Genomic DNA, 55,290 nt, shown 5'->3' with positions numbered 1-55,290 from the left:
TAGTTTGCATCTCATTTCCTTCACTGCTGTCAGGGGCGGACTGCCCTATCGGACGTTCTGCCACCGGCAGAATGCAATTCGGACTCGGGATGGCCTGGGGCCAGTTTTACAAGCCACCCTGGGGCCAGTTTGGAATATAACATTATTTTTGCGATTGAGTAACTTAAGTTACTTTAGGCAAGGTAATGTTACATATTGCTCTGAGTTACTCGCCGCCGCACAGCTGATGGAATGCAGAAGGCATCCATCAAAGAAGGTTAACACTTAGTAAGTGTTAACTTTGCTTTGATGAATGCACACAATAGCTGAGGCCGTGATGGGCAGTGTGTGTCCCCAGCCATCTGCCGGTGTGGTGCCAGGTTAAACACCAAATTGTAACAAATTGTCCTGGGGGTTGGGAGGGAGAGAGCTGAGAGCTCGCCTTCTGATATGGGCGGTTCCTGTCCTGTGTTGTGTGCATGTTTGTTTTGGGTTAGGGTGGTGCGCGGGGTGACCTGCCTAGTGTATAGTCCTCCTCGCTGTGAGCGTCGGGGCAGCGACCAGGCAACTGCCAGGGGCCTGCTGCTGCAATGTGGCTTGGGCTGGCTTGGCAGTCAATCACGTGAGCGGACCGCATGTGCATGGTGTATTGTGCTGCTGGGTCTGGGTGCGGTCGGTCACTCACCACGACAGCCCCCCGCACATTTGGTAAACAAGGAAGGAATTTTTGACATGGAGTAGCAGCCTGCAGGCCTCTGGCCCTCTGGCTATTGCAAAGCAAAGCACATGCAACTTGCAAGTGTAACAACAGCGACAAGGCCTCTATCCGGAGCTACAGCAGGCCAACAGAAGGCTCCGCCTAGCTCAACCCAGCTCTGCAACCCAGCCGAGGTGGACAGCAGAAGACATTATTTGTGCATGCACGTGGGCCGACGTGATCACAAATAGTAAGTAAAGATAAAAACATAAAATAAAGGGGCCAGTGCCCGGCCAGGTCATCTACCCTTTATAGCTTTTTTTACTCTGGAGGACTGGACTGGGCTTGTAGACCGTCTGCAAGCCCAGTACTCGAGGCCCATCCACTCCATGCAAAGACCCCTGCTGTTAAGCAACTTAAATTAACTAGTGATTGCCCTGAAGCTGCTGCCGTCTGAAACCTCTTTAAAATGAATAGAAAGGACCCGGCTACTTCTTGAAAAGGATAGATGTGCTGAAGGTCAAAAGGAGAAAGAAAGCAGAGCAGCCATCCATGCCATAGACCCGTTGAAGCATTGCTTCATTTAGAAGTCACTGTAGGCATGCCGCTAAGAGCACACCGTTTATTTTGCAGTTTTGCTTGCTTTGTACTTTTATTCTCTTGTTACTAGTATTCCTAGTGCTACCAGTAAATCTAAAAATATATGTATTTGTTAAAAATGAACCTTTATTAAGTTAACTGAATGAACAAGAAAATAATTCCCAGCACCAGATAGCAGAGTGTGTATAACTGAAATGACATACCCAGCGGGTAAACTGCCCAATGTACACATACTTCAATGGAACATGACATCATGAAAACATCCTTTTTGACAGAGTGAAATGTCCCAGTAACAATCTATATATCTTAAAGAAATATGTGCCCTAAGATCCCATTCCCTTATCTTTTACATTTCTAACAGTGAATACGCTAAAGTGTACGCATGGCAGAGTTCAATGATTTGTTTGATCTAACACAACTGTCTGTTCCATTCTGTATAGTTCAGGAAATCATGCTCCGAGTTTAGTTTCTTTTTCAAACAATTAAGTTCCATTGTGCGGCTGGCCCTGCCCATTTCTGTAACTCTCTCTCTGTAGGATCGTGCAGTACATGGAAGTGCGTGTAAACGGACTACATGCCTCCACACATTCTGCGTGTTTTATGTTCATTTAAATCGGCCGAGACGAGGTCCATGACTGCAGAGATGTTTTGGAGAGACTAACCCACCCTGTGCTGGTATCAATTTGCGACGCACATACACACTGCATATGCATACAAATATTTTTTTTATTTCTAAACTTCCCTTTTACCTGCAGTGATCTTCTTTATGGTTGGTGCAGGTCAGCAACACAGCACGCTCCACCTGATGACTGATATCTTGAAATATGCACCAAAAGTAGTTGCTTTATGTCACTAATCAAATTTTTTCAACATCGCTTTCATGGACAACGAGCAGATGAGGCATTCCAGCAATTATTAATCGACTGATGCATCAGGTCCGGTTCTCTGGGGAGAGTACCTTGTGGTTAGCCTGGGGCAGGTAGACAGATTGGAGAATGGTGGTTCAATGTGTATGCTTCTGATGAAAAAATAAGTTGAATTAGTGCTTGGAAATGCAGGGCAAAAGATTAGATCTGTTCAGTTTTAGGTCTCATGAAACGTGGCTCGTTCATTCAACGCCGAGCACACTCCACACAGTTTTGACCTAGCACAGCCAGTTTGATGCACCCTTCTTCCACCACTACTGCTGTAAGGGCCAGCCGTGTGCTGGAGGATCTGAGAGTTGATGGCAATGGGAACTTTGCAGGCATAGAGTCCCTGTCTATTGCCGCTCAGCATGTGAGTGCGCTTTACGTGGAAATGCCCCAGAAACTGCAGGCACATGCAGTTCACTGCAAATATTGCTCAGTCCTGTGAACGAGACTGTAAATATGGAGCCAGAAAGTGCATTAATGTATTATCCTAATTATGTGCCTTTTTTAAGTGGACTCGCTTAACAGAGCAAAGCACATAAGCATCATTGAGACACAAAGTTTACATATTTACTCTGCTGCTCTTATGATGCAGCTATCTGTGTGCCAGCAACAGAGCTTCACCAACCAAAAAGCACATGTTTAAAAGAAAAACCCTCTTCAAGGTTCATGAATTCCCACCTGAATTCCTTTATGCGCTACAGAGTGCCTTGACCAATGGATAGATGAATGGATGGATGGACGGCATAGGTTGGTGTATATAGTAATGGATCCATGGATGGATGGATGGGCAGGAGGAAGTTGGGCCAGCTGGAATTTTGTGACAATGAATCTCCATATCAGTGTTTATTGCACAACTTATTTTGTTGCATGTGTTAAATCACTGAAAGTACAGTGTGTTTATATAGATTTTTCAGGTTGCCATTATCTCACCTTCTGGGACGTATAGCTTACTATTCAGGATGTGAAAATTAAAGCCACAAAATATTCTTTTGGCTTAACATGTTGCTATACGGATTTACATGTTGTCATGTGGCTCGATTATGCCATTTCTGTTTTTTGTAAGTAAACTCTATAAGACATTATTACTGAAGGCCTTGAAATCCAAACTATTTGTACCCAGTCAAGCTTGGAAGGTATGTGATCAAATTTGAAGAGTGGCGCTTAGCGTTCAGCCAAAGTTTGTGATCCTCCTAGTCCATTCCACCCACCCCCCTCCAACAGCTGTTTGGCCATCCCACTCCCTCCTTTTTGGATGCAGCCAGAGTACCACTAGTTTCGTATTTCCACTTCCACCACTGCACACATCACAGTCCCCAGAATTGTACAGCACATGCATTAATCCACTCCTTTTCATGCATAGCCTGTTCTTGCAGGGGTGAGTTGTCGGATTGGCTTGGGGTCCGCGGTGGCACCAATGGAGAGTGGTAGATTGAGGCAGCGTGGGCCAGCCCAGGTACTCGCATTCACAACGTGGGGTGTATCTGTGATTCTTCTGTAATGCCGGGTGATGCCTGTGCGACACACAACCTAATTCAACAGATTCCTGCGGCAGGTGTGTTCACCCACTGGATTATCATACCGGTGCGTGGCCTCGAGCATAACGTGTTCTTGCAGGAGCTATGCCCTGCAAGTTCAGAGAGTTGTGGTATCGCCAGCGGTAACAGGTGGCCCCAACAAAGTGTGGGAGTTGTTGGCAGTGTGTGCCAGGTACTCAAGACCAGCTTACAGGATGTGAGCTGCCTCTGTAAGGCAGGTCACACCTGATACCATAACATGCCTCCACAGATTTCTGCAGCAGGTGTAGTCGCCCATTTGGTTATCTTACCGGTGCATGCAATGTTGTGAATTGACGTGATTCACGGATGCTGGTTTGAGGGCCCCTCTTTTTGAGGCGAAGGACTGGCCACTTTTCTTTTAGGTGCCCGGCCGTCTTTCTTGTCCCAGTCCGAGCCTGACTGCTATATGACAGCTTTTACGCACTCTCGTGGTCATGCAGGAAGCTGATCAGCAGGCAAACCTTCCCTCCAGCATCCCACCAGAAAATGGAGGCTGGCTCCATCCCTGGATCTATACCGCAAGGGATGCAGGCCATTCTAGTATACATCACATTTCCTTCACTGTTGACAACTTTCTGCGCCGTCTAGCGGTGAAATTCGATCAGCATGACTAACTCCCCTCACCCTCTCTGGTTGTAGACGACTTTTTCTGCAAGGGAAATCACCTTCAGTAAAAATGTTTATGGGTGAAATGAGCTCAGCAGGTGTTCTACTTTTCAACATTGTTTTTTTTTATCCGATTCTGTAGTATTGTGGCAAGTTTTAGATGCAGAATCATTAGCATATGCAGAACAAAATCGAATCTGAAAACTATTATTGGTAGTCTTAAGGAGAGTTTGAATGTAATGATAGCAGTGACAGCATGGAAGCCAATATACATAAATGCAATTGGCCTGGGTTTCTGGTATAAGCCGTGTTGAGGTACAGAAAGACGGTGCCTTCTTAGCGCAGTAGGCAGCGCGTCAGTCTCATAACCTGAAGGTCGTGAGTTCGAGCCTCACAGAGGGCATTTACTTTTGACTATTCATTAGAATTAACTGCTTCGGGCCTTTTCAACCTTTACTTTTAAATATTATTCTCCTTCGGCTGTTGTGCAGATCCATGAAATCACTGCACATTCTCACTCCAATTCATCCATTCATAAATCAAGTCATCCATTAATAAATCACATTAATTGCAGTAACAGTGGCCTGGTTTTCGATTAATCTCAAAGGAACGCGGGATTACCAGCTCATGTCATTCAAAGTGCAGGAGAAAGATAGTTTGTGCTCGTGTGTAAAAAAGCATGTGATCCAGGCAACGTATGGTGCCGCACTCAAACCAATATATATGGATCCGGGGGAATCTCATCACGGATTACGTTGAAGGTTGACAGGAGATTTCAAAAAATGAATTCCCAAAATCACACAGGTCTGCCATTTTCTTGATATCCACTCCTGTCAATAAGAATGGTCCAGTGCCTTTGAAAGCCTACCGGTTAGTTATCAAGGCAACCTATAGATTCAAGAAAGCATCCCATTTTGGGTCCGAGAACAAGACAACTGCAGTTGCTTCATCTGAGCTGTACATTGAAACACAACACAAAAACCAAAGTCTAGCATCATCTACTCTCGGGGCATTATGTACTAATGTGCTTTAAATGGGCGGGTACTTGCCAGCCCAGAGTAGCGGCATGTCTTTTATCGGAAAGACTATGGTGTTCCTTACGAGTTTGCCGGTAAGCCGCCAACAGCAAACACAGCTTACTGCTTCCACCGCCCGATATCCCGATATTACCGGGATATTGCAGCTGGCGCAGTCACGGTAAGTGCCCATTGAGAACCACTGAATCACTGGCACCGCTGTTAACGGTGCCAGTGATACAGTGAATTCACTGCCGGCAGGGGCCTGAAAATGAGAAACAGTTCAAATGTTTTTGCCTTGAAAACAGGCAAAGACTTGGATAACTCTCTGCAACTTAATTTTGGGCTTTGAGCTACAAAATAACTAATGTCCCCTCATTACTATTCACTGACGATTACAAAGAGATGTTAAGTGTTCAAATACCACGGTGGTCGCTCTTTTCTGCCTGAGCGGGGTTGTTTACCTTGCTTGTCACACAGCCATCCTCAGATCACCGACGAGATATGAGAGAAGAGAGGCACTGCATTTTATTGCCGGCCCATACAAACCCAGAGATTTCTTGCTCTTCCCCAGGTACTCGGAGAAGAGCATGAAAACCCAGAGACCCTGGGACAATCCCCAAGGTTTGATAGGTCTCGGTGGGGCACATAACACGCCAAATGGGATTGTGGATGCTTGGGAGTTCGGAAGGGCAAGGACAGTGTCCTGTGAAACCATTTTGTGAAGTTGTCCACCCTAACAACGAGGGTTTTGCCATTCGACCAACAGCACACGGCAAATAGGTGCCCATGTCCCACCTCGTTTTGGGCTGCTGCATCAGATGCAGCCTGGAGCGGTGAGGGACATGGACACCAGACAGTGTTGCATGCTCTGACTTCAGCTCCAGTCCTGCGCGCATTTACTAGTCTGAACTTCTGAAAGAAGTCAGGTCATTTCTTTCCGGGGTCAGAGTGTACGACTCCAGAAAGAAATGATTTGACTAATTTCTGAAATCGGACTAGTGAATGCGCTCAGGGACTTAAGAAAGTAAAGTTCTAGCTGCAGCGCACACGCCGTTGTTTATCAAATGGCGCGGCGGAAACGATTGCATGTCAGTTTAGTCTGGATTTTCCAAGCTGTGTTTGGGGGACATGTTGCAGGACTTTTTTGTGGCTCGCTCCCCCACTCTTGCAATGCTGTATACTCCCCTGGGGTCAGGAGTGGCAGGGAGCGGTGTGTGGGGGTCATCTCCAAAGAATAAATGACACACCTGAAAGTTATTTGCATGGCCAGTCACTGACAGATTCCGACCTGCATTCCAGAACACCTAATTTTCCAGAAGCGCTCCTCTGAATTTGAAATGTGCAAGTCCCCAGTTTGAAACCAGATAAGAGTGCCCAATGGGTTAATGGACTGACTTCAGACCTCTCTGTATAACCTGCAGGCCACACATCCAGTTCTGGTGAGACTCCGATGCATGTTTGCTTGATAGGCTGGGAACTTTAGTCATCTCGCCTGGTCTCGAGAAGTTGCCCTGTTTGATTCGCAGCACAGAAAACTTATCAGCACTGACATTAAGCTTCACATATTTTCCTCATGTCAGTCGGGTGCAGAGAGACACGTTTGTATGCTGTGGGTTACCGAGGTAAGAGTGCACAAAACATAGGCACAATTGATAGTGGGCTTGCAGGCACTTGGAGGGGCACTAGGCGTTGGGTGACCATGCATGGCTCCACTTGTAACACACTTTTCAAAACTGTCCATCAGCCACCAAAATGCAACCTCCCCCCAAACAAAAGTTGAGAGTTGCTCAAACCCTGTATTTATACCTCAGGGGATTCAGGGCACTGTAGTTTGCATCTCATTTCCTTCACTGCTGTCAGGGGCGGACTGCCCTATCGGACGTTCTGCCACCGGCAGAATGCAATTCGGACTCGGGATGGCCTGGGGCCAGTTTTACAAGCCACCCTGGGGCCAGTTTGGAATATAAGATTATTTTTGCGATTGAGTAACTTAAGTTACTTTAGGCAAGGTAATGTTACATATTGCTCTGAGTTACTCGCCGCCGCACAGCTGATGGAATGCAGAAGGCATCCATCAAAGAAGGTTAACACTTAGTAAGTGTTAACTTTGCTTTGATGAATGCACACAATAGCTGAGGCCGTGATGGGCAGTGTGTGTCCCCAGCCATCTGCCGGTGTGGTGCCAGGTTAAACACCAAATTGTAACAAATTGTCCTGGGGGTTGGGAGGGAGAGAGCTGAGAGCTCGCCTTCTGATATGGGCGGTTCCTGTCCTGTGTTGTGTGCATGTTTGTTTTGGGTTAGGGTGGTGCGCGGGGTGACCTGCCTAGTGTATAGTCCTCCTCGCTGTGAGCGTCGGGGCAGCGACCAGGCAACTGCCAGGGGCCTGCTGCTGCAATGTGGCTTGGGCTGGCTTGGCAGTCAATCACGTGAGCGGACCGCATGTGCATGGTGTATTGTGCTGCTGGGTCTGGGTGCGGTCGGTCACTCACCACGACAGCCCCCCGCACATTTGGTAAACAAGGAAGGAATTTTTGACATGGAGTAGCAGCCTGCAGGCCTCTGGCCCTCTGGCTATTGCAAAGCAAAGCACATGCAACTTGCAAGTGTAACAACAGCGACAAGGCCTCTATCCGGAGCTACAGCAGGCCAACAGAAGGCTCCGCCTAGCTCAACCCAGCTCTGCAACCCAGCCGAGGTGGACAGCAGAAGACATTATTTGTGCATGCACGTGGGCCGACGTGATCACAAATAGTAAGTAAAGATAAAAACATAAAATAAAGGGGCCAGTGCCCGGCCAGGTCATCTACCCTTTATAGCTTTTTTTACTCTGGAGGACTGGACTGGGCTTGTAGACCGTCTGCAAGCCCAGTACTCGAGGCCCATCCACTCCATGCAAAGACCCCTGCTGTTAAGCAACTTAAATTAACTAGTGATTGCCCTGAAGCTGCTGCCGTCTGAAACCTCTTTAAAATGAATAGAAAGGACCCGGCTACTTCTTGAAAAGGATAGATGTGCTGAAGGTCAAAAGGAGAAAGAAAGCAGAGCAGCCATCCATGCCATAGACCCGTTGAAGCATTGCTTCATTTAGAAGTCACTGTAGGCATGCCGCTAAGAGCACACCGTTTATTTTGCAGTTTTGCTTGCTTTGTACTTTTATTCTCTTGTTACTAGTATTCCTAGTGCTACCAGTAAATCTAAAAATATATGTATTTGTTAAAAATGAACCTTTATTAAGTTAACTGAATGAACAAGAAAATAATTCCCAGCACCAGATAGCAGAGTGTGTATAACTGAAATGACATACCCAGCGGGTAAACTGCCCAATGTACACATACTTCAATGGAACATGACATCATGAAAACATCCTTTTTGACAGAGTGAAATGTCCCAGTAACAATCTATATATCTTAAAGAAATATGTGCCCTAAGATCCCATTCCCTTATCTTTTACATTTCTAACAGTGAATACGCTAAAGTGTACGCATGGCAGAGTTCAATGATTTGTTTGATCTAACACAACTGTCTGTTCCATTCTGTATAGTTCAGGAAATCATGCTCCGAGTTTAGTTTCTTTTTCAAACAATTAAGTTCCATTGTGCGGCTGGCCCTGCCCATTTCTGTAACTCTCTCTCTGTAGGATCGTGCAGTACATGCAAGTGCGTGTAAACGGACTACATGCCTCCACACATTCTGCGTGTTTTATGTTCATTTAAATCGGCCGAGACGAGGTCCATGACTGCAGAGATGTTTTGGAGAGACTAACCCACCCTGTGCTGGTATCAATTTGCGACGCACATACACACTGCATATGCATACAAATATTTTTTTTATTTCTAAACTTCCCTTTTACCTGCAGTGATCTTCTTTATGGTTGGTGCAGGTCAGCAACACAGCACGCTCCACCTGATGACTGATATCTTGAAATATGCACCAAAAGTAGTTGCTTTATGTCACTAATCACATTTTTTCAACATCGCTTTCATGGACAACGAGCAGATGAGGCATTCCAGCAATTATTAATCTGCTGATGCATCAGGTCCGGTTCTCTGGGGAGAGTACCTTGTGGTTAGCCTGGGGCAGGTAGACAGATTGGAGAATGGTGGTTCAATGTGTATGCTTCTGATGAAAAAATAAGTTGAATTAGTGCTTGGAAATGCAGGGCAAAAGATTAGATCTGTTCAGTTTTAGGTCTCTTGAAACGTGGCTCGTTCATTCAACGCCGAGCACACTCCACACAGTTTTGACCTAGCACAGCCAGTTTGATGCACCCTTCTTCCACCACTACTGCTGTAAGGGCCAGCCGTGTGCTGGAGGATCTGAGAGTTGATGGCAATGGGAACTTTGCAGGCATAGAGTCCCTGTCTATTGCCGCTCAGCATGTGAGTGCGCTTTACGTGGAAATGCCCCAGAAACTGCAGGCACATGCAGTTCACTGCAAATTTTGCTCAGTCCTGTGAACGAGACTGTAAATATGGAGCCAGAAAGTGCATTAATGTATTATCCTAATTATGTGCCTTTTTTAAGTGGACTCGCTTAACAGAGCAAAGCACAGAAGCATCATTGAGACACAAAGTTTACATATTTACTCTGCTGCTCTTATGATGCAGCTATCTGTGTGCCAGCAACAGAGCTTCACCAACCAAAAAGCACCTGTTTAAAAGAAAAACCCTCTTCAAGGTTCATGAATTCCCACCTGAATTCCTTTATGCGCTACAGAGTGCCTTGACCAATGGATAGATGAATGGATGGATGGACGGCATAGGTTGGTGTATATAGTAATGGATCCATGGATGGATGGATGGGCAGGAGGAAGTTGGGCCAGCTGGAATTTTGTGACAATGAATCTCCATATCAGTGTTTATTGCACAACTTATTTTGTTGCATGTGTTAAATCACTGAAAGTACAGTGTGTTTATATAGATTTTTCAGGTTGCCATTATCTCACCTTCTGGGACGTATAGCTTACTATTCAGGATGTGAAAATTAAAGCCACAAAATATTCTTTTGGCTTAACATGTTGCTATACGGATTTACATGTTGTCATGTGGCTCGATTATGCCATTTCTGTTTTTTGTAAGTAAACTCTATAAGACATTATTACTGAAGGCCTTGAAATCCAAACTATTTGTACCCAGTCAAGCTTGGAAGGTATGTGATCAAATTTGAAGAGTGGCGCTTAGCGTTCAGCCAAAGTTTGTGATCCTCCTAGTCCATTCCACCCACCCCCCTCCAACAGCTGTTTGGCCATCCCACTCCCTCCTTTTTGGATGCAGCCAGAGTACCACTAGTTTCGTATTTCCACTTCCACCACTGCACACATCACAGTCCCCAGAATTGTACAGCACATGCATTAATCCACTCCTTTTCATGCATAGCCTGTTCTTGCAGGGGTGAGTTGTCGGATTGGCTTGGGGTCCGCGGTGGCACCAATGGAGAGTGGTAGATTGAGGCAGCGTGGGCCAGCCCAGGTACTCGCATTCACAACGTGGGGTGTATCTGTGATTCTTCTGTAATGCCGGGTGATGCCTGTGCGACACACAACCTAATTCAACAGATTCCTGCGGCAGGTGTGTTCACCCACTGGATTATCATACCGGTGCGTGGCCTCGAGCATAACGTGTTCTTGCAGGAGCTATGCCCTGCAAGTTCAGAGAGTTGTGGTATCGCCAGCGGTAACAGGTGGCCCCAACAAAGTGTGGGAGTTGTTGGCAGTGTGTGCCAGGTACTCAAGACCAGCTTACAGGATGTGAGCTGCCTCTGTAAGGCAGGTCACACCTGATACCATAACATGCCTCCACAGATTTCTGCAGCAGGTGTAGTCGCCGTTATCTTACCGGTGCATGCAATGTTGTGAATTGACGTGATTCACGGATGCTGGTTTGAGGGCCCCTCTTTTTGAGGCGAAGGACTGGCCACTTTTCTTTTAGGTGCCCGGCCGTCTTTCTTGTCCCAGTCCGAGCCTGACTGCTATATGACAGCTTTTACGCACTCTCGTGGTCATGCAGGAAGCTGATCAGCAGGCAAACCTTCCCTCCAGCATCCCACCAGAAAATGGAGGCTGGCTCCATCCCTGGATCTATACCGCAAGGGATGCAGGCCATTCTAGTATACATCACATTTCCTTCACTGTTGACAACTTTCTGCGCCGTCTAGCGGTGAAATTCGATCAGCATGACTAACTCCCCTCACCCTCTCTGGTTGTAGACGACTTTTTCTGCAAGGGAAATCACCTTCAGTAAAAATGTTTATGGGTGAAATGAGCTCAGCAGGTGTTCTACTTTTCAACATTGTTTTTTTTTATCCGATTCTGTAGTATTGTGGCAAGTTTTAGATGCAGAATCATTAGCATATGCAGAACAAAATCGAATCTGAAAACTATTATTGGTAGTCTTAAGGAGAGTTTGAATGTAATGATAGCAGTGACAGCATGGAAGCCAATATACATAAATGCAATTGGCCTGGGTTTCTGGTATAAGCCGTGTTGAGGTACAGAAAGACAGTGCCTTCTTAGCCCAGTAGGCAGCGCGTCAGTCTCATAATCTGAAGGTCGTGCGTTCGAGCCTCACAGAGGGCATTTACTTTTGACTATTCATTAGAATCAACTGCTTCGGGCCTTTTCAACCTTTACTTTTAAATATTATTCTCCTTCGGCTGTTGTGCAGATCCATGAAATCACTGCACATTCTCACTCCAATTCATCCATTCATAAATCAAGTCATCCATTAATAAATCACATTAATTGCAGTAACAGTGGCCTGGTTTTCGATTAATCTCAAAGGAACGCGGGATTACCAGCTCATGTCATTCAAAGTGCAGGAGAAAGATAGTTTGTGCTCGTGTGTAAAAAAGCATGTGATCCAGGCAACGTATGGTGCCGCACTCAAACCAATATATATGGATCCGGGGGAATCTCATCACGGATTACGTTGAAGGTTGACAGGAGATTTCAAAAAATGAATTCCCAAAATCACACAGGTCTGCCATTTTCTTGATATCCACTCCTGTCAATAAGAATGGTCCAGTGCCTTTGAAAGCCTACCGGTTAGTTATCAAGGCAACCTATAGATTCAAGAAAGCATCCCATTTTGGGTCCGAGAACAAGACAACTGCAGTTGCTTCATCTGAGCTGTACATTGAAACACAACACAAAAACCAAAGTCTAGCATCATCTACTCTCGGGGCATTATGTACTAATGTGCTTTAAATGGGCGGGTACTTGCCAGCCCAGAGTAGCGGCATGTCTTTTATCGGAAAGACTATGGTGTTCCTTACGAGTTTGCCGGTAAGCCGCCAACAGCAAACACAGCTTACTGCTTCCACCGCCCGATATCCCGATATTACCGGGATATTGCAGCTGGCGCAGTCACGGTAAGTGCCCATTGAGAACCACTGAATCACTGGCACCGCTGTTAACGGTGCCAGTGATACAGTGAATTCACTGCCGGCAGGGGCCTGAAAATGAGAAACAGTTCAAATGTTTTTGCCTTGAAAACAGGCAAAGACTTGGATAACTCTCTGCAACTTAATTTTGGGCTTTGAGCTACAAAATAACTAATGTCCCCTCATTACTATTCACTGACGATTACAAAGAGATGTTAAGTGTTCAAATACCACGGTGGTCGCTCTTTTCTGCCTGAGCGGGGTTGTTTACCTTGCTTGTCACACAGCCATCCTCAGATCACCGACGAGATATGAGAGAAGAGAGGCACTGCATTTTATTGCCGGCCCATACAAACCCAGAGATTTCTTGCTCTTCCCCAGGTACTCGGAGAAGAGCATGAAAACCCAGAGACCCTGGGACAATCCCCAAGGTTTGATAGGTCTCGGTGGGGCACATAACACGCCAAATGGGATTGTGGATGCTTGGGAGTTCGGAAGGGCAAGGACAGTGTCCTGTGAAACCATTTTGTGAAGTTGTCCACCCTAACAACGAGGGTTTTGCCATTCGACCAACAGCACACGGCAAATAGGTGCCCATGTCCCACCTCGTTTTGGGCTGCTGCATCAGATGCAGCCTGGAGCGGTGAGGGACATGGACACCAGACAGTGTTGCATGCTCTGACTTCAGCTCCAGTCCTGCGCGCATTTACTAGTCTGAACTTCTGAAAGAAGTCAGGTCATTTCTTTCCGGGGTCAGAGTGTACGACTCCAGAAAGAAATGATTTGACTAATTTCTGAAATCGGACTAGTGAATGCGCTCAGGGACTTAAGAAAGTAAAGTTCTAGCTGCAGCGCACACGCCGTTGTTTATCAAATGGCGCGGCGGAAACGATTGCATGTCAGTTTAGTCTGGATTTTCCAAGCTGTGTTTGGGGGACATGTTGCAGGACTTTTTTGTGGCTCGCTCCCCCACTCTTGCAATGCTGTATACTCCCCTGGGGTCAGGAGTGGCAGGGAGCGGTGTGTGGGGGTCATCTCCAAAGAATAAATGACACACCTGAAAGTTATTTGCATGGCCAGTCACTGACAGATTCCGACCTGCATTCCAGAACACCTAATTTTCCAGAAGCGCTCCTCTGAATTTGAAATGTGCAAGTCCCCAGTTTGAAACCAGATAAGAGTGCCCAATGGGTTAATGGACTGACTTCAGACCTCTCTGTATAACCTGCAGGCCACACATCCAGTTCTGGTGAGACTCCGATGCATGTTTGCTTGATAGGCTGGGAACTTTAGTCATCTCGCCTGGTCTCGAGAAGTTGCCCTGTTTGATTCGCAGCACAGAAAACTTATCAGCACTGACATTAAGCTTCACATATTTTCCTCATGTCAGTCGGGTGCAGAGAGACACGTTTGTATGCTGTGGGTTACCGAGGTAAGAGTGCACAAAACATAGGCACAATTGATAGTGGGCTTGCAGGCACTTGGAGGGGCACTAGGCGTTGGGTGACCATGCATGGCTCCACTTGTAACACACTTTTCAAAACTGTCCATCAGCCACCAAAATGCAACCTCCCCCCAAACAAAAGTTGAGAGTTGCTCAAACCCTGTATTTATACCTCAGGGGATTCAGGGCACTGTAGTTTGCATCTCATTTCCTTCACTGCTGTCAGGGGCGGACTGCCCTATCGGACGTTCTGCCACCGGCAGAATGCAATTCGGACTCGGGATGGCCTGGGGCCAGTTTTACAAGCCACCCTGGGGCCAGTTTGGAATATAAGATTATTTTTGCGATTGAGTAACTTAAGTTACTTTAGGCAAGGTAATGTTACATATTGCTCTGAGTTACTCGCCGCCGCACAGCTGATGGAATGCAGAAGGCATCCATCAAAGAAGGTTAACACTTAGTAAGTGTTAACTTTGCTTTGATGAATGCACACAATAGCTGAGGCCGTGATGGGCAGTGTGTGTCCCCAGCCATCTGCCGGTGTGGTGCCAGGTTAAACACCAAATTGTAACAAATTGTCCTGGGGGTTGGGAGGGAGAGAGCTGAGAGCTCGCCTTCTGATATGGGCGGTTCCTGTCCTGTGTTGTGTGCATGTTTGTTTTGGGTTAGGGTGGTGCGCGGGGTGACCTGCCTAGTGTATAGTCCTCCTCGCTGTGAGCGTCGGGGCAGCGACCAGGCAACTGCCAGGGGCCTGCTGCTGCAATGTGGCTTGGGCTGGCTTGGCAGTCAATCACGTGAGCGGACCGCATGTGCATGGTGTATTGTGCTGCTGGGTCTGGGTGCGGTCGGTCACTCACCACGACAGCCCCCCGCACATTTGGTAAACAAGGAAGGAATTTTTGACATGGAGTAGCAGCCTGCAGGCCTCTGGCCCTCTGGCTATTGCAAAGCAAAGCACATGCAACTTGCAAGTGTAACAACAGCGACAAGGCCTCTATCCGGAGCTACAGCAGGCCAACAGAAGGCTCCGCCTAGCTCAACCCAGCTCTGCAACCCAGCCGAGGTGGACAGCAGAAGACATTATTTGTGCATGCACGTGGGCCGACGTGATCACAAATAGTAAGTAAAGATAAAAACATAAAATAAAGGGGCCAGTGCCCGGCCAGGTCATCTACCCTTTATAGCTTTTTTTACTCTGGAGGACTGGACTGGGCTTGTAGACCGTCTGCAAGCCCAGTACTCGAGGCCCATCCACTCCATGCAAAGACCCCTGCTGTTAAGCAACTTAAATTAACTAGTGATTGCCCTGAAGCTGCTGCCGTCTGAAACCTCTTTAAAATGAATAGAAAGGACCCGGCTACTTCTTGAAAAGGATAGATGTGCTGAAGGTCAAAAGGAGAAAGAAAGCAGAGCAGCCATCCATGCCATAGACCCGTTGAAGCATTGCTTCATTTAGAAGTCACTGTAGGCATGCCGCTAAGAGCACACCGTTTATTTTGCAGTTTTGCTTGCTTTGTACTTTTATTCTCTTGTTACTAGTATTCCTAGTGCTACCAGTAAATCTAAAAATATATGTATTTGTTAAAAATGAACCTTTATTAAGTTAACTGAATGAACAAGAAAATAATTCCCAGCACCAGATAGCAGAGTGTGTATAACTGAAATGACATACCCAGCGGGTAAACTGCCCAATGTACACATACTTCAATGGAACATGACATCATGAAAACATCCTTTTTGACAGAGTGAAATGTCCCAGTAACAATCTATATATCTTAAAGAAATATGTGCCCTAAGATCCCATTCCCTTATCTTTTACATTTCTAACAGTGAATACGCTAAAGTGTACGCATGGCAGAGTTCAATGATTTGTTTGATCTAACACAACTGTCTGTTCCATTCTGTATAGTTCAGGAAATCATGCTCCGAGTTTAGTTTCTTTTTCAAACAATTAAGTTCCATTGTGCGGCTGGCCCTGCCCATTTCTGTAACTCTCTCTCTGTAGGATCGTGCAGTACATGGAAGTGCGTGTAAACGGACTACATGCCTCCACACATTCTGCGTGTTTTATGTTCATTTAAATCGGCCGAGACGAGGTCCATGACTGCAGAGATGTTTTGGAGAGACTAACCCACCCTGTGCTGGTATCAATTTGCGACGCACATACACACTGCATATGCATACAAATATTTTTTTTATTTCTAAACTTCCCTTTTACCTGCAGTGATCTTCTTTATGGTTGGTGCAGGTCAGCAACACAGCACGCTCCACCTGATGACTGATATCTTGAAATATGCACCAAAAGTAGTTGCTTTATGTCACTAATCAAATTTTTTCAACATCGCTTTCATGGACAACGAGCAGATGAGGCATTCCAGCAATTATTAATCTGCTGATGCATCAGGTCCGGTTCTCTGGGGAGAGTACCTTGTGGTTAGCCTGGGGCAGGTAGACAGATTGGAGAATGGTGGTTCAATGTGTATGCTTCTGATGAAAAAATAAGTTGAATTAGTGCTTGGAAATGCAGGGCAAAAGATTAGATCTGTTCAGTTTTAGGTCTCTTGAAACGTGGCTCGTTCATTCAACGCCGAGCACACTCCACACAGTTTTGACCTAGCACAGCCAGTTTGATGCACCCTTCTTCCACCACTACTGCTGTAAGGGCCAGCCGTGTGCTGGAGGATCTGAGAGTTGATGGCAATGGGAACTTTGCAGGCATAGAGTCCCTGTCTATTGCCGCTCAGCATGTGAGTGCGCTTTACGTGGAAATGCCCCAGAAACTGCAGGCACATGCAGTTCACTGCAAATTTTGCTCAGTCTTGTGAACGAGACTGTAAATATGGAGCCAGAAAGTGCATTAATGTATTATCCTAATTATGTGCCTTTTTTAAGTGGACTCGCTTAACAGAGCAAAGCACAGAAGCATCATTGAGACACAAAGTTTACATATTTACTCTGCTGCTCTTATGATGCAGCTATCTGTGTGCCAGCAACAGAGCTTCACCAACCAAAAAGCACCTGTTTAAAAGAAAAACCCTCTTCAAGGTTCATGAATTCCCACCTGAATTCCTTTATGCGCTACAGAGTGCCTTGACCAATGGATAGATGAATGGATGGATGGACGGCATAGGTTGGTGTATATAGTAATGGATCCATGGATGGATGGATGGGCAGGAGGAAGTTGGGCCAGCTGGAATTTTGTGACAATGAATCTCCATATCAGTGTTTATTGCACAACTTATTTTGTTGCATGTGTTAAATCACTGAAAGTACAGTGTGTTTATATAGATTTTTCAGGTTGCCATTATCTCACCTTCTGGGACGTATAGCTTACTATTCAGGATGTGAAAATTAAAGCCACAAAATATTCTTTTGGCTTAACATGTTGCTATACGGATTTACATGTTGTCATGTGGCTCGATTATGCCATTTCTGTTTTTTGTAAGTAAACTCTATAAGACATTATTACTGAAGGCCTTGAAATCCAAACTATTTGTACCCAGTCAAGCTTGGAAGGTATGTGATCAAATTTGAAGAGTGGCGCTTAGCGTTCAGCCAAAGTTTGTGATCCTCCTAGTCCATTCCACCCACCCCCCTCCAACAGCTGTTTGGCCATCCCACTCCCTCCTTTTTGGATGCAGCCAGAGTACCACTAGTTTCGTATTTCCACTTCCACCACTGCACACATCACAGTCCCCAGAATTGTACAGCACATGCATTAATCCACTCCTTTTCATGCATAGCCTGTTCTTGCAGGGGTGAGTTGTCGGATTGGCTTGGGGTCCGCGGTGGCACCAATGGAGAGTGGTAGATTGAGGCAGCGTGGGCCAGCCCAGGTACTCGCATTCACAACGTGGGGTGTATCTGTGATTCTTCTGTAATGCCGGGTGATGCCTGTGCGACACACAACCTAATTCAACAGATTCCTGCGGCAGGTGTGTTCACCCACTGGATTATCATACCGGTGCGTGGCCTCGAGCATAACGTGTTCTTGCAGGAGCTATGCCCTGCAAGTTCAGAGAGTTGTGGTATCGCCAGCGGTAACAGGTGGCCCCAACAAAGTGTGGGAGTTGTTGGCAGTGTGTGCCAGGTACTCAAGACCAGCTTACAGGATGTGAGCTGCCTCTGTAAGGCAGGTCACACCTGATACCATAACATGCCTCCACAGATTTCTGCAGCAGGTGTAGTCGCCCATTTGGTTATCTTACCGGTGCATGCAATGTTGTGAATTGACGTGATTCACGGATGCTGGTTTGAGGGCCCCTCTTTTTGAGGCGAAGGACTGGCCACTTTTCTTTTAGGTGCCCGGCCGTCTTTCTTGTCCCAGTCCGAGCCTGACTGCTATATGACAGCTTTTACGCACTCTCGTGGTCATGCAGGAAGCTGATCAGCAGGCAAACCTTCCCTCCAGCATCCCACCAGAAAATGGAGGCTGGCTCCATCCCTGGATCTATACCGCAAGGGATGCAGGCCATTCTAGTATACATCACATTTCCTTCACTGTTGACAACTTTCTGCGCCGTCTAGCGGTGAAATTCGATCAGCATGACTAACTCCCCTCACCCTCTCTGGTTGTAGACGACTTTTTCTGCAAGGGAAATCACCTTCAGTAAAAATGTTTATGGGTGAAATGAGCTCAGCAGGTGTTCTACTTTTCAACATTGTTTTTTTTTATCCGATTCTGTAGTATTGTGGCAAGTTTTAGATGCAGAATCATTAGCATATGCAGAACAAAATCGAATCTGAAAACTATTATTGGTAGTCTTAAGGAGAGTTTGAATGTAATGATAGCAGTGACAGCATGGAAGCCAATATAAATAAATGCAATTGGCCTGGGTTTCTGGTATAAGCCGTGTTGAGGTACAGAAAGACAGTGCCTTCTTAGCCCAGTAGGCAGCGCGTCAGTCTCATAATCTGAAGGTCGTGAGTTCGAGCCTCACAGAGGGCATTTACTTTTGACTATTCATTAGAATCAACTGCTTCGGGCCTTTTCAACCTTTACTTTTAAATATTATTCTCCTTCGGCTGTTGTGCAGATCCATGAAATCACTGCACATTCTCACTCCAATTCATCCATTCATAAATCAAGTCATCCATTAATAAATCACATTAATTGCAGTAACAGTGGCCTGGTTTTCGATTAATCTCAAAGGAACGCGGGATTACCAGCTCATGTCATTCAAAGTGCAGGAGAAAGATAGTTTGTGCTCGTGTGTAAAAAAGCATGTGATCCAGGCAACGTATGGTGCCGCACTCAAACCAATATATATGGATCCGGGGGAATCTCATCACGGATTACGTTGAAGGTTGACAGGAGATTTCAAAAAATGAATTCCCAAAATCACACAGGTCTGCCATTTTCTTGATATCCACTCCTGTCAATAAGAATGGTCCAGTGCCTTTGAAAGCCTACCGGTTAGTTATCAAGGCAACCTATAGATTCAAGAAAGCATCCCATTTTGGGTCCGAGAACAAGACAACTGCAGTTGCTTCATCTGAGCTGTACATTGAAACACAACACAAAAACCAAAGTCTAGCATCATCTACTCTCGGGGCATTATGTACTAATGTGCTTTAAATGGGCGGGTACTTGCCAGCCCAGAGTAGCGGCATGTCTTTTATCGGAAAGACTATGGTGTTCCTTACGAGTTTGCCGGTAAGCCGCCAACAGCAAACACAGCTTACTGCTTCCACCGCCCGATATCCCGATATTACCGGGATATTGCAGCTGGCGCAGTCACGGTAAGTGCCCATTGAGAACCACTGAATCACTGGCACCGCTGTTAACGGTGCCAGTGATACAGTGAATTCACTGCCGGCAGGGGCCTGAAAATGAGAAACAGTTCAAATGTTTTTGCCTTGAAAACAGGCAAAGACTTGGATAACTCTCTGCAACTTAATTTTGGGCTTTGAGCTACAAAATAACTAATGTCCCCTCATTACTATTCACTGACGATTACAAAGAGATGTTAAGTGTTCAAATACCACGGTGGTCGCTCTTTTCTGCCTGAGCGGGGTTGTTTACCTTGCTTGTCACACAGCCATCCTCAGATCACCGACGAGATATGAGAGAAGAGAGGCACTGCATTTTATTGCCGGCCCATACAAACCCAGAGATTTCTTGCTCTTCCCCAGGTACTCGGAGAAGAGCATGAAAACCCAGAGACCCTGGGACAATCCCCAAGGTTTGATAGGTCTCGGTGGGGCACATAACACGCCAAATGGGATTGTGGATGCTTGGGAGTTCGGAAGGGCAAGGACAGTGTCCTGTGAAACCATTTTGTGAAGTTGTCCACCCTAACAACGAGGGTTTTGCCATTCGACCAACAGCACACGGCAAATAGGTGCCCATGTCCCACCTCGTTTTGGGCTGCTGCATCAGATGCAGCCTGGAGCGGTGAGGGACATGGACACCAGACAGTGTTGCATGCTCTGACTTCAGCTCCAGTCCTGCGCGCATTTACTAGTCTGAACTTCTGAAAGAAGTCAGGTCATTTCTTTCCGGGGTCAGAGTGTACGACTCCAGAAAGAAATGATTTGACTAATTTCTGAAATCGGACTAGTGAATGCGCTCAGGGACTTAAGAAAGTAAAGTTCTAGCTGCAGCGCACACGCCGTTGTTTATCAAATGGCGCGGCGGAAACGATTGCATGTCAGTTTAGTCTGGATTTTCCAAGCTGTGTTTGGGGGACATGTTGCAGGACTTTTTTGTGGCTCGCTCCCCCACTCTTGCAATGCTGTATACTCCCCTGGGGTCAGGAGTGGCAGGGAGCGGTGTGTGGGGGTCATCTCCAAAGAATAAATGACACACCTGAAAGTTATTTGCATGGCCAGTCACTGACAGATTCCGACCTGCATTCCAGAACACCTAATTTTCCAGAAGCGCTCCTCTGAATTTGAAATGTGCAAGTCCCCAGTTTGAAACCAGATAAGAGTGCCCAATGGGTTAATGGACTGACTTCAGACCTCTCTGTATAACCTGCAGGCCACACATCCAGTTCTGGTGAGACTCCGATGCATGTTTGCTTGATAGGCTGGGAACTTTAGTCATCTCGCCTGGTCTCGAGAAGTTGCCCTGTTTGATTCGCAGCACAGAAAACTTATCAGCACTGACATTAAGCTTCACATATTTTCCTCATGTCAGTCGGGTGCAGAGAGACACGTTTGTATGCTGTGGGTTACCGAGGTAAGAGTGCACAAAACATAGGCACAATTGATAGTGGGCTTGCAGGCACTTGGAGGGGCACTAGGCGTTGGGTGACCATGCATGGCTCCACTTGTAACACACTTTTCAAAACTGTCCATCAGCCACCAAAATGCAACCTCCCCCCAAACAAAAGTTGAGAGTTGCTCAAACCCTGTATTTATACCTCAGGGGATTCAGGGCACTGTAGTTTGCATCTCATTTCCTTCACTGCTGTCAGGGGCGGACTGCCCTATCGGACGTTCTGCCACCGGCAGAATGCAATTCGGACTCGGGATGGCCTGGGGCCAGTTTTACAAGCCACCCTGGGGCCAGTTTGGAATATAAGATTATTTTTGCGATTGAGTAACTTAAGTTACTTTAGGCAAGGTAATGTTACATATTGCTCTGAGTTACTCGCCGCCGCACAGCTGATGGAATGCAGAAGGCATCCATCAAAGAAGGTTAACACTTAGTAAGTGTTAACTTTGCTTTGATGAATGCACACAATAGCTGAGGCCGTGATGGGCAGTGTGTGTCCCCAGCCATCTGCCGGTGTGGTGCCAGGTTAAACACCAAATTGTAACAAATTGTCCTGGGGGTTGGGAGGGAGAGAGCTGAGAGCTCGCCTTCTGATATGGGCGGTTCCTGTCCTGTGTTGTGTGCATGTTTGTTTTGGGTTAGGGTGGTGCGCGGGGTGACCTGCCTAGTGTATAGTCCTCCTCGCTGTGAGCGTCGGGGCAGCGACCAGGCAACTGCCAGGGGCCTGCTGCTGCAATGTGGCTTGGGCTGGCTTGGCAGTCAATCACGTGAGCGGACCGCATGTGCATGGTGTATTGTGCTGCTGGGTCTGGGTGCGGTCGGTCACTCACCACGACAGCCCCCCGCACATTTGGTAAACAAGGAAGGAATTTTTGACATGGAGTAGCAGCCTGCAGGCCTCTGGCCCTCTGGCTATTGCAAAGCAAAGCACATGCAACTTGCAAGTGTAACAACAGCGACAAGGCCTCTATCCGGAGCTACAGCAGGCCAACAGAAGGCTCCGCCTAGCTCAACCCAGCTCTGCAACCCAGCCGAGGTGGACAGCAGAAGACATTATTTGTGCATGCACGTGGGCCGACGTGATCACAAATAGTAAGTAAAGATAAAAACATAAAATAAAGGGGCCAGTGCCCGGCCAGGTCATCTACCCTTTATAGCTTTTTTTACTCTGGAGGACTGGACTGGGCTTGTAGACCGTCTGCAAGCCCAGTACTCGAGGCCCATCCACTCCATGCAAAGACCCCTGCTGTTAAGCAACTTAAATTAACTAGTGATTGCCCTGAAGCTGCTGCCGTCTGAAACCTCTTTAAAATGAATAGAAAGGACCCGGCTACTTCTTGAAAAGGATAGATGTGCTGAAGGTCAAAAGGAGAAAGAAAGCAGAGCAGCCATCCATGCCATAGACCCGTTGAAGCATTGCTTCATTTAGAAGTCACTGTAGGCATGCCGCTAAGAGCACACCGTTTATTTTGCAGTTTTGCTTGCTTTGTACTTTTATTCTCTTGTTACTAGTATTCCTAGTGCTACCAGTAAATCTAAAAATATATGTATTTGTTAAAAATGAACCTTTATTAAGTTAACTGAATGAACAAGAAAATAATTCCCAGCACCAGATAGCAGAGTGTGTATAACTGAAATGACATACCCAGCGGGTAAACTGCCCAATGTACACATACTTCAATGGAACATGACATCATGAAAACATCCTTTTTGACAGAGTGAAATGTCCCAGTAACAATCTATATATCTTAAAGAAATATGTGCCCTAAGATCCCATTCCCTTATCTTTTACATTTCTAACAGTGAATACGCTAAAGTGTACGCATGGCAGAGTTCAATGATTTGTTTGATCTAACACAACTGTCTGTTCCATTCTGTATAGTTCAGGAAATCATGCTCCGAGTTTAGTTTCTTTTTCAAACAATTAAGTTCCATTGTGCGGCTGGCCCTGCCCATTTCTGTAACTCTCTCTCTGTAGGATCGTGCAGTACATGGAAGTGCGTGTAAACGGACTACATGCCTCCACACATTCTGCGTGTTTTATGTTCATTTAAATCGGCCGAGACGAGGTCCATGACTGCAGAGATGTTTTGGAGAGACTAACCCACCCTGTGCTGGTATCAATTTGCGACGCACATACACACTGCATATGCATACAAATATTTTTTTTATTTCTAAACTTCCCTTTTACCTGCAGTGATCTTCTTTATGGTTGGTGCAGGTCAGCAACACAGCACGCTCCACCTGATGACTGATATCTTGAAATATGCACCAAAAGTAGTTGCTTTATGTCACTAATCAAATTTTTTCAACATCGCTTTCATGGACAACGAGCAGATGAGGCATTCCAGCAATTATTAATCTGCTGATGCATCAGGTCCGGTTCTCTGGGGAGAGTACCTTGTGGTTAGCCTGGGGCAGGTAGACAGATTGGAGAATGGTGGTTCAATGTGTATGCTTCTGATGAAAAAATAAGTTGAATTAGTGCTTGGAAATGCAGGGCAAAAGATTAGATCTGTTCAGTTTTAGGTCTCTTGAAACGTGGCTCGTTCATTCAACGCCGAGCACACTCCACACAGTTTTGACCTAGCACAGCCAGTTTGATGCACCCTTCTTCCACCACTACTGCTGTAAGGGCCAGCCGTGTGCTGGAGGATCTGAGAGTTGATGGCAATGGGAACTTTGCAGGCATAGAGTCCCTGTCTATTGCCGCTCAGCATGTGAGTGCGCTTTACGTGGAAATGCCCCAGAAACTGCAGGCACATGCAGTTCACTGCAAATTTTGCTCAGTCTTGTGAACGAGACTGTAAATATGGAGCCAGAAAGTGCATTAATGTATTATCCTAATTATGTGCCTTTTTTAAGTGGACTCGCTTAACAGAGCAAAGCACAGAAGCATCATTGAGACACAAAGTTTACATATTTACTCTGCTGCTCTTATGATGCAGCTATCTGTGTGCCAGCAACAGAGCTTCACCAACCAAAAAGCACCTGTTTAAAAGAAAAACCCTCTTCAAGGTTCATGAATTCCCACCTGAATTCCTTTATGCGCTACAGAGTGCCTTGACCAATGGATAGATGAATGGATGGATGGACGGCATAGGTTGGTGTATATAGTAATGGATCCATGGATGGATGGATGGGCAGGAGGAAGTTGGGCCAGCTGGAATTTTGTGACAATGAATCTCCATATCAGTGTTTATTGCACAACTTATTTTGTTGCATGTGTTAAATCACTGAAAGTACAGTGTGTTTATATAGATTTTTCAGGTTGCCATTATCTCACCTTCTGGGACGTATAGCTTACTATTCAGGATGTGAAAATTAAAGCCACAAAATATTCTTTTGGCTTAACATGTTGCTATACGGATTTACATGTTGTCATGTGGCTCGATTATGCCATTTCTGTTTTTTGTAAGTAAACTCTATAAGACATTATTACTGAAGGCCTTGAAATCCAAACTATTTGTACCCAGTCAAGCTTGGAAGGTATGTGATCAAATTTGAAGAGTGGCGCTTAGCGTTCAGCCAAAGTTTGTGATCCTCCTAGTCCATTCCACCCACCCCCCTCCAACAGCTGTTTGGCCATCCCACTCCCTCCTTTTTGGATGCAGCCAGAGTACCACTAGTTTCGTATTTCCACTTCCACCACTGCACACATCACAGTCCCCAGAATTGTACAGCACATGCATTAATCCACTCCTTTTCATGCATAGCCTGTTCTTGCAGGGGTGAGTTGTCGGATTGGCTTGGGGTCCGCGGTGGCACCAATGGAGAGTGGTAGATTGAGGCAGCGTGGGCCAGCCCAGGTACTCGCATTCACAACGTGGGGTGTATCTGTGATTCTTCTGTAATGCCGGGTGATGCCTGTGCGACACACAACCTAATTCAACAGATTCCTGCGGCAGGTGTGTTCACCCACTGGATTATCATACCGGTGCGTGGCCTCGAGCATAACGTGTTCTTGCAGGAGCTATGCCCTGCAAGTTCAGAGAGTTGTGGTATCGCCAGCGGTAACAGGTGGCCCCAACAAAGTGTGGGAGTTGTTGGCAGTGTGTGCCAGGTACTCAAGACCAGCTTACAGGATGTGAGCTGCCTCTGTAAGGCAGGTCACACCTGATACCATAACATGCCTCCACAGATTTCTGCAGCAGGTGTAGTCGCCCATTTGGTTATCTTACCGGTGCATGCAATGTTGTGAATTGACGTGATTCACGGATGCTGGTTTGAGGGCCCCTCTTTTTGAGGCGAAGGACTGGCCACTTTTCTTTTAGGTGCCCGGCCGTCTTTCTTGTCCCAGTCCGAGCCTGACTGCTATATGACAGCTTTTACGCACTCTCGTGGTCATGCAGGAAGCTGATCAGCAGGCAAACCTTCCCTCCAGCATCCCACCAGAAAATGGAGGCTGGCTCCATCCCTGGATCTATACCGCAAGGGATGCAGGCCATTCTAGTATACATCACATTTCCTTCACTGTTGACAACTTTCTGCGCCGTCTAGCGGTGAAATTCGATCAGCATGACTAACTCCCCTCACCCTCTCTGGTTGTAGACGACTTTTTCTGCAAGGGAAATCACCTTCAGTAAAAATGTTTATGGGTGAAATGAGCTCAGCAGGTGTTCTACTTTTCAACATTGTTTTTTTTTATCCGATTCTGTAGTATTGTGGCAAGTTTTAGATGCAGAATCATTAGCATATGCAGAACAAAATCGAATCTGAAAACTATTATTGGTAGTCTTAAGGAGAGTTTGAATGTAATGATAGCAGTGACAGCATGGAAGCCAATATACATAAATGCAATTGGCCTGGGTTTCTGGTATAAGCCGTGTTGAGGTACACAAAGACAGTGTCTTCTTAGCGCAGTAGGCAGCGCGTCAGTCTCATAATCTGAAGGTCGTGAGTTCGATTCTCACAGAGGGCATTTACTTTTGACTATTCATTAGAATTAACTGCTTCGGGCCTTTTCAACCTTTACTTTTAAATATTATTCTCCTTCGGCTGTTGTGCAGATCCATGAAATCACTGCACATTCTCACTCCAATTCATCCATTCATAAATCAAGTCATCCATTAATAAATCACATTAATTGCAGTAACAGTGGCCTGGTTTTCGATTAATCTCAAAGGAACGCGGGATTACCAGCTCATGTCATTCAAAGTGCAGGAGAAAGATAGTTTGTGCTCGTGTGTAAAAAAGCATGTGATCCAGGCAACGTATGGTGCCGCACTCAAACCAATATATATGGATCCGGGGGAATCTCATCACGGATTACGTTGAAGGTTGACAGGAGATTTCAAAAAATGAATTCCCAAAATCACACAGGTCTGCCATTTTCTTGATATCCACTCCTGTCAATAAGAATGGTCCAGTGCCTTTGAAAGCCTACCGGTTAGTTATCAAGGCAACCTATAGATTCAAGAAAGCATCCCATTTTGGGTCCGAGAACAAGACAACTGCAGTTGCTTCATCTGAGCTGTACATTGAAACACAACACAAAAACCAAAGTCTAGCATCATCTACTCTCGGGGCATTATGTACTAATGTGCTTTAAATGGGCGGGTACTTGCCAGCCCAGAGTAGCGGCATGTCTTTTATCGGAAAGACTATGGTGTTCCTTACGAGTTTGCCGGTAAGCCGCCAACAGCAAACACAGCTTACTGCTTCCACCGCCCGATATCCCGATATTACCGGGATATTGCAGCTGGCGCAGTCACGGTAAGTGCCCATTGAGAACCACTGAATCACTGGCACCGCTGTTAACGGTGCCAGTGATACAGTGAATTCACTGCCGGCAGGGGCCTGAAAATGAGAAACAGTTCAAATGTTTTTGCCTTGAAAACAGGCAAAGACTTGGATAACTCTCTGCAACTTAATTTTGGGCTTTGAGCTACAAAATAACTAATGTCCCCTCATTACTATTCACTGACGATTACAAAGAGATGTTAAGTGTTCAAATACCACGGTGGTCGCTCTTTTCTGCCTGAGCGGGGTTGTTTACCTTGCTTGTCACACAGCCATCCTCAGATCACCGACGAGATATGAGAGAAGAGAGGCACTGCATTTTATTGCCGGCCCATACAAACCCAGAGATTTCTTGCTCTTCCCCAGGTACTCGGAGAAGAGCATGAAAACCCAGAGACCCTGGGACAATCCCCAAGGTTTGATAGGTCTCGGTGGGGCACATAACACGCCAAATGGGATTGTGGATGCTTGGGAGTTCGGAAGGGCAAGGACAGTGTCCTGTGAAACCATTTTGTGAAGTTGTCCACCCTAACAACGAGGGTTTTGCCATTCGACCAACAGCACACGGCAAATAGGTGCCCATGTCCCACCTCGTTTTGGGTTGCTGCATCAGATGCAGCCTGGAGCGGTGAGGGACATGGACACCAGACAGTGTTGCATGCTCTGACTTCAGCTCCAGTCCTGCGCGCATTTACTAGTCTGAACTTCTGAAAGAAGTCAGGTCATTTCTTTCCGGGGTCAGAGTGTACGACTCCAGAAAGAAATGATTTGACTAATTTCTGAAATCGGACTAGTGAATGCGCTCAGGGACTTAAGAAAGTAAAGTTCTAGCTGCAGCGCACACGCCGTTGTTTATCAAATGGCGCGGCGGAAACGATTGCATGTCAGTTTAGTCTGGATTTTCCAAGCTGTGTTTGGGGGACATGTTGCAGGACTTTTTTGTGGCTCGCTCCCCCACTCTTGCAATGCTGTATACTCCCCTGGGGTCAGGAGTGGCAGGGAGCGGTGTGTGGGGGTCATCTCCAAAGAATAAATGACACACCTGAAAGTTATTTGCATGGCCAGTCACTGACAGATTCCGACCTGCATTCCAGAACACCTAATTTTCCAGAAGCGCTCCTCTGAATTTGAAATGTGCAAGTCCCCAGTTTGAAACCAGATAAGAGTGCCCAATGGGTTAATGGACTGACTTCAGACCTCTCTGTATAACCTGCAGGCCACACATCCAGTTCTGGTGAGACTCCGATGCATGTTTGCTTGATAGGCTGGGAACTTTAGTCATCTCGCCTGGTCTCGAGAAGTTGCCCTGTTTGATTCGCAGCACAGAAAACTTATCAGCACTGACATTAAGCTTCACATATTTTCCTCATGTCAGTCGGGTGCAGAGAGACACGTTTGTATGCTGTGGGTTACCGAGGTAAGAGTGCACAAAACATAGGCACAATTGATAGTGGGCTTGCAGGCACTTGGAGGGGCACTAGGCGTTGGGTGACCATGCATGGCTCCACTTGTAACACACTTTTCAAAACTGTCCATCAGCCACCAAAATGCAACCTCCCCCCAAACAAAAGTTGAGAGTTGCTCAAACCCTGTATTTATACCTCAGGGGATTCAGGGCACTGTAGTTTGCATCTCATTTCCTTCACTGCTGTCAGGGGCGGACTGCCCTATCGGACGTTCTGCCACCGGCAGAATGCAATTCGGACTCGGGATGGCCTGGGGCCAGTTTTACAAGCCACCCTGGGGCCAGTTTGGAATATAAGATTATTTTTGCGATTGAGTAACTTAAGTTACTTTAGGCAAGGTAATGTTACATATTGCTCTGAGTTACTCGCCGCCGCACAGCTGATGGAATGCAGAAGGCATCCATCAAAGAAGGTTAACACTTAGTAAGTGTTAACTTTGCTTTGATGAATGCACACAATAGCTGAGGCCGTGATGGGCAGTGTGTGTCCCCAGCCATCTGCCGGTGTGGTGCCAGGTTAAACACCAAATTGTAACAAATTGTCCTGGGGGTTGGGAGGGAGAGAGCTGAGAGCTCGCCTTCTGATATGGGCGGTTCCTGTCCTGTGTTGTGTGCATGTTTGTTTTGGGTTAGGGTGGTGCGCGGGGTGACCTGCCTAGTGTATAGTCCTCCTCGCTGTGAGCGTCGGGGCAGCGACCAGGCAACTGCCAGGGGCCTGCTGCTGCAATGTGGCTTGGGCTGGCTTGGCAGTCAATCACGTGAGCGGACCGCATGTGCATGGTGTATTGTGCTGCTGGGTCTGGGTGCGGTCGGTCACTCACCACGACAGCCCCCCGCACATTTGGTAAACAAGGAAGGAATTTTTGACATGGAGTAGCAGCCTGCAGGCCTCTGGCCCTCTGGCTATTGCAAAGCAAAGCACATGCAACTTGCAAGTGTAACAACAGCGACAAGGCCTCTATCCGGAGCTACAGCAGGCCAACAGAAGGCTCCGCCTAGCTCAACCCAGCTCTGCAACCCAGCCGAGGTGGACAGCAGAAGACATTATTTGTGCATGCACGTGGGCCGACGTGATCACAAATAGTAAGTAAAGATAAAAACATAAAATAAAGGGGCCAGTGCCCGGCCAGGTCATCTACCCTTTATAGCTTTTTTTACTCTGGAGGACTGGACTGGGCTTGTAGACCGTCTGCAAGCCCAGTACTCGAGGCCCATCCACTCCATGCAAAGACCCCTGCTGTTAAGCAACTTAAATTAACTAGTGATTGCCCTGAAGCTGCTGCCGTCTGAAACCTCTTTAAAATGAATAGAAAGGACCCGGCTACTTCTTGAAAAGGATAGATGTGCTGAAGGTCAAAAGGAGAAAGAAAGCAGAGCAGCCATCCATGCCATAGACCCGTTGAAGCATTGCTTCATTTAGAAGTCACTGTAGGCATGCCGCTAAGAGCACACCGTTTATTTTGCAGTTTTGCTTGCTTTGTACTTTTATTCTCTTGTTACTAGTATTCCTAGTGCTACCAGTAAATCTAAAAATATATGTATTTGTTAAAAATGAACCTTTATTAAGTTAACTGAATGAACAAGAAAATAATTCCCAGCACCAGATAGCAGAGTGTGTATAACTGAAATGACATACCCAGCGGGTAAACTGCCCAATGTACACATACTTCAATGGAACATGACATCATGAAAACATCCTTTTTGACAGAGTGAAATGTCCCAGTAACAATCTATATATCTTAAAGAAATATGTGCCCTAAGATCCCATTCCCTTATCTTTTACATTTCTAACAGTGAATACGCTAAAGTGTACGCATGGCAGAGTTCAATGATTTGTTTGATCTAACACAACTGTCTGTTCCATTCTGTATAGTTCAGGAAATCATGCTCCGAGTTTAGTTTCTTTTTCAAACAATTAAGTTCCATTGTGCGGCTGGCCCTGCCCATTTCTGTAACTCTCTCTCTGTAGGATCGTGCAGTACATGCAAGTGCGTGTAAACGGACTACATGCCTCCACACATTCTGCGTGTTTTATGTTCATTTAAATTGGCCGAGACGAGGTCCATGACTGCAGAGATGTTTTGGAGAGACTAACCCACCCTGTGCTGGTATCAATTTGCGACGCACATACACACTGCATATGCATACAAATATTTTTTTTATTTCTAAACTTCCCTTTTACCTGCAGTGATCTTCTTTATGGTTGGTGCAGGTCAGCAACACAGCACGCTCCACCTGATGACTGATATCTTGAAATATGCACCAAAAGTAGTTGCTTTATGTCACTAATCAAATTTTTTCAACATCGCTTTCATGGACAACGAGCAGATGAGGCATTCCAGCAATTATTAATCTGCTGATGCATCAGGTCCGGTTCTCTGGGGAGAGTACCTTGTGGTTAGCCTGGGGCAGGTAGACAGATTGGAGAATGGTGGTTCAATGTGTATGCTTCTGATGAAAAAATAAGTTGAATTAGTGCTTGGAAATGCAGGGCAAAAGATTAGATCTGTTCAGTTTTAGGTCTCTTGAAACGTGGCTCGTTCATTCAACGCCGAGCACACTCCACACAGTTTTGACCTAGCACAGCCAGTTTGATGCACCCTTCTTCCACCACTACTGCTGTAAGGGCCAGCCGTGTGCTGGAGGATCTGAGAGTTGATGGCAATGGGAACTTTGCAGGCATAGAGTCCCTGTCTATTGCCGCTCAGCATGTGAGTGCGCTTTACGTGGAAATGCCCCAGAAACTGCAGGCACATGCAGTTCACTGCAAATTTTGCTCAGTCTTGTGAACGAGACTGTAAATATGGAGCCAGAAAGTGCATTAATGTATTATCCTAATTATGTGCCTTTTTTAAGTGGACTCGCTTAACAGAGCAAAGCACAGAAGCATCATTGAGACACAAAGTTTACATATTTACTCTGCTGCTCTTATGATGCAGCTATCTGTGTGCCAGCAACAGAGCTTCACCAACCAAAAAGCACCTGTTTAAAAGAAAAACCCTCTTCAAGGTTCATGAATTCCCACCTGAATTCCTTTATGCGCTACAGAGTGCCTTGACCAATGGATAGATGAATGGATGGATGGACGGCATAGGTTGGTGTATATAGTAATGGATCCATGGATGGATGGATGGGCAGGAGGAAGTTGGGCCAGCTGGAATTTTGTGACAATGAATCTCCATATCAGTGTTTATTGCACAACTTATTTTGTTGCATGTGTTAAATCACTGAAAGTACAGTGTGTTTATATAGATTTTTCAGGTTGCCATTATCTCACCTTCTGGGATGTATAGCTTACTATTCAGGATGTGAAAATTAAAGCCACAAAATATTCTTTTGGCTTAACATGTTGCTATACGGATTTACATGTTGTCATGTGGCTCGATTATGCCATTTCTGTTTTTTGTAAGTAAACTCTATAAGACATTATTACTGAAGGCCTTGAAATCCAAACTATTTGTACCCAGTCAAGCTTGGAAGGTATGTGATCAAATTTGAAGAGTGGCGCTTAGCGTTCAGCCAAAGTTTGTGATCCTCCTAGTCCATTCCACCCACCCCCCTCCAACAGCTGTTTGGCCATCCCACTCCCTCCTTTTTGGATGCAGCCAGAGTACCACTAGTTTCGTATTTCCACTTCCACCACTGCACACATCACAGTCCCCAGAATTGTACAGCACATGCATTAATCCACTCCTTTTCATGCATAGCCTGTTCTTGCAGGGGTGAGTTGTCGGATTGGCTTGGGGTCCGCGGTGGCACCAATGGAGAGTGGTAGATTGAGGCAGCGTGGGCCAGCCCAGGTACTCGCATTCACAACGTGGGGTGTATCTGTGATTCTTCTGTAATGCCGGGTGATGCCTGTGCGACACACAACCTAATTCAACAGATTCCTGCGGCAGGTGTGTTCACCCACTGGATTATCATACCGGTGCGTGGCCTCGAGCATAACGTGTTCTTGCAGGAGCTATGCCCTGCAAGTTCAGAGAGTTGTGGTATCGCCAGCGGTAACAGGTGGCCCCAACAAAGTGTGGGAGTTGTTGGCAGTGTGTGCCAGGTACTCAAGACCAGCTTACAGGATGTGAGCTGCCTCTGTAAGGCAGGTCACACCTGATACCATAACATGCCTCCACAGATTTCTGCAGCAGGTGTAGTCGCCCATTTGGTTATCTTACCGGTGCATGCAATGTTGTGAATTGACGTGATTCACGGATGCTGGTTTGAGGGCCCCTCTTTTTGAGGCGAAGGACTGGCCACTTTTCTTTTAGGTGCCCGGCCGTCTTTCTTGTCCCAGTCCGAGCCTGACTGCTATATGACAGCTTTTACGCACTCTCGTGGTCATGCAGGAAGCTGATCAGCAGGCAAACCTTCCCTCCAGCATCCCACCAGAAAATGGAGGCTGGCTCCATCCCTGGATCTATACCGCAAGGGATGCAGGCCATTCTAGTATACATCACATTTCCTTCACTGTTGACAACTTTCTGCGCCGTCTAGCGGTGAAATTCGATCAGCATGACTAACTCCCCTCACCCTCTCTGGTTGTAGACGACTTTTTCTGCAAGGGAAATCACCTTCAGTAAAAATGTTTATGGGTGAAATGAGCTCAGCAGGTGTTCTACTTTTCAACATTGTTTTTTTTTATCCGATTCTGTAGTATTGTGGCAAGTTTTAGATGCAGAATCATTAGCATATGCAGAACAAAATCGAATCTGAAAACTATTATTGGTAGTCTTAAGGAGAGTTTGAATGTAATGATAGCAGTGACAGCATGGAAGCCAATATACATAAATGCAATTGGCCTGGGTTTCTGGTATAAGCCGTGTTGAGGTACACAAAGACAGTGTCTTCTTAGCGCAGTAGGCAGCGCGTCAGTCTCATAATCTGAAGGTCGTGAGTTCGATTCTCACAGAGGGCATTTACTTTTGACTATTCATTAGAATTAACTGCTTCGGGCCTTTTCAACCTTTACTTTTAAATATTATTCTCCTTCGGCTGTTGTGCAGATCCATGAAATCACTGCACATTCTCACTCCAATTCATCCATTCATAAATCAAGTCATCCATTAATAAATCACATTAATTGCAGTAACAGTGGCCTGGTTTTCGATTAATCTCAAAGGAACGCGGGATTACCAGCTCATGTCATTCAAAGTGCAGGAGAAAGATAGTTTGTGCTCGTGTGTAAAAAAGCATGTGATCCAGGCAACGTATGGTGCCGCACTCAAACCAATATATATGGATCCGGGGGAATCTCATCACGGATTACGTTGAAGGTTGACAGGAGATTTCAAAAAATGAATTCCCAAAATCACACAGGTCTGCCATTTTCTTGATATCCACTCCTGTCAATAAGAATGGTCCAGTGCCTTTGAAAGCCTACCGGTTAGTTATCAAGGCAACCTATAGATTCAAGAAAGCATCCCATTTTGGGTCCGAGAACAAGACAACTGCAGTTGCTTCATCTGAGCTGTACATTGAAACACAACACAAAAACCAAAGTCTAGCATCATCTACTCTCGGGGCATTATGTACTAATGTGCTTTAAATGGGCGGGTACTTGCCAGCCCAGAGTAGCGGCATGTCTTTTATCGGAAAGACTATGGTGTTCCTTACGAGTTTGCCGGTAAGCCGCCAACAGCAAACACAGCTTACTGCTTCCACCGCCCGATATCCCGATATTACCGGGATATTGCAGCTGGCGCAGTCACGGTAAGTGCCCATTGAGAACCACTGAATCACTGGCACCGCTGTTAACGGTGCCAGTGATACAGTGAATTCACTGCCGGCAGGGGCCTGAAAATGAGAAACAGTTCAAATGTTTTTGCCTTGAAAACAGGCAAAGACTTGGATAACTCTCTGCAACTTAATTTTGGGCTTTGAGCTACAAAATAACTAATGTCCCCTCATTACTATTCACTGACGATTACAAAGAGATGTTAAGTGTTCAAATACCACGGTGGTCGCTCTTTTCTGCCTGAGCGGGGTTGTTTACCTTGCTTGTCACACAGCCATCCTCAGATCACCGACGAGATATGAGAGAAGAGAGGCACTGCATTTTATTGCCGGCCCATACAAACCCAGAGATTTCTTGCTCTTCCCCAGGTACTCGGAGAAGAGCATGAAAACCCAGAGACCCTGGGACAATCCCCAAGGTTTGATAGGTCTCGGTGGGGCACATAACACGCCAAATGGGATTGTGGATGCTTGGGAGTTCGGAAGGGCAAGGACAGTGTCCTGTGAAACCATTTTGTGAAGTTGTCCACCCTAACAACGAGGGTTTTGCCATTCGACCAACAGCACACGGCAAATAGGTGCCCATGTCCCACCTCGTTTTGGGTTGCTGCATCAGATGCAGCCTGGAGCGGTGAGGGACATGGACACCAGACAGTGTTGCATGCTCTGACTTCAGCTCCAGTCCTGCGCGCATTTACTAGTCTGAACTTCTGAAAGAAGTCAGGTCATTTCTTTCCGGGGTCAGAGTGTACGACTCCAGAAAGAAATGATTTGACTAATTTCTGAAATCGGACTAGTGAATGCGCTCAGGGACTTAAGAAAGTAAAGTTCTAGCTGCAGCGCACACGCCGTTGTTTATCAAATGGCGCGGCGGAAACGATTGCATGTCAGTTTAGTCTGGATTTTCCAAGCTATGTTTGGGGGACATGTTGCAGGACTTTTTTGTGGCTCGCTCCCCCACTCTTGCAATGCTGTATACTCCCCTGGGGTCAGGAGTGGCAGGGAGCGGTGTGTGGGGGTCATCTCCAAAGAATAAATGACACACCTGAAAGTTATTTGCATGGCCAGTCACTGACAGATTCCGACCTGCATTCCAGAACACCTAATTTTCCAGAAGCGCTCCTCTGAATTTGAAATGTGCAAGTCCCCAGTTTGAAACCAGATAAGAGTGCCCAATGGGTTAATGGACTGACTTCAGACCTCTCTGTATAACCTGCAGGCCACACATCCAGTTCTGGTGAGACTCCGATGCATGTTTGCTTGATAGGCTGGGAACTTTAGTCATCTCGCCTGGTCTCGAGAAGTTGCCCTGTTTGATTCGCAGCACAGAAAACTTATCAGCACTGACATTAAGCTTCACATATTTTCCTCATGTCAGTCGGGTGCAGAGAGACACGTTTGTATGCTGTGGGTTACCGAGGTAAGAGTGCACAAAACATAGGCACAATTGATAGTGGGCTTGCAGGCACTTGGAGGGGCACTAGGCGTTGGGTGACCATGCATGGCTCCACTTGTAACACACTTTTCAAAACTGTCCATCAGCCACCAAAATGCAACCTCCCCCCAAACAAAAGTTGAGAGTTGCTCAAACCCTGTATTTATACCTCAGGGGATTCAGGGCACTGTAGTTTGCATCTCATTTCCTTCACTGCTGTCAGGGGCGGACTGCCCTATCGGACGTTCTGCCACCGGCAGAATGCAATTCGGACTCGGGATGGCCTGGGGCCAGTTTTACAAGCCACCCTGGGGCCAGTTTGGAATATAAGATTATTTTTGCGATTGAGTAACTTAAGTTACTTTAGGCAAGGTAATGTTACATATTGCTCTGAGTTACTCGCCGCCGCACAGCTGATGGAATGCAGAAGGCATCCATCAAAGAAGGTTAACACTTAGTAAGTGTTAACTTTGCTTTGATGAATGCACACAATAGCTGAGGCCGTGATGGGCAGTGTGTGTCCCCAGCCATCTGCCGGTGTGGTGCCAGGTTAAACACCAAATTGTAACAAATTGTCCTGGGGGTTGGGAGGGAGAGAGCTGAGAGCTCGCCTTCTGATATGGGCGGTTCCTGTCCTGTGTTGTGTGCATGTTTGTTTTGGGTTAGGGTGGTGCGCGGGGTGACCTGCCTAGTGTATAGTCCTCCTCGCTGTGAGCGTCGGGGCAGCGACCAGGCAACTGCCAGGGGCCTGCTGCTGCAATGTGGCTTGGGCTGGCTTGGCAGTCAATCACGTGAGCGGACCGCATGTGCATGGTGTATTGTGCTGCTGGGTCTGGGTGCGGTCGGTCACTCACCACGACAGCCCCCCGCACATTTGGTAAACAAGGAAGGAATTTTTGACATGGAGTAGCAGCCTGCAGGCCTCTGGCCCTCTGGCTATTGCAAAGCAAAGCACATGCAACTTGCAAGTGTAACAACAGCGACAAGGCCTCTATCCGGAGCTACAGCAGGCCAACAGAAGGCTCCGCCTAGCTCAACCCAGCTCTGCAACCCAGCCGAGGTGGACAGCAGAAGACATTATTTGTGCATGCACGTGGGCCGACGTGATCACAAATAGTAAGTAAAGATAAAAACATAAAATAAAGGGGCCAGTGCCCGGCCAGGTCATCTACCCTTTATAGCTTTTTTTACTCTGGAGGACTGGACTGGGCTTGTAGACCGTCTGCAAGCCCAGTACTCGAGGCCCATCCACTCCATGCAAAGACCCCTGCTGTTAAGCAACTTAAATTAACTAGTGATTGCCCTGAAGCTGCTGCCGTCTGAAACCTCTTTAAAATGAATAGAAAGGACCCGGCTACTTCTTGAAAAGGATAGATGTGCTGAAGGTCAAAAGGAGAAAGAAAGCAGAGCAGCCATCCATGCCATAGACCCGTTGAAGCATTGCTTCATTTAGAAGTCACTGTAGGCATGCCGCTAAGAGCACACCGTTTATTTTGCAGTTTTGCTTGCTTTGTACTTTTATTCTCTTGTTACTAGTATTCCTAGTGCTACCAGTAAATCTAAAAATATATGTATTTGTTAAAAATGAACCTTTATTAAGTTAACTGAATGAACAAGAAAATAATTCCCAGCACCAGATAGCAGAGTGTGTATAACTGAAATGACATACCCAGCGGGTAAACTGCCCAATGTACACATACTTCAATGGAACATGACATCATGAAAACATCCTTTTTGACAGAGTGAAATGTCCCAGTAACAATCTATATATCTTAAAGAAATATGTGCCCTAAGATCCCATTCCCTTATCTTTTACATTTCTAACAGTGAATACGCTAAAGTGTACGCATGGCAGAGTTCAATGATTTGTTTGATCTAACACAACTGTCTGTTCCATTCTGTATAGTTCAGGAAATCATGCTCCGAGTTTAGTTTCTTTTTCAAACAATTAAGTTCCATTGTGCGGCTGGCCCTGCCCATTTCTGTAACTCTCTCTCTGTAGGATCGTGCAGTACATGCAAGTGCGTGTAAACGGACTACATGCCTCCACACATTCTGCGTGTTTTATGTTCATTTAAATCGGCCGAGACGAGGTCCATGACTGCAGAGATGTTTTGGAGAGACTAACCCACCCTGTGCTGGTATCAATTTGCGACGCACATACACACTGCATATGCATACAAATATTTTTTTTATTTCTAAACTTCCCTTTTACCTGCAGTGATCTTCTTTATGGTTGGTGCAGGTCAGCAACACAGCACGCTCCACCTGATGACTGATATCTTGAAATATGCACCAAAAGTAGTTGCTTTATGTCACTAATCAAATTTTTTCAACATCGCTTTCATGGACAACGAGCAGATGAGGCATTCCAGCAATTATTAATCTGCTGATGCATCAGGTCCGGTTCTCTGGGGAGAGTACCTTGTGGTTAGCCTGGGGCAGGTAGACAGATTGGAGAATGGTGGTTCAATGTGTATGCTTCTGATGAAAAAATAAGTTGAATTAGTGCTTGGAAATGCAGGGCAAAAGATTAGATCTGTTCAGTTTTAGGTCTCTTGAAACGTGGCTCGTTCATTCAACGCCGAGCACACTCCACACAGTTTTGACCTAGCACAGCCAGTTTGATGCACCCTTCTTCCACCACTACTGCTGTAAGGGCCAGCCGTGTGCTGGAGGATCTGAGAGTTGATGGCAATGGGAACTTTGCAGGCATAGAGTCCCTGTCTATTGCCGCTCAGCATGTGAGTGCGCTTTACGTGGAAATGCCCCAGAAACTGCAGGCACATGCAGTTCACTGCAAATTTTGCTCAGTCTTGTGAACGAGACTGTAAATATGGAGCCAGAAAGTGCATTAATGTATTATCCTAATTATGTGCCTTTTTTAAGTGGACTCGCTTAACAGAGCAAAGCACAGAAGCATCATTGAGACACAAAGTTTACATATTTACTCTGCTGCTCTTATGATGCAGCTATCTGTGTGCCAGCAACAGAGCTTCACCAACCAAAAAGCACCTGTTTAAAAGAAAAACCCTCTTCAAGGTTCATGAATTCCCACCTGAATTCCTTTATGCGCTACAGAGTGCCTTGACCAATGGATAGATGAATGGATGGATGGACGGCATAGGTTGGTGTATATAGTAATGGATCCATGGATGGATGGATGGGCAGGAGGAAGTTGGGCCAGCTGGAATTTTGTGACAATGAATCTCCATATCAGTGTTTATTGCACAACTTATTTTGTTGCATGTGTTAAATCACTGAAAGTACAGTGTGTTTATATAGATTTTTCAGGTTGCCATTATCTCACCTTCTGGGATGTATAGCTTACTATTCAGGATGTGAAAATTAAAGCCACAAAATATTCTTTTGGCTTAACATGTTGCTATACGGATTTACATGTTGTCATGTGGCTCGATTATGCCATTTCTGTTTTTTGTAAGTAAACTCTATAAGACATTATTACTGAAGGCCTTGAAATCCAAACTATTTGTACCCAGTCAAGCTTGGAAGGTATGTGATCAAATTTGAAGAGTGGCGCTTAGCGTTCAGCCAAAGTTTGTGATCCTCCTAGTCCATTCCACCCACCCCCCTCCAACAGCTGTTTGGCCATCCCACTCCCTCCTTTTTGGATGCAGCCAGAGTACCACTAGTTTCGTATTTCCACTTCCACCACTGCACACATCACAGTCCCCAGAATTGTACAGCACATGCATTAATCCACTCCTTTTCATGCATAGCCTGTTCTTGCAGGGGTGAGTTGTCGGATTGGCTTGGGGTCCGCGGTGGCACCAATGGAGAGTGGTAGATTGAGGCAGCGTGGGCCAGCCCAGGTACTCGCATTCACAACGTGGGGTGTATCTGTGATTCTTCTGTAATGCCGGGTGATGCCTGTGCGACACACAACCTAATTCAACAGATTCCTGCGGCAGGTGTGTTCACCCACTGGATTATCATACCGGTGCGTGGCCTCGAGCATAACGTGTTCTTGCAGGAGCTATGCCCTGCAAGTTCAGAGAGTTGTGGTATCGCCAGCGGTAACAGGTGGCCCCAACAAAGTGTGGGAGTTGTTGGCAGTGTGTGCCAGGTACTCAAGACCAGCTTACAGGATGTGAGCTGCCTCTGTAAGGCAGGTCACACCTGATACCATAACATGCCTCCACAGATTTCTGCAGCAGGTGTAGTCGCCCATTTGGTTATCTTACCGGTGCATGCAATGTTGTGAATTGACGTGATTCACGGATGCTGGTTTGAGGGCCCCTCTTTTTGAGGCGAAGGACTGGCCACTTTTCTTTTAGGTGCCCGGCCGTCTTTCTTGTCCCAGTCCGAGCCTGACTGCTATATGACAGCTTTTACGCACTCTCGTGGTCATGCAGGAAGCTGATCAGCAGGCAAACCTTCCCTCCAGCATCCCACCAGAAAATGGAGGCTGGCTCCATCCCTGGATCTATACCGCAAGGGATGCAGGCCATTCTAGTATACATCACATTTCCTTCACTGTTGACAACTTTCTGCGCCGTCTAGCGGTGAAATTCGATCAGCATGACTAACTCCCCTCACCCTCTCTGGTTGTAGACGACTTTTTCTGCAAGGGAAATCACCTTCAGTAAAAATGTTTATGGGTGAAATGAGCTCAGCAGGTGTTCTACTTTTCAACATTGTTTTTTTTTATCCGATTCTGTAGTATTGTGGCAAGTTTTAGATGCAGAATCATTAGCATATGCAGAACAAAATCGAATCTGAAAACTATTATTGGTAGTCTTAAGGAGAGTTTGAATGTAATGATAGCAGTGACAGCATGGAAGCCAATATACATAAATGCAATTGGCCTGGGTTTCTGGTATAAGCCGTGTTGAGGTACACAAAGACAGTGTCTTCTTAGCGCAGTAGGCAGCGCGTCAGTCTCATAATCTGAAGGTCGTGAGTTCGATTCTCACAGAGGGCATTTACTTTTGACTATTCATTAGAATTAACTGCTTCGGGCCTTTTCAACCTTTACTTTTAAATATTATTCTCCTTCGGCTGTTGTGCAGATCCATGAAATCACTGCACATTCTCACTCCAATTCATCCATTCATAAATCAAGTCATCCATTAATAAATCACATTAATTGCAGTAACAGTGGCCTGGTTTTCGATTAATCTCAAAGGAACGCGGGATTACCAGCTCATGTCATTCAAAGTGCAGGAGAAAGATAGTTTGTGCTCGTGTGTAAAAAAGCATGTGATCCAGGCAACGTATGGTGCCGCACTCAAACCAATATATATGGATCCGGGGGAATCTCATCACGGATTACGTTGAAGGTTGACAGGAGATTTCAAAAAATGAATTCCCAAAATCACACAGGTCTGCCATTTTCTTGATATCCACTCCTGTCAATAAGAATGGTCCAGTGCCTTTGAAAGCCTACCGGTTAGTTATCAAGGCAACCTATAGATTCAAGAAAGCATCCCATTTTGGGTCCGAGAACAAGACAACTGCAGTTGCTTCATCTGAGCTGTACATTGAAACACAACACAAAAACCAAAGTCTAGCATCATCTACTCTCGGGGCATTATGTACTAATGTGCTTTAAATGGGCGGGTACTTGCCAGCCCAGAGTAGCGGCATGTCTTTTATCGGAAAGACTATGGTGTTCCTTACGAGTTTGCCGGTAAGCCGCCAACAGCAAACACAGCTTACTGCTTCCACCGCCCGATATCCCGATATTACCGGGATATTGCAGCTGGCGCAGTCACGGTAAGTGCCCATTGAGAACCACTGAATCACTGGCACCGCTGTTAACGGTGCCAGTGATACAGTGAATTCACTGCCGGCAGGGGCCTGAAAATGAGAAACAGTTCAAATGTTTTTGCCTTGAAAACAGGCAAAGACTTGGATAACTCTCTGCAACTTAATTTTGGGCTTTGAGCTACAAAATAACTAATGTCCCCTCATTACTATTCACTGACGATTACAAAGAGATGTTAAGTGTTCAAATACCACGGTGGTCGCTCTTTTCTGCCTGAGCGGGGTTGTTTACCTTGCTTGTCACACAGCCATCCTCAGATCACCGACGAGATATGAGAGAAGAGAGGCACTGCATTTTATTGCCGGCCCATACAAACCCAGAGATTTCTTGCTCTTCCCCAGGTACTCGGAGAAGAGCATGAAAACCCAGAGACCCTGGGACAATCCCCAAGGTTTGATAGGTCTCGGTGGGGCACATAACACGCCAAATGGGATTGTGGATGCTTGGGAGTTCGGAAGGGCAAGGACAGTGTCCTGTGAAACCATTTTGTGAAGTTGTCCACCCTAACAACGAGGGTTTTGCCATTCGACCAACAGCACACGGCAAATAGGTGCCCATGTCCCACCTCGTTTTGGGTTGCTGCATCAGATGCAGCCTGGAGCGGTGAGGGACATGGACACCAGACAGTGTTGCATGCTCTGACTTCAGCTCCAGTCCTGCGCGCATTTACTAGTCTGAACTTCTGAAAGAAGTCAGGTCATTTCTTTCCGGGGTCAGAGTGTACGACTCCAGAAAGAAATGATTTGACTAATTTCTGAAATCGGACTAGTGAATGCGCTCAGGGACTTAAGAAAGTAAAGTTCTAGCTGCAGCGCACACGCCGTTGTTTATCAAATGGCGCGGCGGAAACGATTGCATGTCAGTTTAGTCTGGATTTTCCAAGCTGTGTTTGGGGGACATGTTGCAGGACTTTTTTGTGGCTCGCTCCCCCACTCTTGCAATGCTGTATACTCCCCTGGGGTCAGGAGTGGCAGGGAGCGGTGTGTGGGGGTCATCTCCAAAGAATAAATGACACACCTGAAAGTTATTTGCATGGCCAGTCACTGACAGATTCCGACCTGCATTCCAGAACACCTAATTTTCCAGAAGCGCTCCTCTGAATTTGAAATGTGCAAGTCCCCAGTTTGAAACCAGATAAGAGTGCCCAATGGGTTAATGGACTGACTTCAGACCTCTCTGTATAACCTGCAGGCCACACATCCAGTTCTGGTGAGACTCCGATGCATGTTTGCTTGATAGGCTGGGAACTTTAGTCATCTCGCCTGGTCTCGAGAAGTTGCCCTGTTTGATTCGCAGCACAGAAAACTTATCAGCACTGACATTAAGCTTCACATATTTTCCTCATGTCAGTCGGGTGCAGAGAGACACGTTTGTATGCTGTGGGTTACCGAGGTAAGAGTGCACAAAACATAGGCACAATTGATAGTGGGCTTGCAGGCACTTGGAGGGGCACTAGGCGTTGGGTGACCATGCATGGCTCCACTTGTAACACACTTTTCAAAACTGTCCATCAGCCACCAAAATGCAACCTCCCCCCAAACAAAAGTTGAGAGTTGCTCAAACCCTGTATTTATACCTCAGGGGATTCAGGGCACTGTAGTTTGCATCTCATTTCCTTCACTGCTGTCAGGGGCGGACTGCCCTATCGGACGTTCTGCCACCGGCAGAATGCAATTCGGACTCGGGATGGCCTGGGGCCAGTTTTACAAGCCACCCTGGGGCCAGTTTGGAATATAAGATTATTTTTGCGATTGAGTAACTTAAGTTACTTTAGGCAAGGTAATGTTACATATTGCTCTGAGTTACTCGCCGCCGCACAGCTGATGGAATGCAGAAGGCATCCATCAAAGAAGGTTAACACTTAGTAAGTGTTAACTTTGCTTTGATGAATGCACACAATAGCTGAGGCCGTGATGGGCAGTGTGTGTCCCCAGCCATCTGCCGGTGTGGTGCCAGGTTAAACACCAAATTGTAACAAATTGTCCTGGGGGTTGGGAGGGAGAGAGCTGAGAGCTCGCCTTCTGATATGGGCGGTTCCTGTCCTGTGTTGTGTGCATGTTTGTTTTGGGTTAGGGTGGTGCGCGGGGTGACCTGCCTAGTGTATAGTCCTCCTCGCTGTGAGCGTCGGGGCAGCGACCAGGCAACTGCCAGGGGCCTGCTGCTGCAATGTGGCTTGGGCTGGCTTGGCAGTCAATCACGTGAGCGGACCGCATGTGCATGGTGTATTGTGCTGCTGGGTCTGGGTGCGGTCGGTCACTCACCACGACAGCCCCCCGCACATTTGGTAAACAAGGAAGGAATTTTTGACATGGAGTAGCAGCCTGCAGGCCTCTGGCCCTCTGGCTATTGCAAAGCAAAGCACATGCAACTTGCAAGTGTAACAACAGCGACAAGGCCTCTATCCGGAGCTACAGCAGGCCAACAGAAGGCTCCGCCTAGCTCAACCCAGCTCTGCAACCCAGCCGAGGTGGACAGCAGAAGACATTATTTGTGCATGCACGTGGGCCGACGTGATCACAAATAGTAAGTAAAGATAAAAACATAAAATAAAGGGGCCAGTGCCCGGCCAGGTCATCTACCCTTTATAGCTTTTTTTACTCTGGAGGACTGGACTGGGCTTGTAGACCGTCTGCAAGCCCAGTACTCGAGGCCCATCCACTCCATGCAAAGACCCCTGCTGTTAAGCAACTTAAATTAACTAGTGATTGCCCTGAAGCTGCTGCCGTCTGAAACCTCTTTAAAATGAATAGAAAGGACCCGGCTACTTCTTGAAAAGGATAGATGTGCTGAAGGTCAAAAGGAGAAAGAAAGCAGAGCAGCCATCCATGCCATAGACCCGTTGAAGCATTGCTTCATTTAGAAGTCACTGTAGGCATGCCGCTAAGAGCACACCGTTTATTTTGCAGTTTTGCTTGCTTTGTACTTTTATTCTCTTGTTACTAGTATTCCTAGTGCTACCAGTAAATCTAAAAATATATGTATTTGTTAAAAATGAACCTTTATTAAGTTAACTGAATGAACAAGAAAATAATTCCCAGCACCAGATAGCAGAGTGTGTATAACTGAAATGACATACCCAGCGGGTAAACTGCCCAATGTACACATACTTCAATGGAACATGACATCATGAAAACATCCTTTTTGACAGAGTGAAATGTCCCAGTAACAATCTATATATCTTAAAGAAATATGTGCCCTAAGATCCCATTCCCTTATCTTTTACATTTCTAACAGTGAATACGCTAAAGTGTACGCATGGCAGAGTTCAATGATTTGTTTGATCTAACACAACTGTCTGTTCCATTCTGTATAGTTCAGGAAATCATGCTCCGAGTTTAGTTTCTTTTTCAAACAATTAAGTTCCATTGTGCGGCTGGCCCTGCCCATTTCTGTAACTCTCTCTCTGTAGGATCGTGCAGTACATGCAAGTGCGTGTAAACGGACTACATGCCTCCACACATTCTGCGTGTTTTATGTTCATTTAAATCGGCCGAGACGAGGTCCATGACTGCAGAGATGTTTTGGAGAGACTAACCCACCCTGTGCTGGTATCAATTTGCGACGCACATACACACTGCATATGCATACAAATATTTTTTTTATTTCTAAACTTCCCTTTTACCTGCAGTGATCTTCTTTATGGTTGGTGCAGGTCAGCAACACAGCACGCTCCACCTGATGACTGATATCTTGAAATATGCACCAAAAGTAGTTGCTTTATGTCACTAATCAAATTTTTTCAACATCGCTTTCATGGACAACGAGCAGATGAGGCATTCCAGCAATTATTAATCTGCTGATGCATCAGGTCCGGTTCTCTGGGGAGAGTACCTTGTGGTTAGCCTGGGGCAGGTAGACAGATTGGAGAATGGTGGTTCAATGTGTATGCTTCTGATGAAAAAATAAGTTGAATTAGTGCTTGGAAATGCAGGGCAAAAGATTAGATCTGTTCAGTTTTAGGTCTCTTGAAACGTGGCTCGTTCATTCAACGCCGAGCACACTCCACACAGTTTTGACCTAGCACAGCCAGTTTGATGCACCCTTCTTCCACCACTACTGCTGTAAGGGCCAGCCGTGTGCTGGAGGATCTGAGAGTTGATGGCAATGGGAACTTTGCAGGCATAGAGTCCCTGTCTATTGCCGCTCAGCATGTGAGTGCGCTTTACGTGGAAATGCCCCAGAAACTGCAGGCACATGCAGTTCACTGCAAATTTTGCTCAGTCTTGTGAACGAGACTGTAAATATGGAGCCAGAAAGTGCATTAATGTATTATCCTAATTATGTGCCTTTTTTAAGTGGACTCGCTTAACAGAGCAAAGCACAGAAGCATCATTGAGACACAAAGTTTACATATTTACTCTGCTGCTCTTATGATGCAGCTATCTGTGTGCCAGCAACAGAGCTTCACCAACCAAAAAGCACCTGTTTAAAAGAAAAACCCTCTTCAAGGTTCATGAATTCCCACCTGAATTCCTTTATGCGCTACAGAGTGCCTTGACCAATGGATAGATGAATGGATGGATGGACGGCATAGGTTGGTGTATATAGTAATGGATCCATGGATGGATGGATGGGCAGGAGGAAGTTGGGCCAGCTGGAATTTTGTGACAATGAATCTCCATATCAGTGTTTATTGCACAACTTATTTTGTTGCATGTGTTAAATCACTGAAAGTACAGTGTGTTTATATAGATTTTTCAGGTTGCCATTATCTCACCTTCTGGGACGTATAGCTTACTATTCAGGATGTGAAAATTAAAGCCACAAAATATTCTTTTGGCTTAACATGTTGCTATACGGATTTACATGTTGTCATGTGGCTCGATTATGCCATTTCTGTTTTTTGTAAGTAAACTCTATAAGACATTATTACTGAAGGCCTTGAAATCCAAACTATTTGTACCCAGTCAAGCTTGGAAGGTATGTGATCAAATTTGAAGAGTGGCGCTTAGCGTTCAGCCAAAGTTTGTGATCCTCCTAGTCCATTCCACCCACCCCCCTCCAACAGCTGTTTGGCCATCCCACTCCCTCCTTTTTGGATGCAGCCAGAGTACCACTAGTTTCGTATTTCCACTTCCACCACTGCACACATCACAGTCCCCAGAATTGTACAGCACATGCATTAATCCACTCCTTTTCATGCATAGCCTGTTCTTGCAGGGGTGAGTTGTCGGATTGGCTTGGGGTCCGCGGTGGCACCAATGGAGAGTGGTAGATTGAGGCAGCGTGGGCCAGCCCAGGTACTCGCATTCACAACGTGGGGTGTATCTGTGATTCTTCTGTAATGCCGGGTGATGCCTGTGCGACACACAACCTAATTCAACAGATTCCTGCGGCAGGTGTGTTCACCCACTGGATTATCATACCGGTGCGTGGCCTCGAGCATAACGTGTTCTTGCAGGAGCTATGCCCTGCAAGTTCAGAGAGTTGTGGTATCGCCAGCGGTAACAGGTGGCCCCAACAAAGTGTGGGAGTTGTTGGCAGTGTGTGCCAGGTACTCAAGACCAGCTTACAGGATGTGAGCTGCCTCTGTAAGGCAGGTCACACCTGATACCATAACATGCCTCCACAGATTTCTGCAGCAGGTGTAGTCGCCCATTTGGTTATCTTACCGGTGCATGCAATGTTGTGAATTGACGTGATTCACGGATGCTGGTTTGAGGGCCCCTCTTTTTGAGGCGAAGGACTGGCCACTTTTCTTTTAGGTGCCCGGCCGTCTTTCTTGTCCCAGTCCGAGCCTGACTGCTATATGACAGCTTTTACGCACTCTCGTGGTCATGCAGGAAGCTGATCAGCAGGCAAACCTTCCCTCCAGCATCCCACCAGAAAATGGAGGCTGGCTCCATCCCTGGATCTATACCGCAAGGGATGCAGGCCATTCTAGTATACATCACATTTCCTTCACTGTTGACAACTTTCTGCGCCGTCTAGCGGTGAAATTCGATCAGCATGACTAACTCCCCTCACCCTCTCTGGTTGTAGACGACTTTTTCTGCAAGGGAAATCACCTTCAGTAAAAATGTTTATGGGTGAAATGAGCTCAGCAGGTGTTCTACTTTTCAACATTGTTGTTTTTTATCCGATTCTGTAGTATTGTGGCAAGTTTTAGATGCAGAATCATTAGCATATGCAGAACAAAATCGAATCTGAAAACTATTATTGGTAGTCTTAAGGAGAGTTTGAATGTAATGATAGCAGTGACAGCATGGAAGCCAATATACATAAATGCAATTGGCCTGGGTTTCTGGTATAAGCCGTGTTGAGGTACACAACGACAGTGCCTTCTTAGCGCAGTAGGCAGCGCGTCAGTCTCATAATCTGAAGGTCGTGAGTTCGAGCCTCACAGAGGGCATTTACTTTTGACTATTCATTAGAATTAACTGCTTCGGGCCTTTTCAACCTTTACTTTTAAATATTATTCTCCTTCGGCTGTTGTGCAGATCCATGAAATCACTGCACATTCTCACTCCAATTCATCCATTCGTAAATCAAGTCATCCATTAATAAATCACATTAATTGCAGTAACAGTGGCCTGGTTTTCGATTAATCTCAAAGGAACGCGGGATTACCAGCTCATGTCATTCAAAGTGCAGGAGAAAGATAGTTTGTGCTCGTGTGTAAAAAAGCATGTGATCCAGGCAACGTATGGTGTCGCACTCAAACCAATATATATGGATCCGGGGGAATCTCATCACGGATTACGTTGAAGGTTGACAGGAGATTTCAAAAAATGAATTCCCAAAATCACACAGGTCTGCCATTTTCTTGATATCCACTCCTGTCAATAAGAATGGTCCAGTGCCTTTGAAAGCCTACCGGTTAGTTATCAAGGCAACCTATAGATTCAAGAAAGCATCCCATTTTGGGTCCGAGAACAAGACAACTGCAGTTGCTTCATCTGAGCTGTACATTGAAACACAACACAAAAACCAAAGTCTAGCATCATCTACTCTCGGGGCATTATGTACTAATGTGCTTTAAATGGGCGGGTACTGGCCAGCCCAGAGTAGCGGCATGTCTTTTATCGGAAAGACTATGGTGTTCCTTACGAGTTTGCCGGTAAGCCGCCAACAGCAAACACAGCTTACTGCTTCCACCGCCCGATATCCCGATATTACCGGGATATTGCAGCTGGCGCAGTCACGGTAAGTGCCCATTGAGAACCACTGAATCACTGGCACCGCTGTTAACGGTGCCAGTGATACAGTGAATTCACTGCCGGCAGGGGCCTGAAAATGAGAAACAGTTCAAATGTTTTTGCCTTGAAAACAGGCAAAGACTTGGATAACTCTCTGCAACTTAATTTTGGGCTTTGAGCTACAAAATAACTAATGTCCCCTCATTACTATTCACTGACGATTACAAAGAGATGTTAAGTGTTCAAATACCACGGTGGTCGCTCTTTTCTGCCTGAGCGGGGTTGTTTACCTTGCTTGTCACACAGCCATCCTCAGATCACCGCCGAGATATGAGAGAAGAGAGGCACTGCATTTTATTGCCGGCCCATACAAACCCAGAGATTTCTTGCTCTTCCCCAGGTACTCGGAGAAGAGCATGAAAACCCAGAGACCCTGGGACAATCCCCAAGGTTTGATAGGTCTCGGTGGGGCACATAACACGCCAAATGGGATTGTGGATGCTTGGGAGTTCGGAAGGGCAAGGACAGTGTCCTGTGAAACCATTTTGTGAAGTTGTCCACCCTAACAACGAGGGTTTTGCCATTCGACCAACAGCACACGGCAAATAGGTGCCCATGTCCCACCTCGTTTTGGGCTGCTGCATCAGATGCAGCCTGGAGCGGTGAGGGACATGGACACCAGACAGTGTTGCATGCTCTGACTTCAGCTCCAGTCCTGCGCGCATTTACTAGTCTGAACTTCTGAAAGAAGTCAGGTCATTTCTTTCCGGGGTCAGAGTGTACGACTCCAGAAAGAAATGATTTGACTAATTTCTGAAATCGGACTAGTGAATGCGCTCAGGGACTTAAGAAAGTAAAGTTCTAGCTGCAGCGCACACGCCGTTGTTTATCAAATGGCGCGGCGGAAACGATTGCATGTCAGTTTAGTCTGGATTTTCCAAGCTGTGTTTGGGGGACATGTTGCAGGACTTTTTTGTGGCTCGCTCCCCCACTCTTGCAATGCTGTATACTCCCCTGGGGTCAGGAGTGGCAGGGAGCGGTGTGTGGGGGTCATCTCCAAAGAATAAATGACACACCTGAAAGTTATTTGCATGGCCAGTCACTGACAGATTCCGACCTGCATTCCAGAACACCTAATTTTCCAGAAGCGCTCCTCTGAATTTGAAATGTGCAAGTCCCCAGTTTGAAACCAGATAAGAGTGCCCAATGGGTTAATGGACTGACTTCAGACCTCTCTGTATAACCTGCAGGCCACACATCCAGTTCTGGTGAGACTCCGATGCATGTTTGCTTGATAGGCTGGGAACTTTAGTCATCTCGCCTGGTCTCGAGAAGTTGCCCTGTTTGATTCGCAGCACAGAAAACTTATCAGCACTGACATTAAGCTTCACATATTTTCCTCATGTCAGTCGGGTGCAGAGAGACACGTTTGTATGCTGTGGGTTACCGAGGTAAGAGTGCACAAAACATAGGCACAATTGATAGTGGGCTTGCAGGCACTTGGAGGGGCACTAGGCGTTGGGTGACCATGCATGGCTCCACTTGTAACACACTTTTCAAAACTGTCCATCAGCCACCAAAATGCAACCTCCCCCCAAACAAAAGTTGAGAGTTGCTCAAACCCTGTATTTATACCTCAGGGGATTCAGGGCACTGTAGTTTGCATCTCATTTCCTTCACTGCTGTCAGGGGCGGACTGCCCTATCGGACGTTCTGCCACCGGCAGAATGCAATTCGGACTCGGGATGGCCTGGGGCCAGTTTTACAAGCCACCCTGGGGCCAGTTTGGAATATAAGATTATTTTTGCGATTGAGTAACTTAAGTTACTTTAGGCAAGGTAATGTTACATATTGCTCTGAGTTACTCGCCGCCGCACAGCTGATGGAATGCAGAAGGCATCCATCAAAGAAGGTTAACACTTAGTAAGTGTTAACTTTGCTTTGATGAATGCACACAATAGCTGAGGCCGTGATGGGCAGTGTGTGTCCCCAGCCATCTGCCGGTGTGGTGCCAGGTTAAACACCAAATTGTAACAAATTGTCCTGGGGGTTGGGAGGGAGAGAGCTGAGAGCTCGCCTTCTGATATGGGCGGTTCCTGTCCTGTGTTGTGTGCATGTTTGTTTTGGGTTAGGGTGGTGCGCGGGGTGACCTGCCTAGTGTATAGTCCTCCTCGCTGTGAGCGTCGGGGCAGCGACCAGGCAACTGCCAGGGGCCTGCTGCTGCAATGTGGCTTGGGCTGGCTTGGCAGTCAATCACGTGAGCGGACCGCATGTGCATGGTGTATTGTGCTGCTGGGTCTGGGTGCGGTCGGTCACTCACCACGACAGCCCCCCGCACATTTGGTAAACAAGGAAGGAATTTTTGACATGGAGTAGCAGCCTGCAGGCCTCTGGCCCTCTGGCTATTGCAAAGCAAAGCACATGCAACTTGCAAGTGTAACAACAGCGACAAGGCCTCTATCCGGAGCTACAGCAGGCCAACAGAAGGCTCCGCCTAGCTCAACCCAGCTCTGCAACCCAGCCGAGGTGGACAGCAGAAGACATTATTTGTGCATGCACGTGGGCCGACGTGATCACAAATAGTAAGTAAAGATAAAAACATAAAATAAAGGGGCCAGTGCCCGGCCAGGTCATCTACCCTTTATAGCTTTTTTTACTCTGGAGGACTGGACTGGGCTTGTAGACCGTCTGCAAGCCCAGTACTCGAGGCCCATCCACTCCATGCAAAGACCCCTGCTGTTAAGCAACTTAAATTAACTAGTGATTGCCCTGAAGCTGCTGCCGTCTGAAACCTCTTTAAAATGAATAGAAAGGACCCGGCTACTTCTTGAAAAGGATAGATGTGCTGAAGGTCAAAAGGAGAAAGAAAGCAGAGCAGCCATCCATGCCATAGACCCGTTGAAGCATTGCTTCATTTAGAAGTCACTGTAGGCATGCCGCTAAGAGCACACCGTTTATTTTGCAGTTTTGCTTGCTTTGTACTTTTATTCTCTTGTTACTAGTATTCCTAGTGCTACCAGTAAATCTAAAAATATATGTATTTGTTAAAAATGAACCTTTATTAAGTTAACTGAATGAACAAGAAAATAATTCCCAGCACCAGATAGCAGAGTGTGTATAACTGAAATGACATACCCAGCGGGTAAACTGCCCAATGTACACATACTTCAATGGAACATGACATCATGAAAACATCCTTTTTGACAGAGTGAAATGTCCCAGTAACAATCTATATATCTTAAAGAAATATGTGCCCTAAGATCCCATTCCCTTATCTTTTACATTTCTAACAGTGAATACGCTAAAGTGTACGCATGGCAGAGTTCAATGATTTGTTTGATCTAACACAACTGTCTGTTCCATTCTGTATAGTTCAGGAAATCATGCTCCGAGTTTAGTTTCTTTTTCAAACAATTAAGTTCCATTGTGCGGCTGGCCCTGCCCATTTCTGTAACTCTCTCTCTGTAGGATCGTGCAGTACATGGAAGTGCGTGTAAACGGACTACATGCCTCCACACATTCTGCGTGTTTTATGTTCATTTAAATCGGCCGAGACGAGGTCCATGACTGCAGAGATGTTTTGGAGAGACTAACCCACCCTGTGCTGGTATCAATTTGCGACGCACATACACACTGCATATGCATACAAATATTTTTTTTATTTCTAAACTTCCCTTTTACCTGCAGTGATCTTCTTTATGGTTGGTGCAGGTCAGCAACACAGCACGCTCCACCTGATGACTGATATCTTGAAATATGCACCAAAAGTAGTTGCTTTATGTCACTAATCAAATTTTTTCAACATCGCTTTCATGGACAACGAGCAGATGAGGCATTCCAGCAATTATTAATCTGCTGATGCATCAGGTCCGGTTCTCTGGGGAGAGTACCTTGTGGTTAGCCTGGGGCAGGTAGACAGATTGGAGAATGGTGGTTCAATGTGTATGCTTCTGATGAAAAAATAAGTTGAATTAGTGCTTGGAAATGCAGGGCAAAAGATTAGATCTGTTCAGTTTTAGGTCTCTTGAAACGTGGCTCGTTCATTCAACGCCGAGCACACTCCACACAGTTTTGACCTAGCACAGCCAGTTTGATGCACCCTTCTTCCACCACTACTGCTGTAAGGGCCAGCCGTGTGCTGGAGGATCTGAGAGTTGATGGCAATGGGAACTTTGCAGGCATAGAGTCCCTGTCTATTGCCGCTCAGCATGTGAGTGCGCTTTACGTGGAAATGCCCCAGAAACTGCAGGCACATGCAGTTCACTGCAAATTTTGCTCAGTCTTGTGAACGAGACTGTAAATATGGAGCCAGAAAGTGCATTAATGTATTATCCTAATTATGTGCCTTTTTTAAGTGGACTCGCTTAACAGAGCAAAGCACAGAAGCATCATTGAGACACAAAGTTTACATATTTACTCTGCTGCTCTTATGATGCAGCTATCTGTGTGCCAGCAACAGAGCTTCACCAACCAAAAAGCACCTGTTTAAAAGAAAAACCCTCTTCAAGGTTCATGAATTCCCACCTGAATTCCTTTATGCGCTACAGAGTGCCTTGACCAATGGATAGATGAATGGATGGATGGACGGCATAGGTTGGTGTATATAGTAATGGATCCATGGATGGATGGATGGGCAGGAGGAAGTTGGGCCAGCTGGAATTTTGTGACAATGAATCTCCATATCAGTGTTTATTGCACAACTTATTTTGTTGCATGTGTTAAATCACTGAAAGTACAGTGTGTTTATATAGATTTTTCAGGTTGCCATTATCTCACCTTCTGGGACGTATAGCTTACTATTCAGGATGTGAAAATTAAAGCCACAAAATATTCTTTTGGCTTAACATGTTGCTATACGGATTTACATGTTGTCATGTGGCTCGATTATGCCATTTCTGTTTTTTGTAAGTAAACTCTATAAGACATTATTACTGAAGGCCTTGAAATCCAAACTATTTGTACCCAGTCAAGCTTGGAAGGTATGTGATCAAATTTGAAGAGTGGCGCTTAGCGTTCAGCCAAAGTTTGTGATCCTCCTAGTCCATTCCACCCACCCCCCTCCAACAGCTGTTTGGCCATCCCACTCCCTCCTTTTTGGATGCAGCCAGAGTACCACTAGTTTCGTATTTCCACTTCCACCACTGCACACATCACAGTCCCCAGAATTGTACAGCACATGCATTAATCCACTCCTTTTCATGCATAGCCTGTTCTTGCAGGGGTGAGTTGTCGGATTGGCTTGGGGTCCGCGGTGGCACCAATGGAGAGTGGTAGATTGAGGCAGCGTGGGCCAGCCCAGGTACTCGCATTCACAACGTGGGGTGTATCTGTGATTCTTCTGTAATGCCGGGTGATGCCTGTGCGACACACAACCTAATTCAACAGATTCCTGCGGCAGGTGTGTTCACCCACTGGATTATCATACCGGTGCGTGGCCTCGAGCATAACGTGTTCTTGCAGGAGCTATGCCCTGCAAGTTCAGAGAGTTGTGGTATCGCCAGCGGTAACAGGTGGCCCCAACAAAGTGTGGGAGTTGTTGGCAGTGTGTGCCAGGTACTCAAGACCAGCTTACAGGATGTGAGCTGCCTCTGTAAGGCAGGTCACACCTGATACCATAACATGCCTCCACAGATTTCTGCAGCAGGTGTAGTCGCCCATTTGGTTATCTTACCGGTGCATGCAATGTTGTGAATTGACGTGATTCACGGATGCTGGTTTGAGGGCCCCTCTTTTTGAGGCGAAGGACTGGCCACTTTTCTTTTAGGTGCCCGGCCGTCTTTCTTGTCCCAGTCCGAGCCTGACTGCTATATGACAGCTTTTACGCACTCTCGTGGTCATGCAGGAAGCTGATCAGCAGGCAAACCTTCCCTCCAGCATCCCACCAGAAAATGGAGGCTGGCTCCATCCCTGGATCTATACCGCAAGGGATGCAGGCCATTCTAGTATACATCACATTTCCTTCACTGTTGACAACTTTCTGCGCCGTCTAGCGGTGAAATTCGATCAGCATGACTAACTCCCCTCACCCTCTCTGGTTGTAGACGACTTTTTCTGCAAGGGAAATCACCTTCAGTAAAAATGTTTATGGGTGAAATGAGCTCAGCAGGTGTTCTACTTTTCAACATTGTTGTTTTTTATCCGATTCTGTAGTATTGTGGCAAGTTTTAGATGCAGAATCATTAGCATATGCAGAACAAAATCGAATCTGAAAACTATTATTGGTAGTCTTAAGGAGAGTTTGAATGTAATGATAGCAGTGACAGCATGGAAGCCAATATACATAAATGCAATTGGCCTGGGTTTCTGGTATAAGCCGTGTTGAGGTACACAACGACAGTGCCTTCTTAGCGCAGTAGGCAGCGCGTCAGTCTCATAATCTGAAGGTCGTGAGTTCGAGCCTCACAGAGGGCATTTACTTTTGACTATTCATTAGAATTAACTGCTTCGGGCCTTTTCAACCTTTACTTTTAAATATTATTCTCCTTCGGCTGTTGTGCAGATCCATGAAATCACTGCACATTCTCACTCCAATTCATCCATTCGTAAATCAAGTCATCCATTAATAA

At 46.2% G+C, this 55,290-nt stretch overlaps 7 non-coding genes across 7 annotated transcripts; all 7 read left to right on the top strand.

Moving 5' to 3' along the window:
* The first annotated feature begins 4,682 nt into the window (after nt 1–4,682).
* TRNAM-CAU (transfer RNA methionine (anticodon CAU)) lies at nt 4,683–4,755 on the top strand. Its single transcript has one exon. It is a non-coding gene; the product is annotated as a tRNA-Met (tRNA).
* A 14,317-nt stretch (nt 4,756–19,072) lies between these two features.
* On the top strand, nt 19,073–19,145 carry TRNAM-CAU (transfer RNA methionine (anticodon CAU)). Its single transcript has one exon. It is a non-coding gene; the product is annotated as a tRNA-Met (tRNA).
* Nucleotides 19,146–26,270: 7,125 nt separating this feature from the next.
* Nucleotides 26,271–26,343, top strand: TRNAM-CAU (transfer RNA methionine (anticodon CAU)). The gene has a single exon. It is a non-coding gene; the product is annotated as a tRNA-Met (tRNA).
* A 7,125-nt stretch (nt 26,344–33,468) lies between these two features.
* On the top strand, nt 33,469–33,541 carry TRNAM-CAU (transfer RNA methionine (anticodon CAU)). The gene has a single exon. It is a non-coding gene; the product is annotated as a tRNA-Met (tRNA).
* A 7,125-nt stretch (nt 33,542–40,666) lies between these two features.
* Nucleotides 40,667–40,739, top strand: TRNAM-CAU (transfer RNA methionine (anticodon CAU)). The gene has a single exon. It is a non-coding gene; the product is annotated as a tRNA-Met (tRNA).
* Nucleotides 40,740–47,864: 7,125 nt separating this feature from the next.
* TRNAM-CAU (transfer RNA methionine (anticodon CAU)) lies at nt 47,865–47,937 on the top strand. Its single transcript has one exon. It is a non-coding gene; the product is annotated as a tRNA-Met (tRNA).
* Nucleotides 47,938–55,062: 7,125 nt separating this feature from the next.
* Nucleotides 55,063–55,135, top strand: TRNAM-CAU (transfer RNA methionine (anticodon CAU)). Its single transcript has one exon. It is a non-coding gene; the product is annotated as a tRNA-Met (tRNA).
* Nucleotides 55,136–55,290: the final 155 nt, after the last annotated feature.

Source organism: Ambystoma mexicanum (genome assembly GCF_040938575.1).
Source record: "Ambystoma mexicanum isolate Mex_15411 chromosome 12 unlocalized genomic scaffold, UKY_AmexF1_1 Mex_chr12_unloc.2, whole genome shotgun sequence".
NCBI lineage: Eukaryota > Metazoa > Chordata > Amphibia > Caudata > Ambystomatidae > Ambystoma > Ambystoma mexicanum.
Note: the sequence above shows the minus strand (reverse complement) of the source record. Positions and strands in the feature narration are given on the sequence as shown.